Source organism: Conger conger, chromosome 2, assembly GCF_963514075.1.
Source record: "Conger conger chromosome 2, fConCon1.1, whole genome shotgun sequence".
Lineage (NCBI taxonomy): Eukaryota > Metazoa > Chordata > Actinopteri > Anguilliformes > Congridae > Conger > Conger conger.
This window is the reverse complement of record NC_083761.1, coordinates 13747383-13819471: the sequence shown is the minus strand read 5'-3', so window position 1 is coordinate 13819471 and position 72089 is coordinate 13747383. Positions and strand designations below refer to the sequence as shown.

The window sequence follows — 72089 nt, the reverse complement described above, 5'->3', positions numbered from 1 at the left end:
CAATCATTTAGTTGTTTTTACATATTGAATTCACGCATCACGCTGGAGGTCGTGAATATTTGGCCTTGAAGATGCAAAACCTTCGCTCTGCGCTTGGGTTCAGCTCGCGCCTGGCAAAGGCTGCAGGGGTCTTCTGGGTCGGTAACAACGGGCCTGTGTGCGCTCAAACAGAACTGGGCCCAGTGTGGGGGTCAGAGTCAACCATCCCACGGTCCCCACAGACGGGCCATTCTAGCCGTGTCCTTGCCTGACTGACCGCCCATAACTCGGGTGTCATTAACCAGCCGCAAGGTCGAGGCAGTGACACAATGTGCCATTTACATCACCCCCGTTTGGTGCAACAAACCCATTTCTGTTGCGGCAGAAACCACTCTTTTCTCGGACGTGCTTCGCTTTTTCTGTCCTCCCACAAAAGAACATGTACGCATTCCTGTAAACATAATGAAATGGTGTGCCCTTGTGCAGGCTTGCCATCTGAAGGGTTCCATTTTAAAATGTACCGAGTGCTCCTTTACCCCTCCCCACCCCTGTAAAAACCCACCTTATTGGCCACACACACCTCCCCCTCAAACAAACGTCTACTGGTAAAAAAAACATACAATCATTAGAATTCTACTCTTGCTTCATTGCCAATATTGTCCTTGGCTCGCAGTACGTATTAGTGAGGGTCAACTGTATGTTTAAATACATAATTTATATAATCTTATAATCTAAAACAGCAAAGATAAATACATGTCTTTCATACCTCAATTTCAGCAAATATTATTAGTTGACTAAAATGAATAAAACATGTTGACAATAGAAATGAAAGCGCAATTTTTTTCACATTGTATTTAAGCATGTTTCCTAACTCAGATGAAATACAGGTCATGAGTGAAGTGTTTTTCCCGAGTCCGTCATGTGAAAATGCAGTCTTCGCCGTTAATCGCATCGGACAGAATGAAAGATAAATAAAAAATTCTGTAGGTTAATGAGGGTGACTGGGAAGAGCTTTGGCCACCGCGGTCGTGTGAAAGGGTTAAAAGGTTTTAATGGGGAAAGCAATACCCGGATTAAACTGCCTTTAACACAATAAACCACATAGGGTTTAGATAACCCACATTAACACTCTGCGAGATGGAACATTTTAACCCAGCAACAAAGTAATAAGTCTCCTTACCATGAGCCCTATTAAAAGCCATCTGCTGTGGGCTTGACCAGCCTCTCAGAATGTAGGTAAAATATCAGTCATACACTGAGTAAGCTGGGGGGGGGGGGGGTTAACCTGCAGTGCATTCTGGACAATAATGAAGAAAAACAACAGCGTGCTGGTGTAGAGGGGTGTGGGCGCGCTCCCAAGATGTCCGTTTGTGTGGTTATTCCCCTGCTCTCTTAAAATGAAATGGAGCACATATAGCCAAGCTGCTCTTGGGAGGTCTATATACGGTTACAAGCTGAAGCGCCGGGGCTGAGTAACTCCAGTCTATTATGCGGGAGTCTGAACAAGGGGCTCCCTCTGTCCGAGAGGACGCCTGCGCTTGGCTCTTCGCCCCCCCCCCCCCCCCGGGTGATGTGGTGGCTTTGTTCTGCCCGTTTCAGCCGCTTGTGCTGGCCACGTCCTGGGAAAGCAGAGCCGAACCCCCTGCGGAGCCTGACGCTGGAGGGACACCTCACAGAAAGACCCCCCTCCTCTTCCTTATCCACAACACATACAGTATTTCATCTTTAATGTAATCCTAGATGAATGTTAGTCCAACGCTACCCCTCTCCTCAATCGTGTTACTGAGTGACCAGAGCAAATCGTCGTTAAAAGCAAGCTCCTTCCAGGCACATGCCGCCATTTCTGCTATTCTCAGATTTTGTTGTTTTCTTACAGTTTGTTCTACCCCCAAAACAGAACGGTGGACACAATGGCGCGATCGATAGTACGTGTTCACAATTTTCCCTCATACCCTGATCATAAAAATTGAGCTGCTGTCATCCGGAGAGAGGTCGATACCGTGAACGTCATTCCCTAATTTAGCCACTTTTCGATAATGTGTTCACATGCATCTCCAGGTGGCGGTCCCTGAACAAGCGCTGCACTGACCCCAATGTGTGAAGGACAGTAGAAAATGGCTGCGCTCATGCACGTGAGTGGCCCTGACCAGCAAGAATGTGGGGGTAGGGTCAGAATTGTGTACGTTTTGTGTGTGTGAAAATATTTCTGTGGAGGCAGGAAGGAAAAGGAGGGACATCTGTGGTACTTAGCAGATGTAATGACTGAAGTGACGCTCCATTTGGAGCAAGGCCCACAGAGACCGTGTCTGCCCTCTGCCCCCACCCACCCCCCATCCTTACAGCTCAGCTCCTCTTACCCGTAGTAGCATCACTCCCAAAACAACCGCTATATTCCTCTTCTTCCTTAAAACACGGCGTCCATCGTAAAGGCCAAACAGAGTAAGAGGAGAAAGTTACTCTCCCCCACCCCAGACACAGGCAATTCAGGTGCTTGTGCATTTCGGGACATGACGAGAAGTCCGATGGAGGCACGGCGAGGCGGATGAGGAGATCTCACGGGGGTTCAGAGATGGAGAACATCTGCTGGAGAGATAGAAGAGACGCAGCGTCCGTTTTCCCATGAGCGCTCGGCTGAGTGCGTCCCTGCCCCCTCCTCAGCCGCTGTTTGTCTAAGGGCCCAGAGGATGTGCCGCAGCTCAACGGGGCCGGAGAAACCCGGCGGTTCACACTCACGCTTCCATCTCCAAGGACCATGTTCGCAGAAATCCACACTCTTGCTTTCCCGCTAAATCCCTACCTCCATCTTTTTATGTTTTAGAAAGACAGACAATCGTGCCCTCACTAAAGACATGGCTTTTTTCACTGTCACCTCCCTTTTTATAGTACCCCCCAGATTTCACCTCCCTTCAGTAGAGAAGGGAAGTCTGAACATAGTAACAGTTACTTGTTTTGCATCAGAACTGTGTTAAAAGGAGGGACTGTTATAGATCTACCACCTCAAGGGACATTAAATCCAAACTAGAATACTTCATGAGGATGAGAAAGTATACCATATGGAGTGGGGGCCAGTGCTCCGATTCTCTCCTCTCTGTTTTTACAGTCAAACCACCACATTGTTATTCTGGAGTTGTTTCGTCGCTAATGAGATTTCCAGTTGAGTATAAGTTGTGTTTTCCTTGTCCTGTCTTATGAAACCTAACACTTCTTCCCTCTTCCAGAAGAAAGCAGTGAGTTGCCGGGGCCATGAGTACCTCAACCCTATCATTACTGCACCCACATCAGCTGCAAGGCAGTCGGCTACACGCCACTGTGACACCAACAAATGGTAATAATCCCCTGTTATAAATATTGAGCCAGAACTATATCAGTTATAGTACGGTTAAACGTGGCGGCTGAACAGACACAGTGTCCGAGTTTGATTACATTACGATGCTGTTTTTGGAGATGAAAAGATTGGAAGGATTTCTGAGTAGAAGAGAGATCACAGACGGCCTTCTCTTTAAATGCTGTTATCAGACGCACAGCGGGGGTGTGGATAGCTCACACAAATAACAGTAAACAGGCCCAACGGGGGGAAAAAATAGAAGCTTTTTCTGAAATTCATTTTGAAAAAAAGATTGTATGACGAAATTTGGATGACCTGCTGGCCTTTCCCACAGCCATGAAGCCCCTAGAGTTTGAGGTGCAGGAGGTCAGTGTGGTGGGCAGGGCAGGGAATGCGCTTCTCCACAGGAAATACCCAGCAACTGCAACCAACCGCCACTCAACCATCTGGAAGACACTCTCACACAGACACACACACGCTCACACACACGCTTTCACATATGCTCAACGCAAACACGGCGCACTAGAGGCAGCACCACCTCCTGCAAACACACGGAGCGGTTATTTCAAATCTGCAAAGCCACAGCGTCTGGTTCCAGCTCAGCTTTAGCTCTCAGAGCCGGGATAACAGGGACCGTGTACAAATTCAGAGTAGCTTTTCATTTTTTTGTGTGAAGAATCCCGTTGGCTGCTTTGCTTCATGTGGCGTGATGTAGAGCTGGTTTGTGTGATTCTGTGGGCTTTGAGTACGTGAGGCTGCGGCTAGCTGTGCAGTACCTACAGGGGAACACACCGTACCCTGCTGCTCTCCTCTGCTGGCTCGAGGAGAAGTCAACTGTGAGAGCCCAGTTCGCGCTCCGTGGTGGTTCACCACAAAACACTCGTGATCGGCAAAGGATAAGTCAGATGTTACGGGTCACTGAAAAAAAAGAAGCTCTTGTTCTCTCAGTCATAGAAAAAAGATAAGGGAAAGGAAAGAGAGAGAGAGAGAGAGAGAGAGAGAGAGAGAGAGAGAGAGAGAGAGGTGTTTCAGTTTCAGATGTGTAAATAATGGTTTCATCAGCACTTCTTTTTTAAATCTTTTTTTTCTTTTTCCCCTTTTGTGAAATTTGCAGATCACTTGCTCAGTAATTACAGTTTAAACGAAAGGGGAAATGCAACAATTCAAATGATCAAATATTTAATAATCTCCAATAACCAAAACTCAGAATCTATATCACACAGGAGTGCGATTGAGTATCACATTTGACCATTATTTGCAGTTCCTGGTGAGAAAATGAAAAGTACAGTATTGTGAATACTGCCGGTGCAGTTTAAGCAAACAGCTTTTCATGTACATTACAGAAAGCATGCCTGGGATTAGCCGACTGACCGCCACAGTAATGAAGGTTAGTTGCTGCTGCTGTTAGTCCTTTCAGCCTGTGATATTGTATGTCGGACACAAGGACTAATCAAACACCTTAAACCAAAGTGTTTCACAATCTGTGAGGTTAAATCTCTCAGCTGTCATTCAGGAAGGAGCTCCTCCCATCACCACACCTCAGTGTGGCGTTGGCGGTTAGAGAGGCTCCTGCTGGGTGATGCATGTGATGTTTCCTGTCGCTCTGTGCAGCCTGATGTGTGACTCTGTGTGCGTGTGTGGGTGTGTGTGCATGTGTGTGTGTGTGTGTGAGATAGAGAGGGTGTGTGTGAGAGGGAGTGTGTGTGTGTTTGAGAGAGTGTGTGTGTGTGGCTGCGCATGTGTGAGTGTGTGTAAGAGAGAGTGTGTGTGTGAGTATGTGTCTGTCTGCTTGTGTGCATGTGTGTGTGTGAGAGAGAGAGAGAGAGAGAGAGAGTGTGTTTGTGTGTGTATGAGTGTGTATGAGTGTGTGTATCCCTTCCCTACACAGACACAGCTACTGTGACCTCAGCTTACTCTCTGAGAACCTTCACACGACCCTACCTCTTGTGGGTACATTCTCCTGACTCAACTGACATTGAGACACACACACAAACACACACACACACAATGCTGCACTCCTCACATACTTTTGTGAACGTGCAGCTTTGAAAAGACTCTGCCCAGTGTCTGTGTAACTCCAGACTCACAGGACACGCAGTTGGCTCAAGACTGAGAAGAGTTGAGCAGCTGGGCGGCACGTTCAGCTGGAGCAGTCAGCCCCGGTGGAGCGATACGCCCCTGTGGTCTCACCCTGATGGTGCCAGTGTGCTGTGGCAGGAAGCTCTACACAGCATTAAATAGCTGGCCAGAGGCTCACCCCGTGAGAGAGGCAGACCCTTTGTCTTACACATTCACATAATCACTCACTCACTAATTATACTTCACAACATGAAAGGAGAAATTTTGAATGATTAAGAAAGGATTTAGAAAATGTTTGCATTTACCAGTCTCAGCACTTCGTTTGGTGACCTACTGTGATTTGACATTAAATAGGTATTATGCTGAAGAGCGGGCAGATGTATTTTCATCCTAAACTACCGTTAGTAAAGTGGAGAGTCCTTTAGGGCAGGTTATCCAATGAGGCATTGCCGCAGGAGACTCTGGTCGGTACTGGTACAGTTGGCATTAGATCCAGAAAATTGGGGGCATTGCCGCACCGAGCACAATGACCTCAGCTGCAAAGAGGAACTTAAATAATTAATATGGAAGTTCCTTTTTCATGACAGTATTTCGTGCCGGATCCCGAGTGAGCCACTGACCGAAGATAAGCGTGAAAGGCCTGGATAAACGTGGAATTCACAGACTTGTGGGGCGCTCATTTAACTCCTCCTGTCTTTTCTTTCACTCTGTGAGTGGCGCTTCTGATTGGAAGGTCACCCTGCTTCTCAATCCGCTCTGTCTGCACGGCCCGCCCACACCAAATATCAGCGCCAGTCGTTTTCCCCGGCAGATTTCGTCCTCTTTTCACAGAGTCTAAAGTGCAAAGCGGTTATAGATTTACTGCTGGGGAGGGTATTGTGAGTGAATTATGCGGTACGCGAGTTTAATCTGTGCTCAAAGCTTAGTGCCACTGACAGGCCTGAGAACAGGGACGCGTTTCTCAGACTGTATGTTCCCCGCAATCAGCCTCTACCTTCATCAGCCATCTGATCAATTATCCACAGTGCTCTATCACCAGCGCTGGAGAGATCCAATAACACTGCAGGGCATCCCAGGAACTCGCTCCGCTCGGAGAATAGGGCCAACGGTAAAGGCGCGCAGCGTTAATCTCAGGAAAAGAGGCAGTTGCACAGCGCTGATAGTGCTCGTATCCCCCACCGCCCACCGCTCCCCCTCTCCCGAATTATCAGGTCCAGAGTCTAAATGTGTAACACAGCAGCAATGGAAACTGTACAGTAAATGTTTACCTAATTACTCACACTGGGGAGTTTTAAATGGCCGCTTCCCTTCTTCTGTCTCTTTACAAAACATAATGGCATCTTTCCGCCAGGGGTATTCTGTGGGGGAGAGGGGAGGGGGCAGGTGGTCCTATCTTGCCTAAATTAAATCTGTTTGTTTGCCATTATATGTTTCATCAACTTTTCTAGGGTCGGGCTTACACAAATAGAAGAGACTCAATAAACCTCAAAATTCACAATTTAAGGTGGACATTTAGGGGATAGCAGCTTAAAATAGGCCAAACTACACCAGTTAATAAAGAACATTCGTACATTAAATCAACTTTGTCAAAATGAAAAAATGTCTTTAATGTAATTTTTTCATCAATGTCATCATAAGGGTTTAATGACTGTTACTGAACCAAATGACCATATTTCCTTACTGGCTCGTTACTGGCTACATTTTGGCATCACTTCAATAATATGAATCAAGTAATGACCTTTGCACTATATGTATTGTGGATTTTAATAGATATACTGGGAAATATTATGCCCCTCTATATTCTTATCGTCTCTCTCTCTCTCTCTCTCTCTCTCTGTCTCTGTGTGTTGGTTCCTTTCCCCCGGGAGGTCAACTCAGCTCAGCTCACTTCCTCTACCACCCAACAAAGAGGGTGTGGTGCTGCGCGGTCAAAAGCCGACTCGCGGTTTAATTCGATAACAGAAACCGTGTGTCACTGCACCTCTGAAAATACCTCAACGCTCTTCCACTTTGGCCATTTACTTTAAAAAAGAAAGGACTAAAAAGTTCAGTGGGCCGCACCTCCATGTGTTTATTTTGGGAAGTACAGAGCTACACTAGAGAGGAGTTTGCAAAGTGCAGATCTAGAATGTGAATTGCCTGTATGTGGCTGCATGTGAACTCAAACAAACCCTGACACTCACCTTCTCCCCTCAGTTCTGCACAGCTACACGTTTGGCAACAAAATCCTGAAAATCGACTCCTTCAAAGCCAACGTGTTCTCGCTTCCTGAGTGCCTCTGAGCCTCGAGTCACCATATTCCTTATTGAGTTAGCAGCGGTGAGCAGCGACTCTCTTGCGTTCTTTCCATTCGCAATGTCACTCGTTTCAGTTTTAGGCACGTGCACAAAGTACAGCTGGAGACCGCGCTGTCTGCTGTACTGTGACGGAGGTCTTAATCGTATTTAAAATGTAGCTTTCGTATTTTACTGCTCCCCTCTCTATCGCTGTCTTTAACAGTTGTAAAGGTAAGAAAAATAAAAGAAAGCAGCCTGCCATGGTAAAGTGCACGTAGAAACGTTTCCATAACAAGGTCCACGTTACAATGTGGTAGCACTGCATTTGGTGCCTTAGAAATGCATGGATGTGTGTTAGTGTTAAAAAACGAGGAAGAACACCAGCTCCTCTCGCTCTCTTTGTCCACTTGAAAACCGTTTCGCCGAACATGCTCTGCGGTTCGTATCCACGAGCCGAGCTGCTGTTGGGTCACTGTGAGGTCTACGTGGATTCTGGCTGTTCTGGCCCGTTTGTTGTGGAATGGAAAATGTCAGTTGCGTTTAAGAGCAGAAACAATGGATGGTTAATTGGTCATCTAATGAGACAAATTGTGATTGTAGTCAAACCATTGTGGAAAATGTCAATGGATGATACAACATTGTCAGAGAGACGGGCAGACAAAAGAGTGATTTAGCCCCACCTTTCTCTTGCACAGTTCCCAGACATGAACGGAGAAATGCATTCTTTAGTGGCAAGCACACCATTGCTATTGTATGGGTCTGATTTCCACTTCCAGATCAATACTAGCGGTGGATATTGACTGGTCTGAGAGGGTTATACTGCTCTGCAGGAGACAGCTGCTGGTGACATCAGACCCCAGCAGCCACTGAGGTCTCACCTTCTCCAGAACCTTCTTCTCAAGGGATCAGGAGAGGAATCTAAACATCACAATTCTCTCTCTGGTTCTTCAAACACTATAAAAAGGCCATTGCATGTTTAATGTCTTCATCCTCAAGTATTAATTTCCTCACCCGCTAAAAGATTCCCCCCGCCCAAAAGATAATGCACAAGCAATCTTACTATTAGAAATGCACTTGAATGTGAGTACATGGAAACACAGTGATTAATCCCTGTGCCTCCCCTCCCCCAGCCAGCACTGTTGTAGATGGGTACGGTCACGAAGTCGGACAGTGCGGTTTTCATCCGGTTGAAGGGGGTCCACCTTTTTTTTACCAAGGAGTCACATGACATGTGTGACCTGAATCCCTTCCCTGGGGAAGCCTCCTATCTCCTCAGCCTCTGGTGCCATCTGCCAGTGACTTTGCAAAAATGCAAATCAGTTACCCACAGTGCACAGCAGCCGGAGAGCACCATCGGAATAGCCTACAAAAATAGGTCAGACGCACGACGAGCCTTGTGTCTCCAGCGCGCGGCGCCGGGGCTTTGTGTGGAGGTGGTGGGGGATACGAGGCAGGGATCCTCTGGGACTCTCGTGTGCACGCGAAGAAGTGGGAGAACTCGGGGGCGGGGGGCGGGGAGGCGAGAAAAGACTCGGGAAACATTTTAAATGAGCCCTCGTAAGCCAGACAAAGGGACCATCTCTAACTGGTCATTTACACACCCTCTGTCACTCTGATGGAAGCAGTGCCGCCTGCGACTCCGCTCCCCTTGCCTCGGTGAAACACTATCTTTTTTTTTGTCCAGTAATTCCCATACACAAGGCGACTGGGTAAGGGACGCAACAAAAACAACCATTTAATTTTCCACCGGGGCAAACTGCTCATCCGTATCCAATTCTTTCTTATCGGTTACTAAAAAAAGATGAAAGACCCCCAGCTGGTAATGAGTGTGTTAATGAAAGCCAGGCGGCTGATGCAACAGTGAAGCAAGGCTACTGCAGCCCAGGCAGCTGAGATCTATTTCTCGCACGGTGACTCGTATGAATTATGCAGCTCTTAACGCTGAGCTCCTCTCCCACTGTAAGTTCCTCCTATATCCTCTGTGCCAAACGAGTCTCAACCTTTCACAACTGGATTCCATCTTTCTTCCCTTCCACTTGTGTCTACCTGAGCCCCATGCGATATAAAGGCATTAATATCAGTCCACATTATATGATTGTATGATTTTTATTTTGGGTGCGAATGCGCTTGACCTGCTATGCTGGAACACCAGACTCAAGGCAGGGATAATGTACTCATGCCCTTTCCACAAAAGCACGGTCAATCACGTTTGTGTTGCATTCATGCCAGTGAGTAGTACAGCGTTGACATCCACTGCTGCAACACCCATACACCCATGAACCTTCTGGTTGAACTTTTGACCGTGGTTATAGAGAGGTACGATCACCAAAACTATGAACTTTAATATTTTCATCAATATGAATATGAACCCAGAAGTCGACACTTCTACCTCAGAGGACAGGAAGTGTTAACAGGAAATGGAGGTTTAAATAAATCTTTTTTCAAAAACAGACTACATGTTTTCTGCTTCTTTTCATTTCCCTTGCCTGAAAAAGTTTCTGTGATACTGATATACCCATAGTACTTTCAGTCAAAATACAATTCCTTGGGTTGTCAAATGCTTCTGGAAAATTTCATTTTAAAAAGTGTAATGCATTAGAAGTCTGACTTAATCGGTATTCATTGGCCTCTCCTATTGTCACACTGACCACAGCTATTAACAATGGACAAATTACACGATAGTGATGAGGATCGCATTTCCCATTATTCACTGTGAATACTTGATAGTGATTTCATATTAACCCCTGGAATAAGAGGTGAGCTCAGCTTCTAACCACATGGAATATAATCATTAATGACCTGTCTTACTGAGGGACATAAATACACAGGGCATCATCACAGCCATCTTAGGTACCTCTGAAATTACCTTCCTGGTTACTACGACAATAATTGGACATTGATTTGGACCTTGAAATTTGCAGACAGCTTAATAATATATTTTTTATACTATATTCTGACTAGAAAGTATGATCAAAATACTGTTACAACAACACAGTTTACTCTAGACTCTGAAATGTGTTGTTACAACTGACAACCCTTTTAAGAGTCTACTCTGTGCTCCATTCAGATGTATGAAATAACAGTGGTCATTTCTTACTATTGGAAATAATATTGCTCAGAAGCAACAAAAAATGTTTTGGTCGTTTTTGGAAAATCAGTAATCACGGAGCGATCTTAGCTAGCCTAGCAAGGCAGGTGTTTGAAGGAATATGGAGAAAAACAGGAGGGTTTACTGCGCGGAAAATATCAGTCACTACAAAGAAACCCAACCTTTTATGTGTTTCTTAATACCCAGCAAAAGCATCCATCCATTGGTAGAGGCTCATGATGCAAAAAAAAGGACAAACACTGTAAATGGCAAAAAAAAAAAGATGATGCAATAGGATGCGATCCTTTTGAAAACACTCCTGCTCATTTCTGAATGCAGATTTGAGGGCATTTTTCACGGCGCGCGCCTAAAATCTGTTTGCCATTTAATAAGCCGGGTTTTCATAAATCATCATTCCGGGGGCTTAGGGGCACGGGACGCGGATAATGCCAGCACACGAGAGGGCATACCTAATCACAAACAGGCCCTCCTCCCCGCGGGGGGGAACGGAGTGTGGCACGGCGACGCGCACACGTCGCGGGGCGTAACCAAACGTAAATAACGCGCGCGCCACTCGTCAGAGAACGCCCAGCTGCCCTGCAAATCCGCCGCCCGGCCCCGGGGCCCACACCGCTGTAATTACAGCCGGATTAGCCCGGCTCTCTCAAGACCAGTGGCCAAACATTTTGTCCCAGATTAGAGTCCAGATGCACTGGCAGCTAAGCTGCAGAAATCAGTCATCCTGCTCCATAGCATTACAGCGCTATAGAATCTGCTGGGAGGGGGGTGGAGGAGAATTGAGTCAGTGTGGGGTGCGGGTGGGGGAGGATATCCACGTGTTCCTGGAAGATCTGTGCCCAGTGTGCCCCGTGCCAGACGTATGCCGGCACCGTGTGGGGACACTTTCTCTTATAGAAAATCTAATTTAATACTTGGCACAAGCCAACGTTTCACTGCGTCTATGGGACAAAGACAAGCTTACTGTACACGGTCTGATGTTCTCCTGAGACCCCGTTCAAATAGAAGAATGAAACTGTGTAATGTATTCAATTTCAAACATGCCATATATGGAAATAATTAGGCTGATTTTAATGTACTTTCATGTCCAAAATTCAGGGTGAATATTTTAAGACATTTGTTTTACATTTCATTCCGTTAAGAGAAAAAAGATAATGCAGACTCAATTAACCGACATGACTGATGCCAAATCAAGTACAAAGCAGTCAAGTAATGAAGTATCTTATTGATACTGCAATTCATGCTAAAGGGAGAAGTATATGGCCATTTATGAGATAAGGCACATACAGAGATGGGCTTCTTCTTTTATAGGTGTGAGTATGTGCACATCTTGACAAGAACATACACATGGAAATGACAACTTTTTTACAACAATCTTTTTATTTGAGAAGAAACATGTTATATAGTACATCTTACATACATCCATAAGAGAATGCTAATGATGACCACTGTAGAAACCCCAGGAACAAGGCCTGGGTATGTGCTGGGATCTGTAAGTTTTTAGCGTCCTTCTGTAAGCAGCTCTGTTGTGCATCTCCCATGGCTTCCGTGTTGACTGTCAGGGAACTACCAGCTTACCGTGACTGGACAGACTGTAGCAGAGCAGTGGGCAGCTTCCTCTGCAGAAGGATAAGTCACTGCTATCCCCCACCCCACAGAGCAGGGCGGGCCCAAACCCTGTGAGTCTCTGTTCCCCCCCACCCCACAGAGCAGGGCGGCTTAAGCAGGACCCTTGCTTCAGAGTGAGGACCTCAGAACCTCCATGACCTTCAGGGCTGACTCCACACAGCCGTCAAAGTTGGAGTGCGTGAAACCGTCGCCCCCACAGACCAGCAGGGGGCTGGGACACAGCGTCATCTGCCCAGGGCTCTCAGCTACGCCGGACATCACCTAGCGAGGGAAAAGGAGAAGAATAAATACAGAAGACTACTGAAGAGCTTGAGAGCAGTAATGACCAGGAGGTCCACATCATCCTCCGTATCCTCCAGCTGCCACAGACTAATCTATCATTCAAACAGCTTCTGTGCAAGACTCTGATTCAATACATCAAGATCAATTTGGCAACTTTAACATTTACTGATACACTGCAAAAAACATTTCTTAAAGTCATTAAGTCTTACGTATGCTCTTTAACTTACTTTTTTCCTAAGGTTGTCAATGAGACAAGACAGTGTTACTTGGACTTTTTTTTTTTTGCAGTGTACAGACATGTCCTACAGTAGTGTCAGTGTACAGACGTGTCCTACAGTAGTGTCAGTGTACAGACATGTCCTACAGTAGTGTCAGTGTACAGACGTGTCCTACAGTAGTGTCAGTGTACAGACGTGTCCTACAGTAGTGTCAGTGTACAGACGTGTCCTACAGTAGTGTCAGTGTACAGACATGTCCTACAGTAGTGTCAGTGTACAGACGTGTCCTACAGTAGTGTCAGTGTACAGACGTGTCCTACAGTAGTGTCAGTGTACAGACGTGTCCTACAGTAGTGTGTGCATCGCTCCAAAGCACTCGGGGTACAGTGAACTCTGCACAAACTGTACGAGCAGGGAATGAGGAAGGGTAAACGGAGCTGGTAGGTCACTGAAACCCGGAGTCCCAAAGAGGGGTCATTTCTCGCGCTGGAGAAGTCCCTGGACACACGATGCGGCTTTCGATAGCGTGCCATCAGGATGAGCAGGGCCTAGCCAGCAGCTAACTGAGTAACTGAGTCATAGCACTCTGCCTGCCTGCTTTCACATCCAAACCCAGAGCCATCCACAGAGATTAATAATTACAAAGGCAGAGGGGACTGGGGGTAAAGACATGGGGAAAAACGCCTTTGCTGAAGCATTAATGTACCTCTTTTTTCAGACTTCCTCTGCTTGGACTATGGTTCTGAAATCTCCCAAAGACAAAGCTTTCAGTCTGAACCCACTTCAAGTTTCTGCAAGAGAGTTCATTTACAAACTAATCCTATCCCAAAATGTAATATGGAAATCCAAAGAAACTGCGCCTTATACTGGTCGGCAGCAGAATGCAAATATGCCCGCTTTGTTTTCAAATGCACCCTGCTTGTTTGCATATTCATCAATGGCCCTCCTTTGGTTATCTCACACGTGCCCCTGATTTGGAGACACTGGTGTGTTATCATTTTGCAATCCATATGTAACATCACATATGCATCAGTATGCATGAGGTAGAAATGTAAATTAAAGGTTTGTGGTACCAATCAGACGGTGGGGAGGAACAACTCCACGACTGAGAGGAAGCCGACCGTGTGCTGTGACAAGCTCCAATTATGTGAGCAATCGAAGCTCAAAGGCAGAGTCCTTTTAAAGCAACCTGACACCCCGGTTCTGCTCCGCTTGAAACGGTCCTCGGTTTTACCCAGATACCTTCTTGGTGCCGGTGAAGAATCGGAAACAAAAATGACGAATTGAGGAGAGAACAAGGCTCGCTTTGCTCTACTCTTGTTCTTCCCACAGTCAGGGAAGAATGCGCCTTGCTTGTTATTTATTTTATTTTTGTGCATGTGTGGCTGAGGCCTATTAATAATGTTTCTTAGAGTACATGCTGTACCAATGTCCCCAGTACAAGCCCATTATGTGAGCGTTCTAGGCTCTTCTGGTTAAAATCCCAGTTGTCTAAATAAGAGCAGGAATCCTGGACAGCCTGCATATTTACAGACAAGGTTTGCATCCAGAGAGGTGGACAAACGACTTCCGTCAGGAAGCTCTGCCTGTCAAACACTAACTAACCCTGAATCTAAACAGGTACAGATCAGGTCAGACGAATGTATTTACCACTTGCAGGAAGCAGCAGCCAATCGACCTTTTCAAACAGGTTTTTCATAATATATTATCTATATTTCAACGGCAGATAAACACGTCTGTTACTTGCGCTAGTCGTCCGCTGCTTTGAGATACTGGTCCGGGGGAAGACAGATATGACAGGCTCTGGTGCCTGACTGAAGACACATTAGCCAAACGCAGAGCCACAGCCATTAGGCTGCAGATAGAAATGTTAGGTGTAAGAGCAGCATGGGCTCTCTCCAGTAATGATCCGTCAGACTTGGCCAATGGAAGTATTAATAGACGCCAATAAAGAGAGACTCTTTCCAGACGGGAGGAGACCTCGTTGGGCTGACGTGCTCTGGACTGGAAGCAGTGGTTTTTTAGCTTGCATTGTTTCGGGGCGGTAGCCTACGGGGAAAGCCAGAAAACACCATACGGAGCTGAATATAATGTTGAAACAAATTATGAAATACTTTGGTTTTGAGGTGGCTTTAAGACCTGTGATTTATAGCGCTGAGGAGGGCAATTTGGCTCATTACAAGGTTTAAGCCTTTGGCCACTGATATCAGAAAGGCCTCACGGCCAAAGCCTTCCAGCAATGTTTAAATCCTGAGTCTGAAAGTTTAGCGCGGTAATGACTTTTTCGAGTAAACACATTCCATGTACGTGCATGCCCCATTTCAATGGCCTTCCCCCGGCCTAAGAGGTTTAAGATAAACATCGAGGTACATTTCAGTAGCGTAAGGAAATAGTACCCATTTCCTGGGGCTTTTAATAGGCCTGGTCAAAGACTATCTGTTATCATTATTTCCATTTTTTTCATTTATTTTGGTATCTTTAAATGGTAATCTCTGTGTAAATCAATTGATAAACGCGCTTGTTGAAATTCGGCCAAGGACAAATTGTTTGGGTTTTGCTGAAGTAGCGAGTTGATTAGACATTATAACCTCTGGCCTTCCTTCTCTGACGCAGGGATAATGCACACGCACATACGTCTGCTCAGCACAGACAGGGGTGGGCGTGCGGATTTCCAGATAAACGCAGAGGCCGAAAAAGTCTTAAATGTGAAAGCGCAATCAATCACCCGCTGGAGAAAAAACAGGCAGGGAACAAACTGTAACGGCAACACAAGGATTTCAGTGGCAGGTTATGAGGCTAAGTGACATCTATTGAATGAGCTGTGATATAACAGTAAGAGTGAAAAAGCTCCTTACTGCACTGCAATATCTACTAATGTTACTGCTAGCACTGCCATAGAGGGTCAATACACAGAGGAAACATACGCCTTCTAAAAGACCAGGTGAGACCAGCTAGTGAAAAAGAGGGGAGGAGGCATTAAATTGTAAAAAATGTGTCTGAGACGCAGGAAACCCACTCACACTGAAACCCAGGGCTCATTCTAATTGCTTATCTTCCTCCTCTTTTTTCTTTTCTTTGCTCCTTTTTCTACTCCTCGCTCCGCCCATTGCGAAAGGCTAGAAACTGGCTGGAACAAGAAGTGAAGATGGGGAAATGGAGAAAACGTGAATTAGGCAAATGGAATGTCCTTATTCTTTCAAACATCAGTTCGAAGCCACAACGTGGCAGATGCACGGCAGATGGGGAGAGGTGGACTTCTAGCTCTAGAAGGAACATTTAATGGGTTGGAATGCCCTTAAAGATGGCGCCGGATCTCAATTGATTTCTGGGTCAGGAGCAGGGAAAAGACGGTATGCTGCCCTGCCAGGGAACAAGTGCATGCTGGCGTTGGCCGTTTTTCATCCCTGACCCCCAGATCCCAGCCCTCACCAGCTTCCGGAGAGGCCAGCACCCAACTCATCTCAGCTGGGTAGCTCCTCTGACAGCAGGTATGAGGTACGGCTGTTGAACCGCTCGGATATGATGGGAAGCTAAAAGGTAACACTGTAACTGCCTTGCTTCTAGCCCTGCCAGGATAGCCCCATGTCATGATAACCTACTGTGGGAGTTCACAAGTGGTGTAACTAGGATGAGTCCTCAATGTGGAGACACAGGTGCTCTGTGGTCCAGTGCTGAATATAGACAGTGCTAATGGGGACGGAGGCCTGCACTGCAGCCCTGTGGGGTGTACGCGCGTTATGGCTACAGTCTCACCCAACAATCAACAATCAACACTGCCCCCTCTGGTCAAATGGTGTACTGCAGTGTTCCTGCTGCAGCTGTGCAGGTCTTCACAGCGATAACTCCATAGGGTTAATGAACGGGCGCACGCATTTCGGACAGAGGACGCTGCAGGAATGGGACAGGAATACATGTCTGATTGGGAATTCCAAATTGCGGAGAAGAAGAAATATGGGGTAGAGATATATGCCCCTGAGTCACAGGGCAGATTTCGGGTAGCATGCATTAATAGCAGCTGTAAATCCTGAATGAGAATGAGAATTTAGTAGCATTGATTTTTTTTTTCTGCATTGATTTCTGTACATTTCTATTAGGATACGTATTGAAGAATGAGATATTTATGGATAAGACGGCAAAGGCAAGCTTTATTTCGGTCGCTAATGATTAATTACATTTTTAAGGAGCTATTATAACTCAGACAGTTGACGTAGCCGACAATGTTCCCTCACGTCAGGTAATGGAGGAGGAGTCAAATTAATCATCTGGATCAGAGGGGGGCCATTTTGGCTCTGTTTCCTGTGGTCTCTTGCTGGAGGCCAGGTGTGAGATGTATGCTGGTTTGTCCGGCTCAGGCCCAGCCAGGCCTGGCCGGCTCACTGCCGCTCAGTCATCTAGCCTCCCACACAGATGTTCCGTGCCCTTTGACCCGGCGCAGCAGCTCAGCGACGCATTTCGCCTCGGGGGTGTGTGTGTGCGTGTGTTAAAGAGACAGAGTGCGAGCGATCCACTGTGTGTGTGTGTGTGTGTGTGTGTGAAAGATTATTGTGTGCTTGCACGTGTGTATGTATATGCATGTAAAAGAGACAGAGTGCAAGTGATCCACTGTGTGTGTGTGTGCGTGTGTGTGGAGAGTAGGCTTATTGTGTGCTTGCATGTGTGTTTGTGTAAGTATGGATCATTGTTAATACATGTCATGTGACCTTGACTCATCTGCATGTTGGAGGACAAACTGCCAATGTATTTTTCAGCTAAAAAAAATTTTTTATTTAAAAAAAAATTAATTTAAATTTAAATCTCAGGTCAGCGACAAAGCAAGTTATAGCTAACTAGGCTAGGTTTGAGTAGTCCACCCACCCTTAGATCTTTGTATTCTTCAGTTACAGGTCAACCATCCAACCTTCATATGAATACTGATATTGACTGGGCACCATCATATTTTTTTCATGTATGCCATGTCATCTACGCCTAATTTAACGAAAGAATGAGTGAGTGCCATTCTTTATGACAGAGTGCACACGTGTGTGAATGTATCTGTACATATACATGTATGTGCACGTGTGTGTGTATGCCTGTGTGTGACAGAGAGAGACAGTGAGAGAAAATAATGAGTGAGTGTGGTTATTCCTGACAGTGTGTGCTTTTGTGTAACTGTATCTTAAGTACAAAGTACATGTATGTGCGTGTGTGGGGGTTTGTGTGTGTGTGTGTTTGTGTGTGTCTCACAGCTGTCTGCCGCTGAGGACAGTAAAACACACTTTGGAACACAGCGATGGAGCAGACACACACATTGCGCTCATGAAGCACAGCGTACTCCTCAGTGTGTGAAGACAGCAGACAGGCCCTGGTGCACAGGGAGAAGAAGGTTTGATGTAAAAAGGTTTTCCTGTCATAACCTTTCATCAGGAATCCCGTCGACTGCACGCACATCCTACAAACAAAATCTTTCCGCACCATTCAGACCTGTCACGCGTCTCGTTCCTCTTTTATAAGTGCATTTGTTCTGCAGCAGACCAGGAAAACGTCTCATTAACTGCACTTAAGCCTTCCTTGCTTCATTATTAAAGCAACGCAGATGATTGAGTAACATCCATAGCACAAGCAAAAGGCGGCACAAATCTGTCCCCTTTCAGAGAACCGAGCGATATTTAACAAAGTTCTACAAAGACCGTCCCGTCTATTTCGAGATGCGGTCAAAGCACGTAAAAAAACATTGTCTCAACAAACATAAGACACTGGAGCATCATCAAACAGAGTGTCTAGAACACCCATATTCTCTACACGTGCGCTCTCATGGAGGAATGCTGAGCAAATCTGTCCCAGCTTACCCAACTAAATCTTCCTTCTGGATCGGACCCAGAAGTACACTTTAACTAAGATCAAATGCAATTTGTTCCACAGCAAATTTTGGTATTAGGAAGCATTTGATGATGTGAAAATGAGAGGTGTGCAGTCCACAGTCTGTGTGCCTGTGTTTGATCTGTTCTAGGGGTGCCGGGATCATCTCACCTGTGAGTACCTCCACTTATGGAACTTGATGCTGATTGGCTGGGGAAGCCCAGGCAGGACCTTCTGAAGTTCTTTGAGGATCAGTGGCTCCACCTCCTCCTGGGTTGCCTCCAGGTGACGGACCCCGAACGGCACACTGGTGTGGACCACCACCGCCGGGCCGCGGTCCGGAGAGTCTGCAGAACACAGTGCCATTCAGGAAATGGACCACGGCCTGGTCAGCTGCAAAACAGTCTTAGTCTTATAATAAGACTTAACATTTTATTTTGTTCTCTCAAAAAAATGTTTTTGCTTGTTTTAAGTCACTGTTTGCTTGCAAGTCAAACTTTCTCACCGCAAAATAGAAATAAAAGATTTAAGAATTTGAGATGAGACTTATTTTATGGTCTTTGGAGTTTACTGCTTTGTCCACTGAATACGTCTCATAACGCAGTGCGCCAAAACGGTGGGTGAAACCATTTGATACCAGAAAAGGGGGGAAAAGAGTTTGAGACTTTGAGAAGTGCGTGTTAAAACTCTGGCGATGTTGAAAATCACGGGGACACCAGTGAGAATTGGACACACTCCACAAGCATCTAAATGCAACGATTCCCCCACTCTCTGGCTGTGAAGGCCTTGAAAGGATTCTGACTGGAAGAGAAAGAGGAAAACTTTCTATCTAGGTCCTGATGTTTTATTAAACACTGCGCATCAATATTAAATGGCATATAAGGAGCTTGTGAGACTTTCTACAAGGCAGATTGTGAGTCTTTAACAGCCTGGGAAGGACCAGCAAGGGCCCTTTATACATAAATGTAACATGAGCAGCTTTATTTGTTAGGCAAATATTTGAGTCTGCCCGCGAGTTGGTTTCCATTTGTTTAATAGCAGAGAGCAAACCGTTTGGCCGTGTCGACTGTACATCACATGTAGCGGTGTCACCATATGCAGCCGCATGCCTTTCATGTTGTGAGGTCACATGAGTAGAACCACCCCCACCCACAACCCTGTTTCTGTTTCGACCCGTGGCTAACATCGCGGCTAATTAATTAACCTTGTTTTTTGTGAAGTCATGGCGGTAATGACATCGTCTTAAAATGGGTTTAGACCGATTTTCAGGAAGTATTATTGTACTGCGTCTAATAAACATGCCCACTGTTTTCCCCTTCTGTTTAAGACTAGAGATACACGTTTTGGGTGTGATTTGACTGCACTTGCAGTGAGTGTCCCCTTCCAAGTCCAAATCTGACTGGTGAAGTGGGGATGAGGCCAGCGACAGGGACAGCGGTGAGGAACGGTGGTGTCCGCTGTCCTGTCCTGATGGAGGCAGAGGGGGACTCCGCATTGGTGGTGACGTGAGTTTGCTAATCAATGTTCTCCGATTAGCTAGCCGATGAATAAAAAGCAGGGCTGCTCCCTTAGCAGATCAGTGTCAGGCTGCAGTCCTACTGGCGAGGGAGAGGAAGGAGAAGCATAACGAGAAAGAGAGGGAGTAGAAAAGTGAGAAAGCGGAGGAGAAGGAAAATTAGTGAGAGAACAAAGAGGAAAAAGAGAGGGAGAGGGCGAGGAAGGATAACACTGCAAAAAAGAGAGAAAGCTTTAGTTTCTTACCCCATTGGCAAATTTTAAAATCTGACCTCATTGGCAAAAAATTGTCTTATTTATCAAGAAACGTAAACAAAATAAGTTTTTAAGTCTCAATATAAGACTAAAATACTTATTGAGGTTGACTTATTTTTTGGTTTTTGCAGTGATGGAGAAAGTGGGGGAGAATGTGAGAGACGGAAAGGAGGAAGAAGGAGGAGGATAGAGAGAGAGAGAGAGAGAGCAGGGCAGAGTGTGTGGGTAAGGTGTTGGCACTGTGCCTCTCTCTGACTCACTCCCATGGCACAGAGAGATGATGGGGTCACACAGTTCGGCGGGAGGCTGAGGTACAGTAAGCCTGGACGTCCAGTCCACCGCATCTACACCCCACCTCATTTCAACTCAATCCCATAATGCTTTGAGCCATCGCACATTAACACCTCTTTGATGTATGCACAGGCTCAGCTGAACCTGATCACGCATAGTCCGCAGCACTGTCCCCCCCGTCTGTCCGGAACAATCCGCGCTGTGACGAGGGCGACCTGGCATCTGCGCCCTGGGTCACGGTCGCCCTGAGTTTATACCGTCAGCGAGCGGAAAAATCCAAGGCTATTCTTAACTCCCGATTCAAAGGCGAAGTCAAAACCCTCCCTGGGAGATAACACCCCCACTTCCCTGGGCTACAAGTAAAACACATTACACCGACCAAAAGCAGAGAGCGGATAATGACTCGGGATGTTCCGCCCCGAATGGGGAATGTGTAACGCGGAATGCAAAATTCAACAGCCCCGCTAATTGCGCTGTTGCCTTCGGAACGGCGGGGTTTATATAAGGTGAAGTGCAGAAGGCTTTTCAGAGACCTTCTCCCAACACGCTACATACTCCTCACTCATGAAGGGCGTACGCCTCCAAGTCGACAGATAGATAAAACGGCTTGAACACTTTTCTTCAGACAACTGCCGGGCGAAAGGGGATTTTCCAGGGACCTGCCTGTCCCCCCCAGGCTGCTGTTCAAGGGCGGTCGGCCTGAACGTCTGAATTAACCTTTGGTTCAACGTACACAACTGCTGACAGTCTATGGCCCGGAAAAGTTTGCCTGAAAAAAAAACAGAAAAAGAGGACAAAAGTGTTGCCTGACAGAAAGGGAGGGGACAGACCTGAGTTTTTATGCAAACCGAACATCCTGCTATTTATGACACACCGAAATCTCCACGTTCGAAAGGGACTCCCATGAGGCCGTGCGGCAGACGTCTCGCTGTGCGTCGAGGGGCGACACTCAATTAGACAGCACTTTACGTGACACACCCCCCGCCGCCGCTGGCCCGTTTAAGAGAAAGAATGGGAGCGCTGACCTAAATTGCGCTTTTTGTCATCGATGGAGACGAAGCGGATGCAGGGATTATCGGCGATGTACTTTGCTGCCCACGGGACGTCGATCTGGGCGCCCGCTTTGTAGAAGAGCCCCAGAGCGTAGCGGGAAGAGTAGCTCACTGCCTCCAGCTTCCGCCGCTGACTCTCGTCAATCACTGCCGGAGAGAGAGGAAGGACACAGTTAACCCTCTGAGGTGTGTGATTACATTCTCATGCCGATGCATTCTGACACAAAATGGCTGCCTTTGGTTTCCCCCCTCGTCACTCTAAAGCACTTTGAGTGTGAGAGAAGCGCTATATCTATCTTTTTTTTTTTTATATTGCCCATTCAGAAACGTACTCACACCAACGGCGACTGGCTGCCATGCAAGGCACCAACCAGCTCGTCAGGAGCAATTGGGGGTTAAGTGACTTGCTCAGGGACACTTCGACACACCTGGCATCACTACTTGCATCTGACTGCAATAGAGTTCTAGATCATTGACTTATAATTTTGAAGGGGAAAAAATAAAAAAATTCCAAAAACCTCCTCTTCACAGGGTTAAAGCCCAAGACTCCCACTCAAGCTATCCCAACTCAACCAGAAACCCGATGCCCCTAAACCCCGGTTCTGTAGCTGTCTAACACTCCCCACGACCAGGCTGATCTTTAGGCGTTTCATTTCTACATAAAAATGTTCTTTGCCTTGGTACATTATATGACTCACACTTTGCTTAAAAATACTAAATCTGCAGTGCACTCGAAACAGGCGATGCTGAGTAGATATACAGATATACACTATTACGCTGGTAAAATAAGAAGGACATGATACACTGTGGCCCTGACTCAAATGTAATATATAAAAGCATGAACACAGCTCGACCCACATACAATAATTGATACGGCCTGCTGGTCATGTTCACAGTCTAATCAGTTTTAAGTCTTCAGATAAGATAACCGCCAGGAGAGACTGTGGTGCAACTGCATATTGCGACCGTGAGGGGAAGGATGTTCTCACTTATTTTATTTAGAAGGTTTTGGAGATTTTTTTTTGAAGCAAAGCCGTCCCTGTTTCCTGTCTGGAACATCTGTTGTTTATTGGCCTCTGCTGCTCCTTGTTGGCTGTGCTTTAGTTATTTAAGGGCCCTGAGTATTGAGTATACAGAGGTCGAAGTTCATCTCCGTGGATTCAAATACATATTTTCCTGCGAAGAGACAAAAGTCCCTGTTTCAAATAAAGCCAATCGGATGTTTACACAAACCGGCGAGCAAAAACCAAAAAGTCTTTAAACTCCGTCCTGAATTATACAGAAACATTCAGGTTTCTCAGAGCACCCTGCTCCTGAGACTAGAAAGGAAATTTCCATTCATTTCAAACTATGATTCTTCCAGTTCTCTTCCCTCTAGAAAAGCGTGTTCTTCTGATGCCTAATTAACAATAAAACTAATGTGGTCTTGAAATAGTTCATTGAGACAGAATGTCTGCCTTGAAACACGTTCTGCTGTACGTGGCTTCTCTGCAGAGGGATGCACTGGAGCGCAGACAAAGCTGCACCAAACCCACACAACGATGATGCTTATGAAACTGAATGTCACACTGTGGGTTGTTATATTTCTGGTTCAGTCATCTGTGCCTTGAAATGACAGTCACATGTCAAACGGTGTTAAAACTTAGCGTGCAAGCTACTGTAGAATAATGAGGATTAGCATTAACTAAGTTTAGCAAGATTCCTATCTAGGACACCCCAAGCCCAGTGAGCACCAGAAACAGATGTATTAAGTATACTGATAAACACGGGCTGAAAATACCCAAACTGAAAGCGTCTTGTTTTTGCTCTGCGGTCGGTGTAGCTGAGGAGAAGATGAGGTCACCCAGAATACCCAGAGTACTCCTGTGCCGTAGAGGATAGATGCTAAAGGGTATCGCAATGGCCTGGGTCCCCGTGGACGCCACTGCTATTCAGACGTTACAGTGAACACTGCCAAGTGTTCACTAAAACAGGGCACAGCTGACAAGGGGGGGGGGGGGTACAGCTAAAGAGTTTGGGGGGGGGGTCACATGACTTTCCCATGATACCCCTTTTATCATTTCTCTGTCACGCAACAACATCTGGGTAACATTAAGAACATCTAAATGTGCCCCTTGGTATAGGCAATTAGATGTTGTATCTGACAGAGCACTGCAGAGGGACAAAATAAAATGTCTGATGAATCCATAAAGAGGGGGCTTTCTTTTCTTGCATGGAAGTGTACATTGCGCAGGCAGAATGACATACTGTTGTTATGTTCCATTAAATATATTCCTCTGGAAATAAATACAACAGAAATGAGTCCGTACATGTGTACAGCTGAAATTTGACACTTTCCAGCCCAACATGGGATGTGGGGATTCCGGTAATCTTTCAGCAGAGCTGCGTGAAGCTCACCTGCAGAACCCACACACCCACAGTTGTGGAGGAACTGTTGGAGGACACAACCACATGTGCACACACAGAAAGATATGCACGCACACACAAGACATGGAGACATGCACACACCCACACAGACAGACAACAACACATGTATGCACACAAAGACACACGCCAGCACACACATACACAAACACGTACACGCATACACACACACACAAAGATATATGCACACACATGCACTTGCACATATGCACATACACACACATATACACACACAAGCACACACATACACACTTGCACACATGCGCACACCTTTAAAGACACACACCCTCGCACACATGCACATACATACACACACACACACACACACACACACAAAGACACACACACGCACACACACACACACAGACACACACAAACGCACACAGACACACACACACAGACACCCCTGAGCACTGTGCTTCATTGCCTCCATCAGTAGCCTCCTGCCAGTGAGAAATGGGCTCTGCTGACTTCCTGTTTTCTGGGATCTGGGTCCGTTTACACACCGAACCGTGAGCTCCCCCCGAAACAGCAGGCTCCAGCGAGCCCGCAAGACGGGCCGCCCCGGGCCCAGAATCCACCCCTGGGGACAGGCCCTGAGCCCTAACTCTGGAGCTACAGTAAAAGCCACGTCCAAAAACTGGAGGATTCACAGAAGAAAAAATACACAGAAACAAATCAGCGAAAAGCTAAAATGAGAAGAACATGAGGTTTTTCCTCTCAGTAAGTCACGGCCGGATGGTAAAACTCGGCCCCCGCCCACACACTTGTCCCCAGACCTTTCCTCCTGCCTGCCGCGGTCACTGCAGCGGGCTCTGGAGAGAGGTCACCCGCTCTCTGTCTGTCCGTACCTTATAAATCTCCCCGGACACTCGCGCTACGGCATGAACAGCTGTGCTTTCTGCGCTGCAGGAGACCTGAGACAGTGCCCCCCTGCCCTATCAACTGTGAAGAAATACTTCAGCGCCCCCATAAAACACATTCAGAGCATACAGTTAATCTGAGGGTGCTGTTGGGGGGAGAGTTCCACACACACACTATGCGCACATACTCATTTCTGCACACGTGAACTCGATAAACACCACACGTGCACTCACACACACACACACACTCATACACACCACACATGTACACTCATACACACACACACTGTATGCGCACATACACTCATTTCTGCACACGTGAACTCGATATACACCACACACCACACATGTGCACTCACACACACATACGCTCATATAGCCTATTACACACACACACCACACACATACAGTACGCTCATACACCCCACACACACACACACACACGCACACACACTCATACACACCATGCTCATACACAACACACACACACTCATACACACCACATACACACTCATACACAGTAATATGGGACTGAACACTATCCGTCAGTCGATCAGCAGCATACGAGGCAGCAGTCCCAAACAGGCCGCGGCTGTCTCGCACGGTCTGCTTTATCACATCAATCGGAAGAGCAAATGAGATTTTTAATCTAGTGGCGCCGGGGCCCACGTGTGAACCGAAAACAAGGATGGCGGTGAAGAGGAAGGAGACAGAGCCTGCCCACTTCAGCACAGAAAAGGTCTCGCACCTACATAGCAGACCAGATAGTGTGCGTCTGAGAGCGTCTGAGAGCGAGTGAGAGCGAGCTGCTCTTCTGAGACGAGAAGGTTAACATTTTCCAGTCAGGTGTGCGTGTGTGTGTGTGTGTGTGTGCGTATGTGTGCGTATGTATGTGTGTAAGTGTGTGTGTGTGTATGTATGTGTGTGTGTGTGTGTGTATGTGTGTATGCATGTGTGTGTGTGTGTGTGTGTGTGTGTGTGTGTGTGTGTGTGTGCGTGTTTCTCTTTATGCAGGCTGCCTCTGGTCTTTGATGTGGCACTCAACACGCTGTGCGCGCAAAAGCTGCGAGTGCTGACAGCGTGTTTCTCCCTCATCGCGAGCCACAGACCGCGTTCACGAACCTGTGCCCCCAGCCTGAGCCTGCAGCAGGTTCCCACCGCCCAAAAAGGGACTTCTCTACCAGTGCAGCTTGACTGTGGTTCCTATTCATGGGTCACTAAAAGAACACCATGTACACATCATATCTTCCAGGAAGTCCTGAATCGTTTTTTTTTTTTTTTGTGACACAAGATCATGGCGAATCATTCCACATCTCTGCCTACCTTCTCCTGGGTTGAGAGAAAGAATTACTTCAGCTGAGCAACATAAGCATCATGCAGCGTTTCCATAACGATAATGTAACCCCCCGCTTCTCATCCCTCACCCACTGTTACTCAGCACCCGACTGATAAACCAAAGCAGCTGATTACACCGATAACTCGCATCACCTGTTTCTTGGCTCTGAATAGGCTACAGATTTTGAGGTGGAAAAGAATCCAGCAGACACTGTGGCCTGCCAGGTTGACAGTTGAGAGCACTTGATCTAATGCAACAACAAGGCATCACATGCAAAAGGCTCTTTATGCGGAGGGGATGTGTCGACTGTCACTGCCTGTCCCTATGGTTATAATGGAGCACTACCAAATTATATCTTCAATTCAAACCAACCCACTTTATTATTCAATTCTGAGGAATGATGTTATTCCCGTATGCCTTTACTGGCATCAAAATAACAGAATATTAGAAATAGAAAGATCTTCCGACTATTCTAGGAAATCTTTGAGGAAGACACTTCAGCACTAATTCCAAGAGAACCATTATCTTTCCTGCCAAAAACTTTGGATTACACCATTAAAAGCAGGTGCGGATTTAGCAATACTGAAATTATACGCAGAGAGCAATTTTCAAGTCACACATTTGACTCTAAAAACAGCTTTGCACAAAATAACTGTTCACATAACTGATTGCCTTTCATTGTTTGGGAATAGGTGTGGCCCAGTAGAGAATAATGCTTTAAATGTGAGAATTCACTGCTCCTCACTATATAGAGCAAACGTATATAGCAAACATGTCTATGCTATATGGCGATGCTTATGAAGCACAACCACATTAGGTCCGTATGGACAAAAATGAAGCTATCACTGGAAAAGCCAAACTGGAGCCCATTTCTTTAAATGCACAAGAGAGAGACATTCTTGCATACTGCATTCTGACATTCATCCATGCTGTTAGCTGTTTGGATATTAACTGTCCTGTGGTCCAGGGGGGGTCTGCTATGTTCCCATGTGCTGTAACATGTAAAAACAAATACTAAAAAATGTCTTCCACTCCCAAATTCTGCTGGTCTGCGGGCCTCAATGCTGAGGTCACTTCCTGTGGCAAATGAGCAGCTCCCAGGACTTCCTGTGCTCAAAGCACTGTGAGAGCGGCTTCGGGGTACTGCAACTGTTCCAGTGCTTCCAGGAATCAGGCGAACGGGAGGCGGCGGGGGAGGGGGGTGGGTTATGAGTGCGTCTGGCTCCGGCCCAACTATCTCTGGGTTCACATCTGTATCAAACCTACAGGCGAGGAGAGGGGGCCTACATGTCCACATTTCACAGCACACACACAAGCTTAAAGACTACAGCCTTTCCCTTAATTCCTAACCTCTCTTAGGCCACAGTCAGGGGCTCAGTATAATACCACAAAAGATGCTGTGAGAGAAAAAAAAAAAAACACAACACAACGAGACATTTTCTAAATATGATTATGTTTTCTTTCATATTATCAGAATTCCCTGTTTGTGTAAAATGTAGATGGCGTGCTTTGATATGCAATGTTGGCACAGTTTGTGGCATCTCTCGGGAAATACAGAAGTTTCCGGAAACAGAGGAATTTTGGCCACATATCTGATACACTGCAAGACTAAATGTCTTAATTACTAAACCCTGACATACTGAAACGGCGAAAAGGAAGGTTCCCATAGCAAGAACCCGACGATGTGGCGTCAGGGGCCAAACTGTTCCCATAGCAAGAGGCCGGCAATGCGTTGTCAATGTCCAACTAACCAACAATTGGGTTGTGGATTTAGTGTGGTGCCCTTGGCCTAGGCCTGGCAGGTATTGTTCTAATACAATTCAAACACCGTACTGTCGGGCTGAGGAGAAGAAATCCACCCTTGTCTTGTAATAGAGAGGCAATGCAGTCAGGAAAACACTTCACACTTGATCCAATTATCAGGATCTTTATTTCTGCAGAAAGAGTACGCCTGCCGACAAAGTCAGCACCTCACTAAAAAAAGCATTACTTCGAGCCATCCTTTACTCCAGAACGGCTGCTGAACCGCGTGTGTACCAGTACCAAGGACACCCACCTCATTAGCTACAAAAGTCAAATGGGGTTCTCCACTGCATATTCCCATAGAGTTTTTCACTCAAGGCTTGCGGCAGTAAGAGAAGGCCCTGGCCTGTGATATACTGGCACCTGACTCACACAATTGCTCAGCCAGCCCTGACTGGATGGAAAATAATAAGCAACAGTGAATAGAGCAGAGTACAATATTTTTTTTTAGGCCAGGTAAAATAATATGTAACAATAATAATATGGATGAAAAACATATTAACCCTTGAATCTGAATTGTGCCGTGCTGGCTGTGGCTGGCCATCCCACAGCCGTCGCGCGTGATTGACTGCACATCGCCCAGGCACGTGGGATGGCTGTGTCCACTGGTCAAGTGACTCCTGCTGACCGTCCGGCAGCCTGCGGCTTGCACTCTGTGCACGTGTATGAATGGGTCTCCTCCACCCCAACTCTGTGCACGTGTATGAATGGGTCTCCTCCACCCCAACTCTGTGCACGTGTATGAATGGGTCTCCTCCACCCCAACTCTGTGCACGTGTATGAATGGGTCTCCTCCACCCCAACTCTGTGCACGTGTATGAATGGGTCTCCTCCACCCCAACTCTGTGCACGTGTATGAATGGGTCTCGTTTACCCCACCCCTTTGTGGCTGTGCTGTGAAAAGCAGCAGGCTGGCGCCGTGTATTTCTGAGAACCACAAGTTGTATTCATTCTCCCAAGCCGGCAGCAGGGGCTATCTACGAGCATGTTTGTACATACAGTTGATCGCGAGTTGGACATTCTTTTTTCAAGGCAACAAAAGGACTGTAAAAGTGCCTCCCCGTGGAAAAGACGTTTCTCACTCAAATGAAATTCCTTGCAGGAGGCTACGTTCCAACCCTTCCCGCTCACCTGTGCCCTCTGGTGGGGTGAGCAGTGCTCTTCCACGCCCTGCCAGGGACAGGCCCCGCACATCTCTTCTGATTCCTCACGCTGATGCATTTGGTCAAACCGGCCTATATGTGAGCTGGAGAGAGAGGAGGGCCTGGTGACACATCATAAGCAGTGACGCCTCTCACCATCTGCTCGCGGCCGGCTGTAAAGAATGGTATTCTGGAGCGTTCTCCACGGCTCAGGGCCCATTAGCACTGTGGAAAAGGGGAAAGTGAGGGACTACAAGGGCATTTCTTTGTGAGCAAAGTTCACGGTTTGGGTCTCGGCTCCAGCTAGCTCTCCCGATTCTAGGCGATACACTATGATTGCCTTGCAATTAAATGCTTGGTTAGACCAGGCTGAGCATTAATGTTGTTTTATTGGGCTTGCAAAGGCCAGTACATTGTCGAGTGCTTAGTTCACCCACATAAACGTGTTACATTTTTCAAATCCATCCAGCAGAGTACACCAAAACACACAAAACATGATTGGCAGTTGTAACACTGTGATTTTTTTGTTTGACAGCTGTTGGATGTGCCCTTTAAAGCAGACGGTGTGAAAGGTCACTCAACTTGCTCTGCGGAGGAGAATGATGGGGTAAGGGGAAGTCCCAAGGACGACCCAGACCTCGCTAGAACCTGATTTTCCATGCTCTGAATCAAGAGTCCTCCTTTAAAATGTCAGTGGAATGCATGTGCACGTCGTGCATGTCTCCCCAGCGCGGGAAGAACGTGGCTTGTCTTCTGCGATTCGGAGTGTCTGCGACGCAACGCGGAGCTCATCGTGGAGCAGATTTATCTGCCCTGCCGCCACGCTGGGTCTCCCATGGCTCTGCAGTCTGCCGTTTCAGAGACACTGAGGAAAAAGTCTCAACAAATATTTTAGTCTTGTAACGAGGCTTAAAAACTTTTTTTTTCTTTCTCTCAAGTAGAAAATATTTTAGCTTCCTTAAGTGAAACTGTCTTGAAATAAGTAAAAGTCTCTCACCTCATTACCAATTTGTAAGCAAAAAAAAAAGGCTATAAGATACATAAGAATGACTTGTTTTGCCGTATAGGAGAACAGAGCAAGCCACTACTTCTCTGTTTTGTATTAGGGGCAAACATAAGTTCCCCAATCTAGATACTGCTGCAACTACTTTGCAGTGCTAGGGACTGACTGGATCTAAAGTAACTGCTCTGACTGGATCTAAAGTAACTGCTCTGACTGGATCTAAAGTAACTGCTCTGACTGGATCTGGACTGGCTGGATCTAAAGTAACTGCTCTGACTGGATCTGGACTGGCTGGATCTAAAGTAACTGCTCTGACTGGATCTAAAGTAACTGCTCTGATTGGATCTAAAGTTACTGCTCTGATTGGATCTAAAGTTACTGCTCTGACTGGATCTAAAGTTACTGCTCTGATTGGATCTAAAGTTACTGCTCTGACTGGATCTAAAGTTACTGCTCTGACTGGATCTGCTCTGACTGGATCTAAAGTTATTGCTCTGACTGGATCTAAAGTAACTGCCCTGACTGGATCTAAAGTAACTGCCCTGACTGGATCTAAAGTAACTGCTCTGACTGGATCTGGACTGGCTGGATCTAAAGTAACTGCTCTGACTGGATCTGGACTGGCTGGATCTAAAGTAACTGCTCTGACTGGATCTAAAGTAACTGCTCTGATTGGATCTAAAGTTACTGCTCTGATTGGATCTAAAGTTACTGCTCTGACTGGATCTAAAGTAACTGCTCTGACTGGATCTAAAGTTACTGCTCTGACTGGATCTAAAGTAACTGCTCTGACTGGATCTAAAGTTACTGCTCTGACTGGATCTGCTCTGACTGGATCTAAAGTTATTGCTCTGACTGGATCTAAAGTAACTGCCCTGACTGGATCTAAAGTAACTGCCCTGACTGGATCTAAAGTAACTGCTCTGACTGGATCTAAAGTAACTGCTCCATCAACCCCTGCCTGTGTCGGTTCTGAGCGCTTCATCAGAAGGCATTCCACGGCAATGACCTGCTGCTTCCTAACGGGCCTGCTCTGTACGGGCAGGGTGTGCCACTGCAAGCCCAGCCCAAGCTCTCCATTGTGAGGGCTCCGCATATGTCCCACCAGCCCCAAGCCTCGTCCACTTAAAAGATTCGAATGATTGCACTCAAGGCAACCAACACTGCGCTCTAACAGGGTCTCGTGTAAGACAATACAGTCAAGAGGCTTTCGCCTGAGCCCAAAATGTCATGTGCAGCCTTTTCCTACCCTTTACAAATTGATTTAATAACACCAAGAATGCTGCTGCACTTTGCGCAAGCTGGCTTAAAGCCAGGGAGGATATGGGTTCGCTGGGCAATCCGAGCATTAAGGTGTTATATTGTAGTCTATCGCTCTCAGACAACAGAATCGAAGGCGCTTCCCACAGAGGCCGAGTTTGTGGCAGAACAGTGCAGCGATGTGTGAGAGAGAGAAAGAGAGACAGAGAGAGAGAGAGAGATAGAGGGACAGAAGGAAAGAGGGAGAGGGAGAAAGAGAGGGAGTGAGAGGGAGGGAGGGAGAGACAGAGGGAGAAAGAGAGAGAGAAAGAGAGAGAGAAAGAGTAGGCGAGAGATAGACAGAGAGAGAGAGACACTGAGAGAGAGAGAGAGAGAGAGAGAGAGAGAGAGAGAGAGAGAGACTGTGAAAGGCTGATTCAGAGCCTGACAACTGCACACATCCTACAGGCTCAACAGGGAGGAATTTAATCTTTGAAGAAAAAAGGGATGTTTAAAACAGTGAGCTTGACCTAGGGCCACCATATACAGTAACTGTACACTGAACCTCTCCACACTGCTCTCAGTGTGTGGTACGCAATGTGTGGTCTGGACCCGGCAGTCAGGAGGCAGTTTGATTGGCTCTAGTGTCCTGGCTGCTGGACTCACGGTGGTAGGTAGGTTAGGACTTTGCCGTTACCTCTGGCCGCTGTTATGGTGCTGGCGCTGGCATAAATCATTTAAGAGCACAGACCAGGTCGCGTCTCACAAAAGCGGATCGATGAATAATGGAAGGAGGGTGTTGAAATTCACCTGCCCGCGTTTTCAAACGGGGCAGTGCGTGCTTCGGCTGGCGTTCGACGTGCGCGGTGCAGAATGAAATGTCACGAGAAACTCATTCTCCACCCCCCACACACTGCAAAAACCTAAAGATAAGTCAGTCTCAACAAGTATTTTAGCCTAATATTTAGACTTAAAATCTTACTTCTATTACTTTTTTGCTACAAAAGATGACAGTTTTACTTATTTCAAGACTTGTCAATGGGGTAAGAAAATTTGACTTGTAAAGCGAACAGTAATTTAAAAACAAGCTAATATTTCCTACTTGAGAGAAAAAAAAATCCGATTTTAAGACTCATTAAACTGAAACAATTTTTACCAGTGTACCCCACACTCCCTCCATCCCCCAGAGGATTGGGGGGGAAAAAAAGGCAGAGCGAGTGAAATAATGTTTATTTTTAAACGGGGGCTGATTTATTTCACGTTAGCATTGTTTAAAGCCACATTGTTAAGAATGAACGGCGCGGTCTGAATGGCCCTGTCTCCTCCCACACTCCTCATTGTTGCTGGCCTTTGCCGGCCCTCGGGGGACCGGGGCCTGGCGCTAGCGCGGCAGCGCGCTGGAGGCTTATTCCAAGCGCGGGAGCTCCTCCGGTTCCCCAATTTATGATCTCCGGGCCCTTTAAAGGTTGATTTAATATTTGCCTGAGAACTTTTGGAACGGCTCCCGAAACCGGCTGTTGTTTTGCTAACCTTTAATGCGCTTGTACGCGAACTGAGTCCAACAATAAGTAAAATATTTATAGGGCACGGTGCAGCACTGCGGCGCTTCAGGAGGGAGGCCGGCCTGGCGTGGCCTGGTGTGGCGCACGGCGGCTGACATGCCCTCGTTAGCCCACCTTAGTAATGCATCCCTCTCAGTATTCATTCGCCAGAATGACTGACGGTGTGGGTATTCTGAGATCCTTCCTACATCTGAGTGGAGTATGCTTACACCTGTGCGTCCAGTGTGTGAGTCCTAGAGCATTATGGGATAACAATATACTACTTGCTCTGGGGTGGGGCCTACCTCTATGATAAAATCTTATCTCACATAAAAATATGGCTGTTAATGTGCACATTTTCAGGGGTGTACATAAATGTGTTCACTACAAGGTTTTATGGATGTCATTGATTATCTTTTTTGGTTAATATGACTTCATCATACATATTTTGGGCTCTAAATCAATCCCGAACAGAAAGATTTAATGCACGCTTACAGTACTGACATCATGTCTGCAGATATTTTTATGGGAAGGTCAAATGTAGTCAGTTACACTGGAGATAGACGGGCATCATGTTTAAACACCACACCATACATATGAACTACCACCAAAATGCTACAGATGATTTGTCTAAAACTTGAGTAAATACATTTCAATACTTCATACCACTCATGCAAAAATGACCATTTTGAAGAAGCTATTGATTTTTCAGGAATGAAAAATAGCTTTGATGTTTGACACTCCGGTGATGTCACAAAGAATGGCTTTGAAACACTAATGAATGGCCTATGATAGGCTTGGAGAACCAGTGCTCTACAGTGCTCTACAGGAACATTTTCAAACTGGAAAAACAATTTAAGGAGCACATCTACGAACTGGGATGCATTAGCGTGCTCCTAAATTTTCACTTCACATATGCTCCTTGGAAAGAATGATAGCACAGACGAGCGCTACGCAACAACAGTGTGTGCAGGCATTTGCTCCTAGCGTGCGCTACACCAACTGATTTCACTAATTATTTTACCTGCTTGGTTCAGATAATACGCTAATTAGTGAAATCACGTGGCAAATACCTGCAGACACTGCGGCGCGCAGGACGTGTAGTTGCGTAGCGCTGGCTGACTCTGAAAACTTGTTTTCTCAAAGGTGTCCTCTAATTGATTCTCTATTGTACTGAGATCCAGTCTTCATTGAATCCCATGCAGTACATGCAGAAGAAACTCTGTCCCTGCTGCAGTTATGGCTCCAGTCCTGCAGATTAGGATGAACTCAGGCTGGATTGGAAGCGTTTTACTCCGACAGGATATTCCTTACGTTGCAACGCGGATTCCCCTTTCTTCCGTGTCAGGCTCCTAAATCAGAGGGGTCTATTTTTAAAATGGACGTTTTATTGCACTGACATTTCTCACAGCATTTGAACTTTGATATTTTCATAATTTGAGAGCGAATGAAATACAGGACCAGTGTGGTAGGGACAGACAGCAAAGCCAGTGGAGACTGATAAAAATGAGCAGACATAACAGCGCACTGTTATGACAGAGACACAGAGCGACTGGCAGCTTTTCACACCGCCAACACCAGCCTCAGATGGCACCTTTGTGCAACGCGGTGAAAGGCGAAATTAAGTGTTTTAGTCTTGTAATGAGACTTAAAATCTTTTTCTCTCAAGTAGAACATATTAGCTTGCAGTTTTGGAAAAATCATGAAATCAGTTAAATTGTTTCAGCACTTGTCTTATTCAGCAAAAAGTATCAGAAATACGTCTATCTATAAGGCTAAAATGCACGTTGAGATTAACTTTTTTGGGGTTTTTTTGCAGTGGAAAGACCGGTGGGGTGAGATGTAATAAGGAGCGGGAGAGGGAGAGAGAGAGATGTTGTTCAGGGATGATTCTTGAGAGAGCTTGAGAACCACGCGTGAGGGCCCGTGCCGCAGAAGTCAGAGCCCATGGAACAAGATCACGGGCTGAGAGCATGTCTGAGAGACGGGGAGTTCACACACGCGGTACAGAGCGAGGCCTAGTAGCGTGTCTGAGAGACGGGGAGTTCACACACGCGGTACAGAGCGAGCGAGGCCTCGTAGCCTGTCTGAGAGACGGGGAGTTCACACACACGGTACAGAGCGAGCGAGGCCTCGTAGCCTGTCTGAGAGACGGGGAGTTCACACACACGGTACAGAGCGAGGCCTAGTAGCGTGTCTGAGAGACGGGGAGTTCACACACGCGGTACAGAGCGAGCGAGGCCTCGTAGCCTGTCTGAGAGACGGGGAGTTCACACACACGGTACAGAGCGAGGCCTTGTAGCGTGTCTGAGAGACGGGTAGTTCACACACACGGTACAGAGCGAGGCCTAGTAGCGTGTCTGAGAGACAGGGAGTTCACACACGCGGTACAGAGCGAGCGAGGCCTCGTAGCCTGTCTGAGAGACGGGGAGTTCACACACACGGTACAGAGCGAGGCCTAGTAGCGTGTCTGAGAGACGGGGAGTTCACACGCGCGGTACAGAGCGAGCGAGGCCTCGTAGCCTGTCTGAGAGACGGGGAGTTCACACACACGGTACAGAGCGAGGCCTAGTAGCGTGTCTGAGAGACGGGGAGTTCACACACACAGTACAGAGCGAGGCCTAGTAGCGTGTCTGAGAGACGGGGAGTTCACACGCGCGGGATGGCGGTACAGAGTGAGTGAGGCCTCATAGCGTGTCTGAGAGACGGGGAGTTCACACATGGTACAGAGTGAGCGAGGCCTCGTAGCCTGTCTGAGAGACGGTTGTGAGCGAGCCTCACTGTACTGTTACAGTCCCTGAGCAAAGAGGCGAGGAAGGGGGGGAGGGGGAGGGGGGCAGGAAGCTCTGAGGACATACTGGAACAAGGTGTCAAAATGTGTTTCCTAAAACACACGACACGGCAGGGTCAGGCCTAACTGGGCTCATTGGGACATAAAGCCCACGTCAGAGGAAGCATATTTTTGCATGCTAAAAAGGCTATTTTAAGTGTGCCATTTCAGTTTTTTACAGTATAGAATAGAACATAACACAAAGCCCAGTACAACTCAGGGACAAATTGACACAAAAATTCACATTCAAAACCACCAGCCACCTCTAGGCTATTTTTGGATTTAGGGTGAAACCCCAGGAACCAAAATCTATACGCCATTAAGCTTGGTACCTTCACAGGTACATGCCATCATTTTATAGGGAGAGAGGAACATTACTGTGAAATACCTTTCACAGCCAGAGCAATTTATTGCTTTGAAAGACTGAAATCACTTCCATTCAGTTAAACACTAAATCCATCCGCAGATCATGCCACTTTCCCAAAGATATTAGGCGCGAGTCTTCCTTGGCACTCTGGGAAGGGAGATTACGTGAAGTACGGTGTGCTCTCAGTCTCCCTCCACTGAATACTCTTGGATGGAACTGTAAAAAAAAGGACTGGGTTCAAAGTCCACACGTCCTCATATTTTTTGACAGAAAAATATGATTCCGACTTTGCAATTCCAACTTTCCTACCTTGACTATTAGCAGTCCGGAGATACACTTACCAAGCCATTAACAGCCCCCGACCGTACACTGAAAACGTCAGCGGGCGAGAGAGGTTGATGTGAAAAAACAAGGGTGGTAATCCTCGCAGTAAATGGCTGATGGATTTAAACAGGGAAAAAAAGAAAAAAGGAAATTTACGGCAGCACAAAAAGGAAAAGTAACTGTAAAAGCCTGACTGACGCAGATGATTCTGCCTCCATTTTACTCATTACCTTTCTGATACGGATGGCAAGTATGTGTTCTGGTCACCTTAACATGCGAAATTGGATGCCACAGTTAGTCAGAGACAGACTAATGACTTATGAACACATGTGACTGCGATAGCCTCCAGCCTGTGTGCAAGCGACAGAGTCAGTTCCGCGAGTGCATTTTCACAATGAATAAAAACGAGGGGCTATTCAGTGCATGACCTTCAGGGCTAGGCTTTCAGGTGTACTGACTAAATGCACAAACTACCACTCCCCTCGAGTGGGAGGCGACGAAAAGAGGTCTATGAATGCAAAATGAAAACAGGCAGCGTCAGGTAGACAAAACCTTAAGGCGACAATCTAAGCTCTCTACTGCACACACAATCGGCCAGTGTCACAGACACAGATTAAGCCTAGTCCTAGACTAAATTAACTTTTGAGTGGAGATTCTCCATACAAAACTCAATTTAGTCCAGGACTAAGGGTAATGTGTCTGTAAAAGCACCCCCATATGTCCTATCAAATTGCCAAATAGGTTATAGCTGAGAAATTCTCCCTACCATGAAGGAGAAATGCAGTTATGAGGCCTTCTGAGCATCTCAGCATTTTGTGATAAAATGAGCACAATGGGTGTTACTGCACTTTGGGTAACATACATAACATACTTACACCTGCTGCTCTTGCAGAAATTGACTATGAACGATCCTACCAAAGACACCTTCATAACCACTACACAAGCAGCCATAATGCGATATAGACTGTCATAAGGTGTGCTATGTCACCATCCATGCCATAAGTGACATGTTAATATATATATTATAATTACCTATGTAGTGCTTATAAAAGTGCAATTATTATGATTATAATTAAGTGTTTTCATAAATGTGTTTTGTAGTGCTTGTATATGACCCCTCATTACCATGTCCATTCCGGCATTGTTGCCATTACTCCATCCACTGAAATAAGCAACACAAGAAATTAATACAGCCTTTAGAAAAGAGCCAAAATGGCCATCCAGGAGACAGAAGGGGAGTACAGTAACACAGCACTGAAAACCTCTGAATACACCCAGACAAGAGCCAAAATGGCCATCCTGGAGACAGAAGGAGAGTACAGTAACACAGCACTGAAAACCTCTGCATTCGGAGCAGCCTTCCCAGAGTCACGCTGACGGCAGCGGCTTGTTGCCTGGCGCCTGGGTGCTGCTTGGCGCCTGAGAGCGTGTGCCCGCTTAACGCTCAGCAGTGCCCGCGGACACAGCGCACGGCGTCCTCTGATAGGCTGCAGCGAGCCGCGCGTCGCCGGCCCCAGTCAGATGGCTCAAGCCGAATTAGGAATGACATCATCCCAGATTCGCAGACTTGAAAGAGCTCACCCAGACGGTGACTCGAAGAGCGAATCCGGTTGCAGTTTTTTTTTTTTTTGTGAAGAGACGGGCTGGATGCAACAGAAAAGAAAGCATCGACTTTATATCAAACGGAAACCGCGGGCCAAGTCTGACGTTTGCCGTCGTTAAAAAGGCCTCTGAATGAGAAGGCTGCCCTGCTGTTTCCTGATTTTAAAACTCAGCAAGCTGCAGTATGATATCACACTGCTACAACACAGGCCTAATGCTAGACGCTGTTTGAAACGTGCGCCCGAAATGCAATTCCCAAACATTCATTACGCTCTTTATCACACATTATCCAGCCTCAATCAAGATTATTGCCAAAGGGTAACGTTCCCACTAAAAATGAGTTTGCAATTCCATTAAAAAATGGAGGAATTCGGCTACCCAGTGTCAGCGTGGTTTCTCAAACTTGCCAAAAAAACAGAAAGGCGTCTGACTCACACGATGGGACAGAACAATCAAAATAACTGCCTGGAAAACGGCTGTGTACACGTTCAGGTCCAGCGGTGTTGGAATGGCCAGCGCTCCGGCAACTCCATGCAGCTCCTTTGTTATTGGAGGAGCAAGGGGGAGCCAGTCGAAGTGAGTGCACGTGAGCAAGGCTTTCTTCCTCCACAGCAAAAAAACATCACCGGCCATTCTACACAATAACAGCGACCGCACAGATGATATCAGCAGAGCGGAGGTGGGGGGGGGGGCTCAAGTCATCGGTTGTGGGGGGAACAGTTCTCTGATGGCAGCCATTTTGATGCACTCCAGTAGATGTGAAATAAGGTTCACTCCATTCTGGCCAGGCCACCCTCTAATGTAGCAGGTCACAGAGGTGCATCTGTTTACCGCCGGACCGGAAAGGTGTTTGTAGGGACTCATAATCAGCAGTCGCCCCAATCTCCAAAACGGAGAATTTGTGCCTCCGCAGGAAGGACTTTTCTATCTGGAGGAGGAATAACTGGACTTTCATCTGAAGGATCTGTGGCTAATTTGTTTGACAAATTATAAAGCAGGAGAAAAGGGAACAGGGAGTGACTACAAAGTAGTAACCTTTCAAAGATCAGTTCCTGTATTTTCACTTTCCCTTTTTTATAAAGTTCATTTGTAAAATTATAAAGTATGCCACACTAAAAATAACATCTAGGCCTAATTATGCCAATGAATTCACCCTCTATCTCTATCTAATGATCAGCTTTATGATGGTCATGATATATTTAGTTAATTCTGTCAATCTGAAGGCAATACAAAACCACCTTAAAAATAAAGAAAAAGGCCACAGAAGACGTGTGAATTATTAAAGCCGATTTTACTTCCAGAATCTCAGGTGTTACTGTACACGCAACAGAAAACCACAATGGTGTAACGGCAGAGCAGATTTGGTGCACCCCAATGACTGGACAAAGGCCCTTTTTCTGTAGGAACAAGCTTGAATACTGTTCTTAAAGCAGAAGGCCAGCTTCCTCTTTTGATCTCGTCTTTCTTTCCGCACAAAAGCAGAAACGGTCCCCTGCATGCATGTGCTCTGCCTGCCAAACTGGAAGTGAATTTGTATCAGATTCTAATTTTAAAATGCACATATTCAGCTCTTCTGCATTGTTCGAAGACCAGGTTGGCCACCTGTTAGCAATTACGTCCTCTGATGTCGGAACACAGATAGCCCTGTGTTCTGGCAGCTTTCTGTGTGCTCGACAAAGTATAGCTGAATCCTAGCCAACTTGGCAAGCACAACCTTATGTAATGTCCCCCTCCCCCCAATCCAGGGGTTAAAATTTTACATAGACAGTTCCCAATAAATTGATGCAAATGAGGTGAGGGGAGAATGTGGCCTGTGATTTTTGCGGATTGACCACAGCAGACCCACTGAACCCTGAATACCCTCCACCTCCACTGTCATCTCATACACAGGGTTCGCAAGGGTGTGCTAGTTCTTGCAAAACCCAACATTCTCGATTCTCTTGTTAATTTTGGAGGCTAGCTGCGTTTGTCAATGAGTTTCAATAAGGAGGAAAGACATTTTGCAATATGATGAAAATCATCCAAGCTCCAAATATTCAGTGGGGTATCTCCTTCCAAGAATAATAAAAAAAAAAGAATCTGTTAGGCGACTGGCTACAAAGCCTGTCTTAAGGTTATGGTGTAGCTGTATAACATTTTTGCTAAATTAAAACCCTCAAACTCCTGCTCCAAGAGCCCAGTCAAACTACTGGCCCAAGATATTCCACAATACATAACAGGGGAAAAAATATGCCCGAGGTCTACGCTAATTTACAGCAGGAATGTCACAGCCTAGCAGCTCTTACTGAGCTCAAACAATACAAACCCCATATTTCCTTCTAATTTCCCCATCACAGAGCAATGCCTTTCAGGGGCTTTATTCTGATTTCCACAATCGTTTCTCAGCCTGCAACGGAGCCAATCTCAGCACTCTGCTTCATCAAATCCCATTTGCATGAATGGCAGATGAAATGTGTTCACAGAATTATGACTTTAAATAGAAGCGTTGGCAATCCCAGTAGAAATAGAAGACACAGGCCTTCAGATGGTCAGTTTGAAGTGAGGACGGAATAACGTGTTCTGTGGCATTTACACCATTTGTCTGATCTTTTCTCAAGTCTAGAGATATTATCTTACCCGCAATGATAATGGTGATGGGCCTTTGGTGAAATTTAAGGGGTTTTCGGAGGCAAATGACCCCAACCGCTGTCCCATAACCATCACCAGATATGCTCAGACATATTGCGAGTATAAGATCAGCAGTGAAAATGTCACCGGCGGTTGTACACAGCTGTAGAGAAGAGGGCCATTTGAACTCCCCACCTCTCGCCTGGCTCTTCTGTGGCCTTCTGAAATCCGTCTTACATGTAACTGAGGTAATGAATCCATAACAGGCTAATCCACGGCTTAGTGATAATGTTCCATTAGGCTGTGACGGTACCTTAAATAAAAAGGGACAGCACTCAGAAAGTCCACTTACTTGGGCTATCTGTCCATCTCAGACTGTTTTGTGATCTAATGCTGGTGACGAGTGTCAGAAAGCTTTAAATAAAGAAAAGAATAGTGATGGACCGATAGGCCATTTTCTTCACTTTATTCAACACAAAAGGTTTTCATCGAAACTCAAGAAGCTTCATATTCTCCCTGTGTTGATTTTGGCAACATCAAATGTACATTTAACTAATGAAATGTCACAATAACTGATTGGCTTTCAAGCCTAATTTTATTATTTACTGGGAAAATTGACTGGTGGAAAGAGAACTTGGCTCAGGCTTTTACAGTACAATGGAATAATGCTATAATGAAGCCTAAAGTCCTCCAAAGAGACAGGAAGCTGTAGAAAGAGGCCCAAGCATTGATAAACTCCAATCACAATGTTATACATTGTTAGACAAGACTTGTGGACTTAGGTGAATGGCTCTGCTGTTCTGCAAAGGCTTTTTACAACTGATGCACGTTTGAACAATACCGCTGCTGTTGAATGAAATGATACCAAAAAATGCACAGAAACAGAGCCCCTGAATACATTCAAATCCAGGACTGAATCAATGCTGGACACTCACTTGTCTGCAGCTAAATGACGAGTCTAGATAAACTGAATGGCCTTTTCTCATAACATAGTATATGTATGTACTCTTATGTTCTCATCAGAATATGACATTTTTATTGGTAATTTTAAGCATTTAGGCAAAATCAGGCTAAATAAAATAAATCTGTCACCAAAAGCTCTCCAAAAAAGGTAAAAAAAAACAATATGATGACTGGGACATTGGAGAGGGACAAATAAAGCCTTGGTCATACTAAGATCTGGCATGGGTTTGGCCTTGGTGAATGAGTACAGTAAGACCTGGTTTGGATTTGGTCTTGGTGAATGAGTAAGACTTGGTTTGGATTTGGTATTGGTGAATGTAAGACCTGGTTGGATTTGGTCTTTGTGGATGAGTAAGACCTGGTTTGGATTTGGTCTTGGTGAATGTAAGACCTGGTTGGGTTTGGTCTTTGTGGATGAGTAAGACCTGGTTTGGGTTTCGTCTTTGTGAATGAGTAAGACTTGGTTTGGATTTGATCTTGGTGAATGTAAGACCTGGTTGGGTTTGGTCTTTGTGAATGAGTGGGGTTATGCGTTTAGCAGCCGCAGTCCCCTATCAGAGACTGCAGGTTTGCACAGAGCTGCAAGAGAGTCTCCCGTTTCATTGTAATGGCTAATGCACCTCAAGTATCCCACAAAGTAAATTAAAAAAATAAATAAATATCTGTCTGGAGGGGGGGCAGGGTGCGCTCAGATAATAATGTCATTAACGGCCGGTGCAGTCTGGGTTTGTTCTGCTATTATAATGGCCTTATCATCTTTTTTTCCCCACAGCAAACAGCTATCGTCAGTGCAGTCAATTATCTATCTAGTTATGCCTGCTGTGCAGGATATTAATGTTGGAGTGAAATCCTAGCAGGCTGACGGCACTGCAGCAGTGGTGTGATCACGTGACCAAGGAAGGCGTGGCCGACACAACCTCTGCTCATCATCTCAAGAACAATGTTGACTTTCAGTTTTCTCTGTTGCTCAATTTGGCATTCCCAGTTTCATTTAAATAGCTTATTTTGCTGCCAGCGTGGGGAGGAATTTGGTCACATAACATCCCCCACCCCCCTATCTGTACAAGAGCACCCCCTCTGGTTTATGGGGGAACTACAGCCTGTGTGTGCAAGCCGTTTTAATACTGCAGTCCTCGGCTGTAATAAATGCCCAGAATGCGCGGTTAAGGCTTTGGACTTTGGTTCGGTGCAGTTGCTCACCTGCCAGATCTGAGTACGGCCCGAGCATTAGGGAGTGGCAGTAATTGGGCCGCCACTCCGAGGACGGGGGAAGGGACTTGGCGGGGCGGATCGCCACATGATCCTGAACGCCATGGAATTATGATCCTGGGCTAAAGACGGCTTGAACAAGGCGTGTCGTTCTCATTCCGGTTGCCGGGGTGCAGGGCTGTGACAGCGTTTCCCCAGCAGCACACGGGAATTGATAATGAAGGGTGCAATTGGCTACCAAATTGGAAGAAAATTGTAAAAAAAAAAATATATTATTAAAAAAAAAGCTGAAACAAGAAAAATAAAGAAATGAAAAATGACGGCAAGCAGCTGAATTATGAGACGCTACAGCATGCGTGGGCCCAGTCCAATAGCATAATTAGGCTTTCTAACTCAGAAGGAAAGCAAAAAATAATAATGTTAAAAAATACCAATGCTTTCAGTAAAATGTTTATGAAGACCTGTCACTTCTGTGCGCAGGTCTACAGTACAAGTTGTCCTTTCTTAATATAATAAAACAAAGTTGATTCTTGTAAGTGTAATGCTATACTACAAAGAGCTGGACATTTACAGTACTTGGAAAAACAGCCTGTTCCCAATGGAGGCTCTTTCAAGTGAGTTCTAAAGACTTGGCCAGAATTATATTGCTTTAAAAAAGGCTCTTCAGAGAAATGATAAGTCCACACTGACTCCATTTGGCAAGCTCTGACAAATGGACAAAAATAATTTGCTGGGATTTGTGAAATGTATGATGAAGTAATAAAATAGGCTAGCTTTACTGGGTAAATTGAAGGTTATAAGAAGGCACTATATTTTTCATGTACACGGTCAACACAATAAATGTTTTATACAGGGCCCTGGGACTAATGGCTGTGGGTTTGACACAGCTATTGTGCTCTTGAGTAAGCAATTTTTTATGATTTGCTACAGAAAAAAAATATTAGTGTGAACTGCCAACTGACTCAGTAAGGAATAATAAGGAAAAATATTTAGCTAAAGATTTAAACCCATTTAGGGCTTGACTGACATTGCATTGTCCTGACCTATATATAATAAAAATATATTTTTAGCAGTTTATTCATGCAAGAAATATCCAATTTTGGAAATCTAATCCTATATCAGTCCCTCTTCTAGATATAATTAATCTTGGTCACAAGTGCTGGTTTAGGGCTCTGGATGCCACACTGTGGGTCCTGGGTGGGATAGAGGTGGGGCACTACATCACACATGCAAACTATAACTTAGTGTATATATAGGCTCATTTCTATTGGAAATGTCCGTAAAATTAAATACCGTACTCCTACTCCATTAGATACCATGTACATGCAGGTGCTTTGAAATATGTGATCCATGTAATTCCATATTTTATTATGTAACAAAATATACTTTAATAAGGAATAGGTCACAGAAACATTGCCAATTAAGTAGGTCAGGGGTTCAGAAGGTTTGGTTTAGCCAACCTTTAGCAGTGTGGTGTGACTGTAGAATCTCCCATTTATGAAATGCGCACCCAAATATAGTTGCAACAGAAGGGTGAACATGCTGTTGTCCATATCATTCTTCACATTATATTACTTTTTATATATGTATAATTATGTGTCCTGTCCTGATCGGCTTCTATCTCTATGAGTGACTAAGTAACTGTATGAGACAGATACAAATATCTCACAGGCCTTGAGCAGAAAAGGGGAGGACGAATGTGGTAGTTGTCCTTGGAGCCGGCATGCACACGTTTGCACAGTCCCTCTCACAGGGTATAAAGGATGGCTGTAAATAATGTGATCCTATATAATGCGATCCTATATAAGGAGCAACATAACCCTGGTGTATATGATGAGGGACTGGAACCGGCACAGGACCTCGTTAGAGGCTATCCGTACATAAACGTATCTTATAAAGCATGCACACATGCACTCAAACAGCACTTTAAATATTAAGATGTTTCAATGACTTTACACTGGATGAGGTAATCAATGGAGCACATACAACAATTCCACCCATCACAATGTAAGCGACTCGTTTATAACCCTCTGCACACCATTTAGTGTGTAGAGATTGACGTAGCTACCTTTCATGGTCCGAGTCAACTTTCATCAGGACATTGGGTATTCCAGGAAGTGTGACATATGAAGCAATGATGTTCTTTTGCATACAGAAGGGCTACATTTTTTCCAAATAATAACAGTTAATATGTAGAAATCCCGATTTAGCACTGCACATCACTATGAATGAGTTATTGTACAACATGGCCTTGTGTGACTGCACATGTTCATATAATAATCCATTTCTTCATTTGTGATTCATCTGGCTTCAAAAGAATAAGACACTGATTATCAGTAAAATTGAAGCGGTGACAAAAGTAGAGAGGGTTTGTTGCGTTTGTTCCTGAATTTTGAAGAACTCAGATAAAAGAGGAAGTGTGAAGCATTCTGTTTTTTTTTTTTTTTTTTTTGCTGTTCAAATTATTTCCAGATTGCAGCCTCTTGCATGTGCAGCTGGTCATGGCTCACACCTGACTGCTGCCACCCACTGTCCAATCCCTGCCACTGCAGGGATTACATCACTTCCTCCTTGACTCCATTTGGTGTTGGACACTTCCAGGGTCAAATGCCATTCATCCCCATGGTTACCATATTAATACAGACACTTTTGATCTGGCTTAACCAGAGTATTCAACCGCAACCTGAGAAATCTGTCAAAAAATGAGTTTGTGGAAATAAAAACGATGGGTAAACATACTCACTCAGAGAAGGGACTATAACCTGTATGTGTTACCAAATCACTATACATTAAATATCCTTCATGGCAGTCTTTTCAATAAAGAAACTAAAGTATACACTTCCATCAAATTAATTTCAGTTGTATTCAACAGTATTGAAAATTACACCATTACTGGCTAATTTTATATCACCGAATGTTGTGATGTATACTGGACAACAGAGTAATATGAAATTTATAGAAATCTCAGTGAGATATCCTCAGGAACTGCCATAGTGTCACCAGGTAATGCAGGCACCCAAAACTGTTTGGAGGAGTTATGGAATGGAATCACACAAACATACTTACAGGATGTTAGCATCATACCAAAACAAAAAAAAACATTTTTGTATTCAAATGTAAAGCATATAAATGCTAATGGCGACAGTAGGAGTAGTAGTATGAGCAGTATGCAGGCGTCAGGTTTTGTACTGATTATTCCTGGGCCCATCTTGATGCTGCAATCTCCTGCGTCAGTGAGAATTCAAACATGCAGGATACGAATGCAAAGGAGGATACATTTCTTTGGAGTATGGGATGCATCCCATGATCATCCACAGGGGTGGACTATCATTTATCACGTTTTTAAATATTTGCTCGTTAGCAAGCAACACCATATCTCACCAGGAATCTCCCAGGGCAACCAATTCACTCCCTCAAAGCACACAAGAAGTTTGGACTACACCAAGGACAACATGGCCTCATCTGAACACTCCCTCATAACTGTGTAGGCTTCAGTGGCAGAGGAGGAAAATGAAGATAAATGTCCTATCGCCTAAGTGCTAGGATGGAAGCTTTGCCAACAGGTGGATGAATTTAATTGCCATGCTTGTACTGATATGCCCCATAATAATATATCCTCTACATAAAAGCCTCTGTAGCAAGGGCAGTAAGGGTACTACTGGTACGATAACACACACTCCCTCCACCTCCTTACAGGGTTAAACAGAACATGCTAAAGTTGATGTTTGTTGGAGGAACTAAATGAGGCGGTACTGTAAGAGTGTTGCTCATGCTATAACCAGAAGAACTTCAGTGAAACTGCACACAATTATGAACACCGAAAGGAATGGGCAAAGCAAGAGAAATGCGCACAAATCTACATAATTACTACAGCCTGTCTTAGTGGAACAAATCATTGATAGGGATAGAATTTCGCACAGTGCAACAATGCCAAAGCAAAACTGGTTCCATGTCTCGCAAGGCACCACAAATACATGGCTCCACTCAGGTCCAGGTTTGGACGTTACTGTATATCCGTGGCATCAAACTAAGCCATCAAAATCTTTCTCACATTTCTTCATGAACAGCCACCCGAAACCCTGTCATTTTTTGTTACATATCAACTCTGATGGACCGTCTTAAGCCACAACTGACATTTCCCGCAATCAAAATCTTGATTGTTTTGGATTCAACTGGACCGCACATGGGCAGATTCCCCTGTGTGTCTGAGATTCAATATCTCACGCACTGTCCTAAATCCAGCTTCTCTCCATAAACAAGTGGGTGGGGGGATTCTATGCTCTCTGCAGTCTGATGCGATTCCTGCCCTCCTTCACTGTCCTGCATGGAGGACATATATTTGTGTGGTTCATACTGGAATGAACTGACTGTGGCCCTTTTTAGACTGAACCAGGCCGATGTCAGCAGCCTCCTTCTACTCCCCTCCCAGTACAGTGTGATGTTGTTGTTGCTGTATTGTACACTACAAAACCCAAAAAATAACCCAACCCCTACTTATTTATTTGCAAAATGAGACAAAAATATTGCTAATGAGGTGAAACAGTTTGACTCATTTCAAGATTTGCAAATGGGGTAAGAAAATTTAACTTGCCGAGCAAGCAGTAACTTAAAACAAGCTAATACTTTCTACTTGTTGTTGCTAAAGCTTGTTAAGACAGGCAGCGCGAATACGATGCTTTATCAAAGCGGGACATCCAGATGCCAGGAGCGGCAGACAACGATGCCTCCCGCCGTTCTGAGCCGCCTTACTCCTCCCGACGCGCCGTCTCATTTCGGACTCGTTTATGAACCGACCGGCTCATGCTCTGCATTATTCAGTTTCCCAGAAACTCCACACATCCCAGGGGGCCGCGCCTTACACTCCAATTTCCATACTTCTTTTTTAGGACTCGCATTTTACCACTTCCAAAAGTCATTTAAAAAAAAAAACTTTACATTCACGATTTTGCTCAGAGAATACCGACGTGGACCTCAACGCGAGACGTCTGTGGTAACTAGACAGCTGGAGACCAAATTAGGCCGTGAAGAAAACTCCGGACTGAGGCAGCCCAGAGCACACTAGCTGTCTCCCTCATCACTCCACTGCTGAGTGAAGCCAAACATTCATTCTAATCCGCTGTCCTGACTAATGAACACAAATGCTACTCCCGCGATGTTTTTCCACAAAGGAAAGATGTCAAAAATGTCTAAGAGCTCCTTGTTATGCTCAAATACACAGGGAAGGACTGAAAGGTCTTACTGGCATACTAATGTTGGCTGAATGCGTTTTTCTCTCCTGTGGATGTTTTCATGGGCAAGAAGAGGTTGCATGTGAGCAGGACTAAAGCCCATGGCTTGCACTGCACAGCCTCCACCCATCATGGCAACCTCTTATCAGATTGAACTAAACTTTCCATTTTCAACACACGGGGAAACAAACTTGTGCAACGACCTGAATGCTCATAACCATGCGCATGAAACAACACCTATGGCTGAACCCCGTAATGTCAGAAGTTGTATACAAAACAATTATAATCACAACCCATCACGGGCAGCTGGAGCTTGAAGTTAATGTTGTTCTGAGTAAGTATTTGAAAACAAACCTCAAGAAAATGATTACTTGGACGATTCAAGCAAAAAAAAACCCAAGGTTCACGAACTCATGTCTAACAAAGTACTTCCACTGGGGATTACCATTGCACAAAGCGACTCAAGCTGCTCTTTAAGTATCAGTGTGCACCAGAATGAGGCGGGGTGGCGTTTGGGAGGGGAGCGTTGGGAGTACTCACAGGAGCACACGTCTCCCTGCAGCTGCAGGATCTGGGGGACGGGCATGGTGAGGACCACCGCGTCGAACGTCTCCGGCGTCCCGCCCTTCCGCTGCACCTCCCAGCCTGCCCCCTTCCGGAGGACGTGGGTGACGTGGTGCTCAAACTGCACCTCGGCCCCTGCTTGGATGTGAGGGGGCAGAGTTGGCAATGATGTGGCGGTGGGAGAGAGAAGAAGGAGAAGTGACGCAGAGAGAAAGGTCACGCAGAGCAGGGATAGAACGCAGGACGCGGCCTCGACAGTGTATCACTGGGCAGGGTGTCAGAGCCGGCCGTAATGATACGTGTAGCCTGTGTGTGCTCTGCCCACTTCCGAAATAAAAAGGTGAGTGATTTCTAGGTTTGCCTGTTTACACGCTTCGTCACACCATTCCACTTCCTGAGCTATATACAGTTAACACAAAGGGAATTTTTGGACATTTAGTCTAAACTGAACGTTTGAGTAAAGATAGCATGCCTTACTTCCATTGTTTAACATTATGCCACATTGGTGATGCAGTTGTGTGGTCTCTGCAATGAAGCAGGAAATCATAATAATCCTGGCTAAAAAATGTATTCCCATCTGTTTTTATTCAAAAATGCAATGTCTCCTATAAATTAGGTACCCCACCTTTCCCAAGCATTTCTGATTTTATAAATCCTGAAAAATGCAATTAGTCCATTTAGTCCAATATGGGTGGGTTCCAGACTTCTTTTCTGCAAAGTCTTAACTTGCGCAATATAAATCATTTGACTATGCTTGGAAAAATACTTTCCCTTTCTTGGAAATCAAAGAGAAAAGAAAGCAAAAGTGCGAATGTCAGGACGAGCTTTTCAAGATATATTCATGATTATGAAGAAAGAAAACCTTTCCGTTTTATCATGACAATCTGCAAAACATGCAACTCATTATATGTCAAGAACCCTTTGCCACAGAATCTCGTGCCATCTTGAAAAAACAATTGGATTCTGTAAAGAAAGCAAATGGTGTTTGATTCAGATAAGAAAAGTTAGGTTTGAGGTTCTACCTGACTCTTTCAGGTAGTGTTTGACGATGGAGGAGACGCCCTCCGGGGTCACAAATTCACGTAGGCCCTCCTCCTTGGTAATCACTCCTTCCACAGGGGCCACCAGTGGCTTTAAAATGCTGTGTGCAAGCAATTCTTCATAGAAGCTGGAAATCAAAGAGAAATTTGATTTAAAAAAGCATCATAATCCCCAACACTGATTTCTCCTGAATAAAGGATGAGATACAGATTCTGTTGTTGCACACAGACTCCCTCCGTGACTCACCACTTCCACCTATAAATGCACTGAAAGAGGGCTGGGTATTAGCACACATAACATGCAGATGAAACAACAGAAAAGTCTGACTTTTAAAACTGTGTTTAATACTTACAAAACTGATGAAAAGATGTGAAGGTTACATGGTGTGACCTGTCATCCCTAACTAGTGCTATAGTGAAATAAGAGAGTTCCTTTGAGACTGCAATCACTTGAGTAAAATATACTCTATTAAAATATACTTTATTAAATTAACTTTTGTGACAGACACTTTCATCAGATGCTACTTATGCACACCATTTTCTGCTATTGTTTCAAGGAAGCATTTTCAAGACTAAAATGGGGCATGATGTACCAATTTCAGCACCCCCTGCAGGATTCACTGGAGCGTTGCCATTTTGAAGGTGGTAATAGAAAATGTACAAGAAATACATAAACTTACAGTATGACTGCAAAATTACAACTTCCAGGCAAAGCAGGGGAACATATTTCAGAGATTAAACTTAGGCCAGATAAATGTCTGTGACAGCAGTGAGAGAGACCAAAATGGTAGTTCCAGCAACAATGTTCTGTAGTCAAGTTTGAAAATATGATAAAGATTACAGACTAAGGACTGTGTGTAGGCACCTTGAGGTTCCTGGGTCAACTTCTTGCCTTTTGGGATAAAGAATAATAATTGATGGGGCAGGGGTATATTTTCTGTAATATAAAACAATAGAGATAGAGTATATAATTTTCTAATATTCCTGCCTCCAGAAATTGAAAAAACACTCATTAAAACACATAAAATCCTGATGTGTTTTGAATGCTATGAGCAGGCGACAGTGTTTATATAAGACCACAAACTTCCTTATATCTGTTATATCAGAAACACATATCAGTTTGAAAGCCTTTTTATGGACCATCAATGATATTGCAAGATCAAAAAGACACAGTAAATTACATAGATTCAACGCTTTACAAATATTAACCTTTAGCATCGAAGGTACTGATCGATTGGTAATATTGATTCTTCATTCACATATAGCAACATTAGCTTTCAATAACATAGTGATTAATTCACAATGCAAGAAACAGTGACTCTGTGATGTTTTGTGCAGCAATATTTAACCAAGAATGAGTATGACACATCACAAATCAATGTAGTGATCGAATTGGACTGCAGCTATTATTTAAATTTCTCCAGCATCCACTACTTGTCTGGAGGCTGCAAACTTCAGTATGTAGACCTTGACAATTGAGTGACAAGTGTTATATCCATAATAATTCCTGAATTTGACATTTGAATTTGAAACACTGACAGAATACCTGTGATGTACTTGGGCGTAGAACGGCGTAGCACTTATGTACTGAGCACCAAGGTCTGCTGTGCAGGCGCCGTTACTGGGGCTCCTGCTCGTGGACATCCTTCCCCCTGCAGCACAAAGTGATTATTTTACTCAGGAGGCAAAGCGTGCAATCTCCCACTTTTTTCCCTTTCACGTGACACGTTTTTTTTTTTTTTTTTTCAACGCAGTATGTCATATGTGCATCCCACTTATCTACGTGTCTGTTTCTTTAATTTTTTTCAGATTAAAACTTTTTCCCGTGGGAAGGACAGTTAAAATCCCAGGAATGCATAAAACTAGGGAACACTTTACCGTTACTTTTCAGTTTTTAAGCAAGCTTGCGAGTCTTGGACCAGCTTCTCTCCCTGAGGGATTCTCGCCATAACATAGCATTTTTTTATATTACTCATTACTAATAATATCGGTATTTTGTGAACACATTTTGGTTATTTAGCTCTTTTGAAATCACAGTAGGGTTCATTCTTTCCAAGCATGCGTAGCCAGGTTCTCTGTCATGCAATGTCAATGGTCACACATTACCAATGACAAACAAATAACGTTACATATTTGAATTGCTGGCATGCTGATGTTGCTAGGTAGACAAGTTATCTACGTTTCGAGCCGGATAGCCAACGTGACTGAATCAAGTGACTTTTCAAACGGTCAGATAGTTAGTCAGATAAGTTAGCTATCTATATTAGTAAACCGATAGCTCACTGTATGCTTAGCCTGTTTCATTCCGCCAAGCTGCTTTGCTAGCAAGCAAAGGAGACTAACCTGCTCCCCGCGATTTATCCCACACAACAATTTTTACTTTATTTGGCATTTCTCTTCGGAGAAGACAAGCGCATACACTGCCCGTGAGACCCGCACCAACTATAAGCACTCGTGACATTGTCGAAAACATACAAATACACTGCATACACAATGTAGTTAGCTAAGTTGGGTAACTGCTCTCGCGATTTGACATGACCACCGCCGGTTTGCCTTTGAAACGAGTTGAACTTTGACCCTTCAAAATTATACAACGAAGGGTCGAATGTTGGCCGACCAAAACAACCCCTTTGTTAACAATATGGTCATGTCAGGAAATATTTTATACCAAAGGCTAGGTCTAAAATACAACTAAAATGCTTTGGAATATGGTTTAAATATATATCTATATATATTTGGAAATGTTCCCGTTAACCGATTTTGCTGTGCAATTTTCCGTGTTCAATGATCGCAAACGATAGATTACGTCTTATTTTGAGTGCTCAAAAGTGGTAGCTAGCAAGCGCATTTCATCATCACGCACAATGAATCGGTCCTATTATTTTCAACAGTCATGTTCTTTGTGACTCTTACTTTGTGAAAACATCCTAATAATGCCCATAACATTAAGGGAGAAACAATGTCATATTATGTAACAATTAACTTTAGCCAGCTAATTTTCAATCGAACCGTTTGAACGCAATGAGAACCTAGGAACAGACCACGGGTAGCAGTGGGCGGGGCTCCGTTTAGCTGCCTTGTTTTGTAGTCGAGAGATCACTTGATTCTACAAGGGAGATCGCGAGAGGTAAGTGGAGTTTTTCACCTTTCGAGTGAATGAATGTACCAATTCTATTTACCAATTTTATGGGTGCAATAAGATACAAGTAGGGAAATTATAACAACCCAAGTTCAGACTACATACAAAAGTCAGTTTATTTTCGTTCTTGCGCTTGATTAATCGTTATCGGAGTTTACATTTGTGATCAATTCAAGAGAAGTAGGGCAATGTTTACGTTTGATAATGTTAGCAGAGAATTAAAAGCAAGTTCAGGTCAGTAGTTTAAAAATCAGCAGAGAAATAAGATCAGAGCTTTGTTTATGTGCTGTCAATATTCGAACCTGTCAGTGGTTAACTGAAAGGAATTAGCTAGCTAGCAAAAAGATTAGCCATATTATAGCCAATGAAATGTTTTTACAATTCATGTTCTTCATTTAGAAAGACGTTCCTGCTTTTACCGTACCTGTAGTTTCATTGTAGGCCGCCAAGTTGCCTCTAGTTCTTTAGTTGCGATATGCTGGATGTGACTTATTCATGCTATCTGGATTTCAGTCAATACCCTGAGCAATTCCTTTCCAAAACATTATTGCAGCTTGTAGCTTCACTGAAGTACAATGCAGTTAAAATGCAACACAGAAGAGTCCTACTTTATGAGAAAGAGCTTTTTCAATCATAATTGGTATCTTTAATTATATGAAAACTACTTGGGAAATATATGGTTTGAACTCATCTTTCTAAGCTGTTTATTCTTAGCGCAATATTGACATTCCAGTATTACACCATCTCAAACATTAACTGACCCACAGGTGATGATTGTGATAGTGATTTTTATTCATTAATAGTTGGGTAGGTTTATATACCTAACTTGTATTAGGCTTACATAGAGTGACCTTAGTTGCTTTCATATTTATGGTTTAAAAATGACACTTGAAGATATTATTCCACTGGCGAAAGTTGTATTGTGATGTTGGATGGAGCCTTATTAAACTTAGGGTTGTCTAGACTGCTTTGCCTTAGCCTTACTAAGCTGTTTTCTCCGGTGTGTTCAAGTTTGTATGTATTTATTATGAATATATTTTGTACATCAGTTTGGTGTATTGTATTTACTTGCACTCTCCACATATATACTTATTTACTGAGCAACTGTATGCCCACTGTATTAATGCTGTAGATGATCTCTGCTGTAAAATGACCTCATTTAAAACTGACTGTAGTGAAGGTAGCAGAGTACCTGGATGTCCATATAGATAAGAAACGAAGAAAGCAGCCAATGAAAGTATTTTATGATTTGCATGGCGGAGAGTCTTAGGGATTGTAATGGATGCATTTTGATCGATTTTCAGGGTGGAGATGGCATGGTTACTTCTGTGCGTGGCCTTCCTTGTCCAAGGAGCAGTCCAGTGTCAGACTGCTGTGATGAGGGACACAACAGCCCTATACTGTCCACCACAACTGGACCCTGAAGTCAACATGAACATCGTAAGTCCAACCTCGACTAGTGCAAAATATAATCACACAGGTCAGTTGAAAACACAGTGGTTTTGAACTGCTGACTGTTGTGCTCTTTACTGCAACACTTCGTGTACAGGAAGTTAAGCTGATCATCTCATTGACCACCGCTGTGGAAAAACAACTCCGTCATGTGGCTGAGACAGAACTCATGTCTTTCTTTTAAATAGGGATGTCATACTGTTACTGGAGATGCCCAACCTGTATCTTGAAGGAAATGCAGCTGGGACAATTCACAGGTTTTAAACCTTTGCGGGACATAACAATTGTTTCAGGAACTTACAGTAGCAGACAGTCTTGTGAAGGGCAGCTCGTATAGTTTAATTTTTAAACATAAGTTTCCCAGGGCCAGTTTCCCAGACACAGATTAGCCTAATCCTAGACAATTCTATTCTGAATGGAGATTCTCCATACAAAACTCAATTTAGTATAGGACTAAGCTTAATCTCAGTGTGAAGCTGGTCTCAGCTGGGTATTTACTGAAGCAGATCAGGTTAAGTACCTTGCTGAAGGGCACAAAGGCAGTGTCCCCCTGGGAACAGAACAACCTGAGTTAGAAACAGCAACCTCTGATGAGGTTGTCGAGTTCCCTAAATATTTTATACCACAGTGCAGCCCCAAAGAGAATTTAACCTGATCAGCTGCTTGAAAGGTAACCATTCTACCATTGTTTTTCAGCTGTGAACAGGAGCAGAAAAGTTTTGTTCAACACAAAGAAATTCACTAAACTAGTGAATACATTCTAAAGTAACACTGGATATTAATATTAGATTTTTTAAATCAGTCTGCTTAGATTCTATTTATTCAAGTAATACCGTATTATTTATGTAAATGTATGAGTAAAGATAAACTGCATAGTAACCATAGTAACCACGCACATAGTAATACTCGGCCTTGTACAGAATGTAGCCAAAATTGTTCAATTGTTTCAACAATATCAGTATCGGTTATATAACTACATCATGTAACCCACTTCCTGCCTCCACATGCACAAATAGCAATGTTTTCAGGAGGAAAAGGATATTCATGTGGAGAGTTCTGCTTTTGTGGTCGGCATTTTGGCCTTTGCCCCTTCCTTTCCCATGACAACGTGTAATATCCAGGGAGGAAGCACATGACTGGAGAAGGCGGTGGGGTGGGTGAGGAGAGGGCGGCCAGGAGGAAGTGATATTGACACAAAACATTTTATTTCTGTTTCTTTCAAACGTTCCCTTTTCTCTGTAAACGACAGTCTTGTCTTTTGAGTTTGCATTTTGTGTTAAGTGCTGTTTTTATTTTACTTTCAGCTAGACAGCACATACAGTACGATATATGAAATGGTGTGGACTTGTGGCATGGCATGTGACTAATGCTATCAGTTTATGGTGAACCGCAGTCACTCTGCACACTGATAATATGTTGTGTGGGTTTGAGTGATAAGCTCATGAAAGGCGTCCTATAAAAATATGCATTTCTGTGAAGAAAAACAAACATGGTTCAGATTCCAAACTAACGCAAGTAGGCAGATACTGGCATTGGTTAGATTAGTACAATTTACACTATGCTTTTCAGGTATTTATTTTGGAATTTTAATTGCAGCCTGTTCAGAGCTGTACCTCCATCAGTGTCTTGGTATGGATTCTGCTGTTTTCCTCAAAGTAAAAAAAAATGTATTAAAATAGTGATGATTGAATTCTGATAATAATAATAATATTTATTTTATATTTTAAATATATTATTGTAATACTGCAAGATAATGACCCACTGGTTCTGGATATTTATTAATTGTAATATCTCTTCAGTTTATCCACAAGTAACATTCTTCTTCATATGTATGCAAATGTTATATTTTCAGTTCCTTAAACAAAGTGGTTTCATTCTTTTTTTTAAATGGAGCTTGCACAAAAGTTTCGACAGGTTGAGGTTAGATTGAAACACTGCCAGAAATAACATCTCAAAGTCCATGTCAACACATTTTTAAACATTTTAGTCTTCAAATCTTACTTCTATTACTTTTTTGCTAAATGGGACTAAAATATTTCCAGTGAGATGTCACTTGTCAAGCAAACAGCACCTGAAAACAAGCAATTATTTTCTACTTGAGAGAAGAAAAAAAAAAGATTTCAAGTCCTATTACAAGACTAAAACAGACCTTTCTGCAGTGAAGGGCGCCCTGCTCACTCCTCATAGTAATGCAGTCATGCTCCTGTGAGAATTAGCAGACCCACCCCCCCCCCCCCCCCCCCTCCCACAACTCTCTCCATGTTTGTTGAAGCAGAGATGGGCTTATCCTTAAGTGGCCCACAGTAGATTGTGTGGACTGCGAGCCCAGGGGGAGTGGGAAATTGCAGCTCTTTTAATTATGCATGGATAGATTGCACAGCGTGGCTGGGACCAACAAGCTTACACATTTCCTTTGAAGTTTCTGATTAGAATTTATTCCATATCTAGGAGGGGAAAAGTGATTCTGCGCTGGGGGAAAAATGGATTCCCGAAATGACAAGCAGCTAATTATTTCTGTGGAAGCGAGCGTCTTAACGAAAAGTTTTTTCTGTTTTAAAGCTAATTTGCCGTAGAGTCGAGTCCACGGCAGAACCAATAGGAGGATTTAGAATTTCTGTGCACATCGTGACTCTTACTCAGCTGATCTGAAAGTCTTTTTGGAAAAAGAGAGCGAGAAACAAACCATTAAGCATGAAAGGGATTACAGGAGGAGACTGTAGCCTCACTGTGACCTGGTTCACTTGCATTTTGTTTACTATGTGCTTGTGTTTGTGTTCATGTATTAGTTTTGCACCACTTTGCCCCTTGTGAAAGATCCGTGCTGTCACCTGGAAATTTGCAATAATGTCAAAAATATGTTTTCACTTAGTCATTATGGGCTATTGAGTGTAGATTGATGGGCAAAAATGGCTATTTTATCCATTTAAAATTAAATCTACAACACAATAAAGTGTGCAAAAAGTGAAGCCGCTATATATTTATATCGGGATGTCCGTAGTCCAGATTCCCCACCCCCGCTCACCTTTGATCCGGTCCAGGTGTCTTATCTGCTCACTGCCTGTGTTTCCGCAGAGTGAGATCATCTCGTTCTGGGGCTACCCGTCTCAGGAGCACGAGGTGGTCACCGAGGACGGCTACATCCTGAGCGTCAACAGGATCCCCCACGGCACGGAGAGCAAGCCATCTGATGGTGCGTCTCATCTGGGACCGCTTATCCCAAATTCAACCATCAGCGTGTCTTCCTCATTTACACTGCTGCATCACTGTCAGTCATTTACTTTAGCAATTTGGAGTAATCAGATTCAGCATTCCACTTATGTTTTCAAGGTAGCGTCATTCCTTTTCAAGTAGTCAGGATAAAAACAAGCCCATGAAAGGAAATTAAACGCTGCCTCCTGAACTGCAGAACGGTATTTGTTTAGGTTGAATATACATAGTCTGTATTTTCAGTATGTTACATCTGTTACATTCTCCAAAAGGTTTTTCGGTTTTCCAGAACGACCTTGATTAAAAAAAATTATATGCTCGGGAGAAAAACCAAACCGATTTTAATGTTGACTCCTCATTGCAGAGTGTCAAAAATAACTATCCAGACAGAGTGTTTTTATCGAGTGAACGGTGGAAATACTTGGAAAAGTGAGTAGCAAGAATATTGAAAGCAGGTGCTTCGATACAGGTGTGGTTTCTATGGTAATTAAATGGATAATTTGGGTTGGGTCCATGCCTCGACAGGCATGGTTAAGTACAGAATATTTGTGGATATCATGGCAAGAATACGAGAGCTTGGCGACTTTGAAAGAGGGATGATTGTTAGGTGGGGGTTTCATTGAAGGAGGCAGAGCAGCTGATGCGTCACAGGGAACAGCATCTGGGGTGATGTCGTCATGGAACTCTGAAGGAAAGACTGCATCAGTAAAGGGTGGTTGTGGTCAGAGGCGCTGACTGAAACATTCCTTTAATCAACAAGGGTACATTGAGAGCTCTACAGGGCAGGATACCTGTGTACAAACTACTCATTAAACCTGGTGGAAAGAGCACAGGGAACAAGCTGCTGAGCTGGGGAGGAATGTGATATTAGCAGATGAATCAGCCCGCACAGAGTTCTTGACAAAAGGACGTGTGATCATGTGGCGTGCGTGTTAAGAAGCCTACAGGCCTGAGTGCTTCATTCCAACAGTGAAGGGCACCTTGTGGGCTGGAACTTAACGGCATGATTTGGGTACACTCACCCCTTAGATGGAAAGGTCGATGCTAATCACTACTTGGTGATTGTGAGCGATCACCGTTGAGTGGCTTTCTAATGGTAGAATGCTGTCACGTCCATCCTGCAGAATTCCAGGTGCTGCTGATACATTCTGGGAGATTTGTTTTTCTCCCCCACACTTTATTTTTCCTGGCAATTTGGAATAACAAATTCCTCTACTTCTTTAAACACCACCGTGCCACCAGCTCTACTAGCCTGCAAGCCAGTTACTGTTATCTGCATGCTACGGGCCTTGTACGAGAGCTGAGCTGTTTCTCTTTGTAATGGTGATGTGTAGGTGTACAAGTGTGAATGTGTGCATGTGTAATGCATATTATGTATTGTATAATTTGCTCTTGATGAAAGAGTAGAAGCCATAGGCATTACAGCCAGTGGCCTTCAGTGGTGTGACTCATTCTTATGCGTTCGAGTGCTTAGCAATAATGTGCTCACCAGGCAATACGGAAAGGAAACGGGTCCCTCCTTCCCAGAAAGCTTTGCTAAGCCCCTTTTCTCATAGGTGCACTGGAGGAAAGGGCACGGTGCTGAGCAGGACCTGAAGTGCTGACCCTGTATGGTCCCCCAGGGAGGCCACAAAAGCAAACACTCACATTATACCAGTGAGGGAGGGAGTCTCTGGATTAGTGACCCTGAATAGTTAAACGGACCAGTCTGGTTTTGGATGTTAGCGGGCTGGAGGCACAGCCTGCCCCCTGACCCCTGACCCTCATTGTCAATAGATGGGTTTCATTCTGTATTAATGAGCTTCAGGACAACATGCTTCAGTTGTAAGAAGATTGCTCGTGGTCATCTGACTGGCAAACATTTTCATCCTAGTATTTTGTGAAATGTAAGACAATATTTACGCGGTAAATGAAAACGGTGTCATATGAAAGCGGTATTTGATGGTTATTTAATATTGCATGCACTTCCCAGGTATGAGATTGCTGTGGCATGCTCTTCTAGAGGACTTTGTATTGATCTGATCTGTGAAATATCTTTTTGAATTCCATATTTTCAGTCAATAGTGAATGAGCCACAGCTAAACACAACCTTAGCGTAGAACCATCAATTATTTACATAGTCATTATAATACAAGTCAGTAGCTTCCCTCACCGTGCCTTTTGGATATAAAGATTTTACCTGGTGCGAGAGCACACTCGAGCAGATGTAATATTCATAGCTGTCACCTGGGGCTTAACTTTGCTAAACAGATGTTCAGCTTTTCTGACAGGAGTAACCTGAGACATAGAACATGGCTGGCCCAGTGTGGATTTACATAATCTCACCGAAGGTAAGGCGGGTTTTGAGGTGTGAGACTGAAGGTCTTTCCAGGCCTGTTTCTCTGCTGGGGGAAGTAGATGCCCAGTGATGCCGGAAACAGGAAGGGCAGATTGTCACAGGGGGAAAGTTCACCCTGCGTGGAGTGTGAGGTCAGCAGAGAGCATGAGTCACTGTCAGGTACCGCATGCCATGTCATTCATTAAAATTCATCTTGACGGCTATCTATCTGCTCCTAGCTCTGGGTGGGAGATGTGAGAACCTCTTTTACAGCAGGGCTGCCCAACACTCCACTCTGTTCCTGGAGATCTATCATGTAGGTTCTGACTCCAACCCTAACAAAGCACACCTTATTGAACCACTAGAGATCTTGTTGTGCTGCAAATTAGTAGAATTAGGCCTGCCACATAGGGTTGAAAATAAAACCCTCAGGAGAGCAGGTCTCCTGGAACAGGGTTGACCAGCCTTTACTGCTTTACATTATTGGAAAATTGGGGTTTTTTCCCCCAAACGTGTGATTGTGTAATGTGTGCTATTGTACGCGAGGCTGTGGACTGGTGTTTACTGAAGGTGGTGTTTTTTTCTGGGTCCGTGCCGGCCTCAGCCAGACGCAGATCCTCTCCGGCTTGAACCTCCCCAAATTGGGGTTTAGTTTCCTCTCTTTTGTGCTCCTTATGTTTCATTTACGAGGGGAGTGATTTCTGCACCAGGGCCTAATCGGGTCTGCAAAGCCACCCCGGTACACCCCCCCCCCCCAGGTTCCCACCCCCCCCAGGTTCCCACCCCTCTCTGCGGCATAGCTCCTTGGGTATTTGTGCATGTGAACACATTCTTCTGACACAAATCCCCCCCCCTGTAAGCAGACTCTGCACTTTGGCCGCATTCTCGTTATTTTCTGCAGAGTAGTTCACCAGGACCCCTGAGTTTCAAAACGTGTCTAATTTCAAATGTTAATTATGCTTGGTGTTGAATAATGAGATTAGTTTGGCATGAGAAGTGCTTCATCGAGCAGGCGCTGGTTTATGATTTAAAAGCTTTTTAAGAATACCTGTATTGTAGACCTGAAGACTGAGTGGTGAGTCTCCGTGATATATTCTGATACACAATTAATAAGTAAACACCCGTCAAGCAGCTTGTTTTCGCTGGATGTCTTCGGATCACTCGAGCATTCAGTCGCGTGTCTGGATCCAGGATGGAAACACCTCATTACTCTGTGTCCCAGTTATTAAATTCACAGGGGAAACTGTCTGTACCACTAAGTATCCGTCCATATTATTGCATTGGTTTATCTCATAACTATTTTTATAAACGGTCCTTTACATTAATAACGTGCCCTTAAAAAATGAGTGGTGTTTTGCTTTCTGCGTCCCGAATGAGCTTTGACCTTAAAGGAAACCCTAAAATGGCTTTGATGGTCTGTTTCATGTCCAAGTGCAGAAAACAGCCTTATCTTCATGCTCTTTCTTCAAACGGCTCGGTTGTTTCTTCGTATGGTTATGATTTATCTTGAATGCCTGATAAGATCTTAAGGTTGGGGTTATTTTTTCTGGAAAATGGCAGCAAGCATTAGAAAATAAACTCCAGGAAAAGTGATTCATTTGAGGAGGTGAAAAAGCAGGCCAATAAAAGCTTGCTTTATAGATGCATGGTTTGTTTAACTGATCAAATTTCCACATTTTTATTTTATCATAGAACAACGATAGACACATTTTAAATGGAATATAAAAGTAATCCCATGTATGCCTCAGTTGAAGTAGGGTTATTTTCATTACAGAGGTGAAGTGCTGTACTTGGCTTAAGGCGTATTTCGTTTTTGGAGGTCTCTTATCTCCCATGAGGTTTTTATATATCTCGCATGAGGTTGAAACCACCTCCCCATATGCACATGCAGTACACATGCACACACACACACACACACACACACAAAACTAACATGTCAGACGGTGGTTCCTTTGAAGAAGACATTTGTTGCACAGGCAAACACCACTGTAAAGAGGTAATTTGGGGGAAACCTTAAACTTAGAAAACATTTTTATTTAAAAATGGCAGATTCCAAACTTCACCTCCCAGCAACACTGTTCTGAATTATAGTGCAATCACTGTAGCTGCAGAACTCGACCTTCAGTAACACACAGGTCCTACAGTTTCACCAGGCCTGTGTCGGGGGGATGGGCAGGGGGCCTGGTATGAGGTGAAACAATCCAGTCGCTCACAGGACTGTTTGTTTTACTGGAAAGACGCAGCGCACATCCTGTCTCTGACGGATTGGAGCGATAAAGTTCCAAAAAAAAAGAAAAAGACGAGAGAGAAGCTTCTCGGCAGCTGAGCCTGAGATCACATAGTGGTTTTGCGCCATCTGGTGGCTAAATAGATATCGTCTCTGACAATGAAGTGCTTAAAGGAGGTTTATCAGTCTCTGCTCAAGTCTTTGCCTCAAACGGTTGTGCTTTCGCTTTTTTTCCCCTTTCAGACTGTGGAAAGTAGGTCATAGATACAGTAAAAGCAGTAAGAGCATGGCAGATATTTCTGTATTATTTCAGTACAGGAAGAGTAGACCTACACTGGGTGACCACTTTATTCGGCAGACCTTGTTCACCAGCTTGTTAATGTAAATATTTAATCAGCCAATCATGTGGCAGCAACTGAATGCATGAAAGCAGCCAGACATCAAGGTCAAGAGGTTCAGCTGTTTTTCAGACCAAATGTCAGAATAGGGAGGAAATGTGATTGAAGTGACTTTGACTGTGGGATGATTCTTGGTGCCAGACAGGGTTGTTTGAATATCTCAGAAATTTCTGATCTCCTGGGATTTTTATGCACAACAGTCTCTAGAGTTTACAGAGAATGGTGTGAAAAACCAAAAACATCCAGTAAGCAGCAGTTCTAAGGGCAGAAACGTGTTAAAGAGAGAGGTCAGAGGAGAAGGGCCAGACTGGTCGAGGCTGACAGGAAGGTGACAGTAACACAAATAACCACACACTACAAATGTGGTATGCAGAAGAGCATCTCTGAACACAATGCATCAAACATCTAAGTGGATAGGCTACAGCAGCAGAAGACCAATAAGTCTAAAAAATAAGTCTTAATACCTAATGAAGTGCTCACTGAGGGTATACTGCTTGATGCTGTACAGACGTGTCAATTAAACGATTAGCTCAACCATCTCTGCCTGGGAGGTCATTGCCTGTGTCATTGTACTCAACCTGAGCTGAATCCTGTATTGTTTCCCATGTTGCTTTGCAGTTCCCAGGCCTGTGGTCTTCCTCCAGCATGGCCTGTTAGCCGCCGGGAGCAACTGGGTGACCAACATGCCTAACGGGAGCCTGGGCTTCATCCTGGCGGATGCTGGCTTTGACGTGTGGATTGGGAACAGCCGAGGGAACACCTGGTCCAGGAAGCACGTCAAACTGGACCCACGCCACGATGCCTACTGGGAGTTCAGGTACCCAGACCGCAGTGCCATTTACTCTGTAATCATTTTTTTTTTTTTTTTTAAAGCTATGGTTGTAGTTCTACCTTTCGGCCTGTCTGCTACCAGTGGTATATGGTATATCATGGTATGGTATGACTTGGACCTATGGTGCATGACTGGGTAAAGGGTTTGTTTCCTGTAGGTTACTTTGCAACACAGCAATGTTGTTATCAGCTAAGTGAATGTGCTTATTTCGATGAAAAAGTGTCAGGCAGGTGTAAACTGAATGTTGCTCTCTGTGTGCCATAGCTATGATGAGATGGCACAGAAAGACCTTCCAGCTGTGATAAACTACATCACCAAGACCACGTCCCAGGAGCAGATCTACTATGTTGGTCACTCCCAGGGCACCACCATCGGTAAGACTCCTTTTTGCTAAGCCTGAAAAGACTCAGCCTCTGAAGTCGTTCCTCATAACTCCTGCATTTCATACCAGGAATCCGTTTAGTTGCTGTAGTTTGTACTTTTTCCAGAGCTATATATCTCCCTTCCCTGTAGTGCCCAGAACTGCACAGCGGTGTGTGCTCTCACTAAGGCGATGTTGTGTAACATCGGTATAACCTCCACTGATTTATATCCATTGCCTTTTGCTTTGTATCCCTGAATTCTGTTGGCCCCTTTCCCTACAGCTACAGCACATTGTCCAGATCTTGAGAGGCTTTGATCAGCTGCTGCTCACCATCTTTCTTTCTAACTGAACACATTATCAATTTGTTCCTTCCATTAAATAATCCTGTCTTTAATTGTCTTTTAGATTTTTTTTTTAGCTATGTTGAATGTCGTTTGTCAGATTTCTGTTTACGGTTTGTGTTTAAATCTTTCTGGATCAGAATTCTTTTTTATTAGGATTCAAACTGTTTCCTCAACCCCAAGTATTGTATAATTTGTAAATGTAATAAGCTACTGAAAGCAGATGTCCCAACACTGATCCTTGTGTGACATCATTTCCCATTCTACTTTGCTCAGATGAGATACCTCATTGTGCTCTTCTCTGCTGCCAGGTTCAAACCAACTTGGAAATAACGCTTGTCATTTCCACTGACTTCATTTTGAGACAAAGTTTCTCAAGTAGTATTTTATCAGATATTTAATATCCTACACCTGGTTGAAGTCAAATCCATTTCTAACTTCCTCAGTGAAATCCAGGGGTTTGTCAGACATTAACCTTCACCTATAAACACCATGTTTGTTGTCTCCAATACACAGAATGATAGATTTCACATGAGGTGCTAGTTAAACTGTCAAAAGCCATGTGGTATTTCTCTAGAGATATTTACATTTCTGTCCTTAGCATATCAATGGCCATTTTCTGTCTGGCCTTTATTAAACAGAGTGCAGTAGCACTTTTTCCAACATGATTACTGTGCTTTTACCTGGCTTTGCATATCCAGTGCATGAGGTGCATAAATATGCTATTTCTGCGATGCCATCCATATACATATATGCAAAACACTTCCCCCGAAATGATTGTGTCATAAATGGGCATGTGACCAAGATGAGTCACATTTATTTTTGCTTGATGGAATTATTTTCATTTACTGTATTGAGAAATACAATTCATGGGAAATTTTTTAGTGAAAAATCATTCATCATTAAATCTTTTAAATGCTGCGTTTCATTGACATGGTATATACTGTATGATATAGCATCCAGTACTTATTAAGCTATTTTAAGCCACTCCCATTGCATGGTAACATTGATTATCCAGAGGCTTATGCTTACCAGTGTTTGTTGGTAAGACAAGCCTCCTTGACTTCGACCTATTCATTTTCTTCATGTGTTGCCTAGCAACAGGAAGACACAGCACCAAATCACAATTTCAAAGTCCACCCACAGTATCAGGGCTACCACCTGCATTGAACTTTCTGTGATGTCGCAAGTCTCAGGGTTTCCAGAAGTCATCAAGTCTCTCCCTGTGTTTTTTTTTTTTTAGCCTTCATAGCCTTTTCCACCATGCCTGAACTGGCCAGCAAAATCAAGATGTTCTTTGGCTTGGCACCAGTCGCCACTGTGGCATATACCGAGAGCCCCATGACCAAACTCAAGTTCCTCCCAGAGTTCCTCATATGGGTGAGATGTTGGGCAAAATGTCCAACTGTCTGAAATGTAGCACAGGTGTCTGCTTGGCATACAACCAGTATGAAATGTACACGTGTATATAAAATGTAAATAATCAAGTGTTTTTATTTTTTGAATAAGTAGCATTTAAAATGGCACAGTGATAATCCTATAAGTATTTGTCTCCTTGCATTTATTTCAAATTGACTGATGACAGTGGTGGGAACATGAGTGTAGAACAGAGAAGTTGAGTTTGTTCCATCACTAGCGAACATCACCCCTCTGTTTCTGTTGACAGGACCTTTTTGGAAGGAAAGACTTTTTTCCACAGAGTGAACTAATCAAGTGGTTCGCCACCAAGTTCTGCAGCCACGAACCACTAAGTGAGCTGTGTGGGAACATCTTCTTCATCCTTTGTGGTTTCGATGAGAAGAACCTCAACATGGTACATTGAATATCGCCTGTCTCTGGAGTCCTCATGCTTCTGTATTTAAAAAAAATCTGTAAACAGTAGAGAAGAAATCATCATTACAGAATTTTATTAGACATACAATTATAGTTATGGACAGTTATCTTTATGAACATATCATATCACTATATGATATGTTCTGTAATCAGTGCTGGATCGTATCTTATATTTTCTGTAATTTTGAACCTGTTACCATATCAACCTCTTAATCAAAATCCACAGATGATATAAAGCATAGTTTTTAACCTGCTGAACTTAACCGCCATGTATTGGCATGTGTTTGACTTGTGGATTTGCCACGTTCCTGTCTTCCAGTCCCGCACCCCTGTGTACACCACTCACTGCCCCGCTGGGACATCCGTCCAGAACATGATTCACTGGTCTCAGGTACCTGCAGATGAACTGCATCTCTCAAGTCTCCCTGTGTGCATTCTGTTCAGTGCCCCCCTGGTTCAACTTATGCAGTCTGTAGCCGCAAGCTTTCATTTCATTTGCTAAAAGAGAGGAGAAGAGGGAGGGCAGGAGTAACTGATCTTTTTTTGAAAATCCAGTGGCATTAATCATGTCTTGGAATTCCATTTCCTGAGCCAGACAGAGTCAGACATCACCGCTGATCACACAGCAAGGAGCCTTAACCCAGCCCTTCGCCACATACACAAACACACACACCACCCCAGACACATCTTGTGTAATTAAGCTCAGAGCTGCAACAAACGTATTCATTTTTCTGATGGGTGGAAAATGAATCTCCCAGCTTCCCTGTCCTGGCCTTTGACCTTCTCACTCCTCGCGCCTCATACCCTGCTCTCAGTCAGGCTGTGGGACCTGTGCCCAGTAGTCTTTCGTAGCACTGAATTGCCTAAATTACCATTTCTCTTCATGGAGAGGTGGGGGAGGGGGTCCCACATATTGATTGAGTAATTAATGCCTTACATCTATTGTCACCAAACTTTCCCCAAAGTTTTTTTTACTTATTAAATGTAATTCCACTTAAGGGGATTCCTGTTTCGCGATTGTGTCAGGACAATGGAGAAAGTTAAGGACTTGTTTTTCATGTATTGGTTGACACTTGTTGGCAGAGCAAACTTGAGCTGGTGAGAGACAAAAGCATGCAAATTAGCACGCAAGTTTGTCAGTCTGGCAATCGTCTTCCACGATATTTCCCTGCCGCTAAAAGAACACACCCAGCACTTCATCTACAGCATTCCACTGTGAAAGTAGGTGTGTCTCTGCAGATCTTGCCTACTCAAAACACTCCCTTCACAGGAGTAAGAGCAAACAGTTTCCACCTGGAGCAGGACATCAAAGCAAATGTTACATGTTCTGTAGCAGCAGGCACACAGCTGTAGCCTTGACGACCTTAGACTGGGTAATCGCACCTGCTCCACAAAGCAGACATCATCACCGAATGTGACTCACTGCAGAGAAGTAGTCCTGTAATCCATCAGTGAATGTCCCACGTAATCTCTACCCCTGAAAGAACTGCAAGTGACCTGGTATGGCATGTGTTAAAAAGGTATTTGTATGTACTTCCTGTTCCAGGCCGTGCATCGTGGGAAGCTAATGGCGTTCGACTATGGGAGAGCTGGGAACATGGCACATTACAACCAGGTAGGACTGGTAGAACGTATCCCTCATCAGAAAATACAAGCGAGCAGTTGGCACCACAACACACAGGCACTGTTATTGGGCATGTTAGGTCCCAGAAAATCTCAGCTGCACTGAAGATGCATGAGCAAATTCTATAGTACCAAGAGATTTTATTTTATCTACGAACAGGAGGCAGTGTGTCACCAAACAATCAGGGAAATATCTTTTATACACATTCTAGTGGTACATCACGTGGCCACAGATGAAACTACTTGGAATAATGACTAAGCATATTTGCATATGTTTCTCATTAACATTCTCAACGCGTTTATTAACTATACATGCTCTAGCCTACTTATCTATAGTATGTGTTTCATATTTTAAAAGCATCAACACTGCATTTACATTTTACATTTTAGTCATTTGGCAGACGCTTTTAATCCAAAGCGACTTACAAGTGCATAGGTTCTACCATAAGTCAGAGCATCACATCCAGAAACTAGCAAAATACACAGGAAATGCTGTTCTAAACAAAGTTGTCATCAGAATCTTTTTTTTTTTTTTTTTTTTTTTTTTTGGGGGGGGGGGGGGGGGGGGTTAGACAAGGATAGGGATATCAGAAAGGAGGGGCAGGGGAAATCAGGAGGGAGGACTAAGGTAGAATTTGAAAAGGTGGGTTTTGAGTCTGCGTCGAAATAGGGGGAGGGATTCTGCTGTTCTGACAGTGGTAGGCAGGTCATTCCACCACTGAGGAACCAGAACGGAAAACAGGCGTGAACGTGCAGCTCGACCGCCAGGTGCACGTAGAGAGGGAACCGTAAGGCGACCAGAGCTCGCAGACCGGAGTGGTCTAGCTGGGGAGTAGGGAGTGATCAGGGATTGTATGTAAGGTGGGGCAGTCCCCTTAGCAGCCTGAAACGCCAACACTAGGGCCTTGAAACGGAAACATGCATCATTAGGCTGGAATTACAGCATAAGTGGAGCGGACAGTGCGTGTGGTGCCAGTTTTCTTTCAGCCTCCATGTTAGCAGATTACAGCTTCTGTCCAAACTGGTGGGGCCGGAGATGTAGCACGTAGCTTCAGTGTCAAAGCCTAATTTATCTGCACCTGGTGGGCTGATTTCACAGAATGCTCTCTGGAAATGCGTTGTATTACCACAGAAGCTAGACCAGGACCAGTGTGTATGCAAGTTTTTGTTTCCACCAGTTACCCTGGGTATATTAGCGAAGTGGCTGTATGCACCAACAATGGTTCATTTGTACAGTAGAGTACACAGAAACAGTCTGTGTGTGCAATTAATGTGCTCATCAAGAAATGTAGCCAAAATGTAAAATGGCATAATTGTTAGGGCTAATTTAAGTAATTAAGGCTTGAAGTTGGCATGAAAACCAGAAATGGATGCAACCCTCTTTGCCTACCTCTGAACTAGTCCATGTATTTGATGAGCAGCCTACGCTCATCCCTTTATTGTTGGTGAGGTGTAATAATAGGCTATATTATCTGTGACAAAAGCAAGAAGCAATAGTCATCACAGAAATGATACGTCTCATCTGCTTTTAAAATATCTCTAAATGAACATTGGGTGTTGGTTGGGTGCTGAATGTTTTGTAAATGTCTCGGTAGCTATTTCAGTACATAGCCTAAATACAGGGATAAACACATATACTGTTGGTCCTCAAGGGTTGACGAAAGATTAACCAATCACAAGTCACAACACAACTTGTTTTAAAAAAAGTAAATAAGTTGCGTGAAAGTTACAGGAAAGTGAAAAAGATTAATTTTTGAGGTGGAAAAGCACTGGGAGTTGTACAACTCAATTTCCAAGGACAACCAAAAAAACTTTGAACAGTTAAATGAGTATTTCAACAAAAATACTAGAAACAAAGGCAATGTTAACAATAACATGCAAGCATTGTTAACCATGTTGCTAAAGGCAGTTTCTGAGCAGCCCACAAGAACCCACCTGTGGACCACACATGGAAGAACGCTTTTGGTATGAGTGCGACTCGCACTTGTAACCTCTGCTAAGAGTCTGCTCCACTCCTGGTGTAATTCCAACCTTTGTCCTGCACCTTCTATTCAAGATGTTGTATTGTATCTTAAAGTATTGTAGTCCTGTTGCTTGGTCTCCAGTCTGATGTGTCCCACTCTCTCCAGTCGACCCCGCCGTTGTACTACGTGAAGGACATGAAGGTGCCCACCGCTCTGTGGTCAGGGGGACACGACACGCTGGCTGACCCCCAGGACGTGGACCTGCTCCTCGACCAGGTCCCCAACCTAGTCTATCACAAGCGCATCCCGTACTGGGAGCACCTGGACTTCATCTGGGGCCTGGACGCCCCTCAGGAGATGTACAACAAGATGGTGGAGCTCATGAAACAGCACCTTTAGTACCTCCGGCCTAACCGCTCAGCCTCAGTTCTCCGCAGAGCTATGCAAGTAGAGCGTAATTAGAGATTTAAAATTTTTGTGTGAATTTGCGTGTGTATGTCTATGAATTTACCTCCTGCATGAGCTGTGTTAACCACTGGCCTCACATTCCGGTCAGCACCAGATTAGATACCATTTTTCAGTATTTGCGGTGACGTTGGAGACGGCTTTTTTGTAACAGATTAACCTGGTGCTGTACTACCGGAAGGTACCACTAGAGGTATAAATTCTGACTGAAAAGTAAAGGAAATTTTTTAGTTGTTTCTACATACGTTGGTTTAGAGCAGGGGGACCCAATTGTGCCATGGAGGGCCAAGGTTTTCATTCCAACGACTCACTCCACCTGCTGAGTTCACCAATTAGTTGTGTCCTCTCTCATTGAAGGTGTGTTAATTAGTGAGATCAACATGATCAAATGATTGGTTATAATGAAAACCTGCATACTCGCAGCCCTCCCATGGCACATGATTGGGGACCACTGGTTTAGAGGGAGAGCAGGGTATCTTTGTTGCATTTTAGGATATTTTACAAAATATAGACCAGTTTTGTGTTTTTATGGAATTCTACTAATGTGTGATATTTCTGCTTTTTACTTTTTCTTCTACTTTTCTACTTTTTTTAATGTAACCAGTGATTTCACTTATATACCTGGCTATTGCTACATTTTTTGACATTATGAATGTAATTTCTTTGTCAGAGATGCACATTGTAAAAGGTCTTATCAAAGAAAGATCTTTTTTTTTTTTACATGACAATTCGGCTTTCACTAACAGCCATGGTTCCTTCTCTGTAAATGTAAATCTTGACTCAATTCTGTAAAGCTCTTTATTTCTAAAAAACTACTTTGAAAAAAAACAAAAAACAATTGTATCCCTGTATTTCTTTTTAATTTTCTCCAAAGTTGGAATACCAATGTTTTGTGCTGGGGGTCTGTAGGTGTCCAATCTTATCCTAAAAGGGCCGGCGTGGGTGCAGGTTTTTGTTTTAACCCAGCAGTAACACACCTGATTATACTAATGAACTAATCATGGTCTTTAATCAAGACCTTGATGAGTAGAATCAGCTGTCTTAGTCCTGTGCTAAAACAACAACCTGCACACACACCGGCCCTTTCTGGATAAGATTGGACACCCCCCTAGCTTACACAGTGGTGCAGGTGGACTGCAGGCATCTTCACCCAGAGGTGGCGCTCTACTGCAGTGAAGCGGGTGAGACTGTGCTGAATAAAACCAGAGAGCAACAACAGAGAGAAGTTAAACCTAGAGGCTAAGTTTTTACAATGGGTCCCTATGGGAAGGTTTCTTATGGTTAGCTGTTGATCCATACTTTTTGAGTCCTCATTGGGTTTCCACGAGTCATTGGATAGCCTAGATTATTAGGTACTGTATGAAATGAAAGGTTTATTTTGGGTGAAATACAGTGTTAATGCAGATAAAACTGAAATTTTTCTTGTAGTTGTTGAAATTGAATGCTTTCTCTGGCTTTTTCTCACAGAGGAACACACTTACTTAACCACGGGAGCAAATGGCACTTCCCCACCTCTCGTATGGCCAGGCTAAAGCGGAATAGGAGCCGATAGTTGAGATTGCCATCTTTCTCCTTTACCGTCTTTGATAAAACCCCTCCCTTCAGGGATGACACCATGGCCAATCCTGTGACCCTGCAAACATGTCAACCAGTCTGCACTGGCACAGCCTGGCTTTGACACGTCACCACACCAAACAGAGCCTGATCTACCAAGGCCTTATAGCACACGCAAAACTAATAACGCCACCCACAATTTGTGCAAAGCAAATACCATGACCAATCATTGGTCATGTTGTTGGTTTTGCGTGTACTAAAACGTTTTAAACTTTTTAAGACTTTTTAAGACTGTCATAGAAGACCGTATCAGACATGTAACAGACACAAATCTATATAATTGTTCCTGCTCTCTATATATACACATTTTCACAATACCTCTTGGCTTAAATCTAGACCATATCAGTGCCAAACTTACTGGCAGTTCTGCAGAACAACACATTGTC

At 44.3% G+C, this 72089-nt stretch overlaps 2 protein-coding genes across 6 annotated transcripts; one reads left to right on the top strand and one right to left on the bottom strand.

Moving 5' to 3' along the window:
- Positions 1 to 12147: 12147 nt before the first annotated feature.
- rnls (renalase, FAD-dependent amine oxidase) lies at positions 12148 to 52973 on the bottom strand. 5 transcript variants are annotated; one of them, XM_061227505.1, is made up of 7 exons: positions 52841 to 52973; positions 51474 to 51579; positions 49910 to 50055; positions 48864 to 49025; positions 21816 to 21989; positions 18901 to 19076; positions 12150 to 12655 (listed from the first exon to the last, which is right to left on the bottom strand). In XM_061227505.1, the coding sequence occupies exons 1-7, from the start codon at positions 52866 to 52868 to the stop codon at positions 12503 to 12505; spliced, it is 945 nt and encodes a 314-aa protein (XP_061083489.1). In that variant the 5' UTR covers positions 52869 to 52973; the 3' UTR covers positions 12150 to 12502. The 5 variants fall into 5 exon arrangements, with proteins under 5 accessions (XP_061083509.1, XP_061083489.1, XP_061083497.1 ...); XM_061227513.1 differs by lacking the exon at positions 52841 to 52973 and adding an exon at positions 52418 to 52492; XM_061227485.1 differs by lacking the exon at positions 52841 to 52973 and adding an exon at positions 52271 to 52475.
- lipf (lipase, gastric) lies at positions 52943 to 70927 on the top strand. Its single transcript, XM_061227473.1, has 10 exons — positions 52943 to 53054; positions 54371 to 54506; positions 57591 to 57708; positions 63286 to 63484; positions 63764 to 63873; positions 65448 to 65584; positions 65871 to 66017; positions 66357 to 66428; positions 67584 to 67652; positions 69790 to 70927. The coding sequence occupies exons 2-10, from the start codon at positions 54378 to 54380 to the stop codon at positions 70021 to 70023; spliced, it is 1215 nt and encodes a 404-aa protein (XP_061083457.1). The 5' UTR covers positions 52943 to 53054; positions 54371 to 54377; the 3' UTR covers positions 70024 to 70927.
- Positions 70928 to 72089: the final 1162 nt, after the last annotated feature.

Excerpts from the sequence above, each read along its gene's own strand:
- rnls (XM_061227485.1), bottom strand. The coding sequence starts at position 52,415 with ATGCAGTGTATTTGTATGTTTTCGACAATGTCACGAGTGCTTATAGTT. Across the intron at positions 49,026-49,909 it reads ACACTACCTGAAAGAGTCAG|CAGGGGCCGAGGTGCAGTTT; the intron begins GTAGAACCTCAA and ends CTCACATCCAAG. Across the intron at positions 21,990-48,863 it reads GCAGGGAGACGTGTGCTCCT|TGATTGACGAGAGTCAGCGG; the intron begins GTGAGTACTCCC and ends TCTCTCCGGCAG.
- lipf (XM_061227473.1), top strand. The coding sequence starts at position 54,378 with ATGGCATGGTTACTTCTGTGCGTGGCCTTCCTTGTCCAAGGAGCAGTC. Across the intron at positions 57,709-63,285 it reads GGAGAGCAAGCCATCTGATG|TTCCCAGGCCTGTGGTCTTC; the intron begins GTGCGTCTCATC and ends GTTGCTTTGCAG. Across the intron at positions 63,485-63,763 it reads GATGCCTACTGGGAGTTCAG|CTATGATGAGATGGCACAGA; the intron begins GTACCCAGACCG and ends TGTGTGCCATAG.